Genomic DNA, 72,089 nt, shown 5'->3' with positions numbered 1-72,089 from the left:
GGTCTCCCACGTGGTTGCAAGGGCCAGTGCACATGTGGGATGCAGGCACTGCAGGCAGCAGCTTTACCCTCTATGCCATGGCGCCTGACCCTGAGTTAGCTTTAATCTAACCACATGCACTGAATGTTGATGGGAGTGGTAGTATAAAGGCAGTGTGGTGTGAGGCCTCAATTAGGGCTTAAATTAAGACTCAGCATTATGTGTTGCCTTGACATTCAAAACCAGGTGGGACTTGAATAGTTCAATAGCAAATTCCCTTCCTTAGTATGCTCTTTAAATTAGGTACCTTATTCAAACAACTCTTCCTATCAGGGGGCCAGCCACAGTTCTTGCTTATACTTGAGTAGTGGGTTTCAGTTCCTTAGCAGTCTATAAAATTATTCAAATGAACCAGTCATATACTCCTGTGAGAACCAGGGGCACCTCACCCTCTTGTGACTACCAGACATGCTTTGCACAGTTCCTTGTTCTTTACTCTGTTCTTAAGTGCAAACCATGGGTGGCCCTATATGGTGTGCAGTATTCTTTAGTATGTGCTATGAGTATATGTAACTAATAACCTATAGTTAAGTTTGTCCATCCAAACTTGGATGACATGTGTTTGGCCACCCCCATAACTATGGGATGTATAACCCTGTCACACTATTGAGGTGAATAGGAAGTAATTAAAACAGAGGAACTCCTATAAAAATTAGGATCACTTCCACACAGGGATGAATGAATGCTGAGTGGAATAATACAACACAGAAGTTAATTTTAGTTTAGATTCACAATTCAATTCCAAGTATTCTCTCTATCTGGACCTCATGGTAGAGAAGACAGAACAAAACTCATATCTTTTAGAGACTTTAGGTGTATTTGGGAGGAACATCACTACACTTTAGAACTCCTGACCTAATGTAGAATGTCAGGATTATAGAGTGAAGAGAACTAGGACTGATTATCCTAGCTAATGAAGCACTGCATGTTTTATCTTCTCTTTTCCTAGAAATTCACAATATTCATTGACATTCCAAACCTCTGATAGATGCTGATCTATTCAATATCTTATATCACGATTTTCCCAGGCACATCTGACACAGAGCACATTTTACATAGCATCTAATAATATTTGAATAAGCTATTTAATAGCATATATCACCTTTGGGTAATGACAGTAATGATTACAGAATGCTGTATTTTTTATAATTTGTTTAAGACACCATAAGTGCATAACAAATCTTAATACTTCTACTAATATAGTCATTAAAATGGAGATTATGTAATGTTTAAGCATTACTTAGGTGCTCTTATCTTTAAGGACAAAGATTAGAACAAAGATAAGACATATACCTCAAATTATATCAGTTATTTAAGTTGAATTTCAGTTATTTGATTCATTTCTCTAGATTAAATAATTTAAAGATGGTTTACTTCTTAATATTATTTGAGTTTGTGAATTCATTTCTTATAAGAAAAATTATCAAGTGGTTATCTCTTTTTAACCATAAAACCCTTGGACAGAAAAGAATAGCCTCAGATATGCTAACATGAAATATCAACATATTTTAGTAGAGTAATATTTCAAAAACACATAGTTTCTATTTTGAGTGAACTATGAAAAAACCTGACCTCTAAAAGTTGTCTTCTGTGGCCTTTACTTCATATTTTTCATATGAATGGATTTTTAAAAATAAAGATTTATTTATTTTATTTGAAAGTCAGGGTTCCAGAGAGGGAGAGGCAGAGGCAAAGAGAGATCTTCCATCTGCTGATTCACTCCCCAAATGACCACAATGGCCACGACTGGGCCAGGAGCCAGGAGCATCATTCAGGTCTCCCAACTGGGTGCAGGCGCCCAAGGACTTGGGCCATCCTCTGCTGCTTCCCTAGGTGCATTATTAGGGAGCTGGATTGGAAGTGGAGCACCTGGGACTTGAACTGGTGCCCACATGGGATGCTGGCACTGCAGGCGCAGTTTAACCCACAGCATTGGCCCCGTAGTATAATATTCTGACATAAAAAGAGAAATATATGGGGGCTTGGGGGCTATTTCAAATTATAAATTTAAGTATTTTAAATCACTAAAACCTGACAAGGCTTTATTAGGTCCAAAAATTTTAATTTCAAAATCTCTATTAATTAAATCAGTAATTAAATGTTTTTGTAAAACATCTTTGAAACCTTTCCAGATATATTATGATAATATAGGCATAAATAAGGTATAGTTACAAATAAAGTAGTATACATTTTTAAGTCAGAATTGCAGTGAGAGAGGGAGAGATAGAGAGAGATCTTCCATCTGCTGGGTCACTCTCCAAATGACCACAATAGCCACAACAGCCAGGGCTGGGCCAGGCTGAAATCAGGAGCCAGGAGCTTCATCCTGGTCTCCCATGTGAGTTTAACTTGGGCCATGTTTCGCTGCTTTCCCAGGCATATCAGCAGGAAGCTGGATGGGAAGTGGAGCAGCTGGGACACAAATTAGTGCCCACATGAGATGCCAGCACTGCAGGCAGCAGCGTAGCCCACTGTGTCACTATGTGGGGCCCCATGCAGTGTATGTATTTTAAAATACTTGTGCTCGTAGTTCTCTTCTGGTTGGCTATTTTTTGAATTTTTAGAAATGCTGTAAAAACCAAACCCTTTGACATATCAATAGATGGCCTATTCTGTATCCATTACTTTGTCTATTAGGAAAAGTGTGCATGTGTGTGTTTGTTTGTGTGTGTGTGAGAGAGAAAGAGAGAATATAATCCTTTTTCCTCTTGACAAGGAAGTGTGAGTGTTAAGTATTCTTAGAGATCACTGTCATTGTCCTTAGTACCCTGCACGGTTGTAAATATGTAATGGTTTGTGTGCTGTTTGTGGCTGTTTGTTTCTTCTTCCTGACTCATAAGCAATGTACCAGCAATAGTATTGGAGTACTTGCAAATACCTATATTTATCCATACACATGCAATCGCCATATACATACCTTATACATGCACATAACTTTTACATTCACACACATATATAATTTCTATTGCTGCTGCAAGTCATTACCACACATTTGCAAGCTTAGAAAAATGGCAATTTATCTTCTTAAAGATCTATAGTAGAATTCTCACTGGGCTAAAATCAAGATGTTAGCAAGGCCTTGTCCTTTATGGAGGCTCTTAGGGAGAATTTATTTCCTGTCTTTTCAACCTTGAACCACTCTCCTTCCCTGGCTCTGTCCCCTTCCTCAGCCTTCAATGCTGGCAGCAAAGTACCTTCAAATTTCTCTTTGACTCTGACAGTCTTACCTCTTGACATAGGACCTTTGTCATTACATTTGTCCTGATAATGTAATAATCCAGGATAACCTTCCTGTCTCATAGACCTCACCATAAGCACATGTGAAAGTCCATTTTGCCATACATGGTAATGTATTCACAGGAGATTAGAATGTGGACATCTTTGGGGGACTATTATTCACTGTCTCTATACACTTATTTATATATCAGAGAATATAATTCTCAGTGTTAAACTTTAGGATTAAAATAAACATGATTTTACTAATGTTTTGTAATTCAGTTTAATTGATTTTTGATTATTCATTTTATAAGGTCTCACAAACAATTCCAGTCAAGTCGGGGTTGTGTCTATTAAGTGTGAAGGCCCAGGGTATGAGTGTGAGAAGAGAATCCACAAAGGCCCAGCCTATCAGCACATACATCTTTGCTACTGAGATGTCCTTCCCACACAGCAGACTCATAGAATGGCAAACGCCCAAAACAGCACTCCTGCCTCAGAATCAACCCTTGGGACATTAGGATCTGACTAAAAGGTCCATGAGAGTCTCACAGGCATGGAAAGCCATGACACGGTGGCAAAAAACAATCTAAATGAAAGATCCTGGTGAACAAGACCCCAGCAGAAGGAACAGGCCATCAAGGAGAGAGGCGCCTTTCTCTGAAGCGAGGAAGGAACCTCCACTGTGATATGGCCTTGACTAAACAAGTTCAGAGTCGGTGAACTCAAGGGGCTTCCATAGCTTAGACAGCTCATAGCAAGAGTCTCGGGTAATTGCTGACGTCATAAATAAGAGTGCCAATCGTTAAATTAACAACGGGAGTCACTGCGTTCATGCTCCCCACGTAGGATCTCTGTCCTTAATGTGTTTTACTATGAAGCTTAAAAACAACACTACTAGTCGAACAATACCCTATACCTGGTTCGGTTGTGTGAGTGCAGCCTGTTGAAATCCTTGCTTAGTATATACTAAGTTGATCTTCAGTATATGAAGGTAATTGAAAGTGAAACGTGATGAACGGCGGGATGGGAGAGGGAGTGGGAGAGGGGAGGGCCATGGGAGGGAGGGAGGTTGGGGGGAGGAAGCCACAACAATACAAAAGTTGCATTTTATATTCTACTTAAAACTATTGGTTTAACTCTGTAATTAATACACAATTACTCTTAGGTGTTTAATTAATGCTATAACTAGTACTCAAATAGTATTTTACACTTTGTTTCTGTGTGGGAGCAAAATGTGGAAATCTTTACTTAATATATGCTAAATTGATCTTCTGTAAAAAAAAAAGTCCTTCAGTTCTATGAGACAGTAATATTACTTAGCAGCAAAAGGCTATTTAAATCCTATTTTACATGTATTTATTCATGTATCCATTAAATAAATATTTATTTAATATATATGGAATGCAAAATAAGGCACATCTCTTACTATAAGGAAACCACTATCCAATAAGATATACTTACAGATAACTGTAGTATATTCTAGAAAGTACCATGATGAAATGTACATGAAGTATTAGGTAAATGGTGAGGAGAAGGGTCTAATTCAGCTTGGGAGTGGTACAGTTTGATGAGCAAAGACTCCTAGAGTTGCTGGCAGTAGGGTTGAAACAAACAGCAAGAAAGGTAGCTAGGAGTATATGGGTACTTCTAGAGACAAACCTTAAAGTTCTTTAAGGACTAGAGATATATCTTCAGGTCAACTTAACAACAGGATTATTGAACTGTGGTGTCTTGTTAAAGAGAAGTAGAGTGACCTGCGAGGATGTTTAATACCTCGCCTTTCCCTTGTCAAGGGGATTAGGAAACGCTTCTCCAAGGGAGTTACAGGCATTAAACAAGTAATTACAAATGTGAGGAGTGCAATGGAGTGATGCTCTGTTAATGCAGGGAAAATAATCTAAGTTAGTCAAGAAGGTCAGGGACTGCCATCCTAAGAAATTGGTGTTGAAATTGAGATCTGAGCTGGACCCAGAAAAACAAATACCACAGGTTCTCTCTTATATATGGGAGCTAAAATTTAAAAAATAAGCAAAACAGAGAGAAGAGAGAAAGAAATGTTTGTGTGTAGCAGTATTGCTGCAAAACAGTTTTATAAAACTTTGTTTCATATCTTTGTCAAACTAATGGTTAAGAATGTAATATTACTATAGTTTTAATGATTTGTGATTACTTTAAAATCTACTGCATATGGCTGAAATAGTCATTTTTCCATTCAATTACTGTTATAGCCATTGTCTATATTCCCATTAAACCTAGGTCTTTTTGCTTTTTATTTGTTAACCTTTTTATTTGATTAAGTATTAAGCCTTTTTTTTTTTTTTTTTTTTGACAGGCAGAGTGGACAGTGAGAGAGAGAGACAGAGAGAAAGGTCTTCCTTTGCCGTTGGTTCACCCTCCAATGGCCGCCGCGGTCAGCGCGCTGCGGCCGGCGCACCGCGCTGATCCGATGGCAGGAGCCAGGAGCCAGGTGCTTTTCCTGATCTCCCATGGGGTGCAGGGCTCAAGCACCTGGGCCATCCTCCACTGCACTCCCTGGCTACAGCAGAGAGCTGGCCTGGAAGAGGGGCAACCGGGACAGAATCCGGCGCCCTGACCGGGACTAGAACCTGGTGTGCTGGCGCCGCTAGGCGGAGGATTAGCCTAGTGAGCCGCGGCGCCGGCGAGCCTTTTTACTGTAATGTAATTTTAAAACATTTTATCTCAAAGACTGAAAAAAAAAAAAGAAAAGAAGTAAGGAAAGAGAGTGAGAGGGATAGAGGAAGGGAATATCATTATGTTCTTAGAATTATATTTACAAATCACATTGAATCTGTTAAAAACCAATTAGAATTGAAATAAAAAATTAAAATACATAAGTCAATAAATAGTTAGCAGAACTGCAGTTAAAAACAAGTGCTTTCATGAGCAGCTTTTTGTAGTGCTATGTTCAGCACTTAAGTGGTGAAGGTACCACCAGGATTGAAAATTTATTTTATTTATTTATTTACTATTTATAACACAGAGAGAAGGGTGGGGAGAGAGAGAGAGAGAATCTTTCATCTGCTGATTCACTCACCAAGTGGCTACAACAGCCAGAGCTGGGGTGATCCACAGTCGGGAGCCAGGAGCTTCCTCCAGGTCTCCCACACAGGTGCAGGGGCTCAAGCACTTCTATTGCCATCCCAGGACATGGTATAGAGCTGGATCAGATGAGGAGCAACCAGGACAGGAGCCAGTGCCCACATGGGATGCCAGCACTTGCAAGCAGAGGCCCAGTCTACTAAGCCACAGCGCCAAGCCCTGACATTGTCAGATTTCTATCCTATTTGAAAGATGAAGTAGAGGCAGCAAAGATTCTAAATAGGAATAGAATTAGGGAGGCTGTAGAAGCAGTTCAAGTGAAAGATAATGGGCTGTGATCTGATATAATAGTAGGGAAAATAGAAAGGAAGAAACATGGGAGAAATAGTTGGAAGGCAAAATTAGAAGTGATGCTTCAATGAGGTAGAGAGAGAAAAAACAAAGTCAAATACAACTCCTCAGTTTCCAATAACAAGCACTGAAAGTGCTAAGTGTGAATCCGGGAACAGAGATTCAGGGAGCAGGCATAAGATGAACATTCCATAGTTGCTTACTGATGTTAACACACGATTACAATGTGAACTAGCTTGCCAATTTAAATTCAAACGTAATTCCCTTTTAATTTTTACCTGATTTTTTTTCCCACTTGATCAACCCAAGTTTTTATATTTATTTAAATCATTCATGATAATTGATTCACTGTCAGTTTTTTTTCTGGTGCTTTACGGTATTGGGAGGTTGCCAACAAGACCATTTCTTGAGGGAAAATTTGTTATTCATTTATGGATTTTTATAGTCAATACACTTTCTCCCTTGTGTAAATTGTTCACTTCTCTGAGCATTGGAAAAACAGCTACTAAATAGTTGTTTATTTTTGTGTGGATAGCTTCAGACAAACTATGTATTGATATTGATCAAATTACAATGAAAACTGAACAAGAACTCTTCCCACAGTGCCATTATTCTCAAATGGTCACCACCCAAGCAAAATTACATTCTGGGTAAAAAGGAAGAAACACATGAAACATACACCCCTGAGATCAACAACAAATAATTACAAAATAAATTCCAAGTCCCTGACTCAGTGCCATGAAATACAATTCATGCCCTTTGGGTTTCCAGCATCTTGCGGCTCCTTGCTGAATGCATTTTGTCTTGCATCTATGACACAGCAAACTTCAAAGTCACAATTTTTTACTTTGTATTTGAAAAGAGATGAGTTTAATTCCACAATAATGTAATAGATAGTATCAGTATTCACATGAAGAAAGTGTTGTAAACAGAAGGCTCACTAATGAAAAAGAAATAGAAATAGAAATAGAAATACCCGTCAGAGAGGTGGCTTATATTTTTTCCCACTACATTCCCTCCAAATATCATATTTTTAGCTCTATTCAGTCATGCTGTAATGTGTGCAAAACCTGACTCATGTTTCTGTCATATAGTTTGTTGACTTTGATTCCATTTATTGTTAATTTATACAATAGATTATTTAGAATTTTGAAAAGACTTGAGATTTAAAATTTATATAAATGGTTATATAAAATGGAGAAGTTAATTTGAAGAAAACATCCTTTACACTTTTTGTAAAATACAAAAACAAATCATTTTTCAATTTGTCAACTTTACAAGGCATGTTGCTGTGCTTGACCTACAATCCCTGCATTCTATTTATAGTAGCTTTTGCATTTGGTTAAACAAGAGCAGTAGAGCTCCCTTCAGCTTGGGAAAAGTTTGAATGACACTGACTTGCTAACTTTTACACAGGATTTAAAGTGATTTAAAAATCATTATGCTAAGCAGAGGCCATTTGCTCAAGTAACCTGCTTGGAACATTTTGCTTCCTAGCCAAGCTTTCAAAGACAATGAAGATATCTAACTCTTCTTGATCAAAGCAGATGTGAAAAAGTAAAGTCTGTCTTATTAACCAGTAATGATTATTTTTGTTACTTTTAATGAGAATCATAGATTTCTTTCAGATGTAAAAGCTTTCAGACCATTCTTTGCTAGAGTTTGTCATAAGTAAGAATAGAATCAAGTTTTCAGATTCAATAGCACACTTTCTATCTTACAGCTTTAAAATGTTAGGATATTTGCCATGGGCCAATCATTTCAGGAGAAAGTTTTCCCAGGAGAGTTTTAACACTTTCTTTTTAAATGTACTAGCCCATTTTAATGTTTAGGGTGAAAGTTGATTCAGATAGGCTCCTAAAATACAAAGTTAAGACTCTCCCACTCCTCATTAACAGGAGATCTATCAGCTTCCTACCCCAAGGTTTACTATGCCTGCAAGCAATCCTCCTTACTATTGTTTATGAAATTCAAAAGAAAAGAAAAGAACAGGGAAGAAAAGATATGAAAGGAGAGAACTGGAGAGCTCACTCTCAAAGCAGCTTCTCCTGTTACTGTTGCGAAGACCCACAGGAGCCTGCATAAATGAGGCTTCCACAGTGATGGAGATGAATGCCCTATCAGTCTGGTGGAATATCCTTCTACTGAAGTCTTAGTTGTGGGTATGCAGAGGGAAAGAAGAATATCTCTATGTTAATTTCAAGTATCATTGATCTGGGTCAAAAAGCCTGGGGTTTCCAACATTCACCTTTTATCACAAGCACAGTAACTGTGTAAAATCTACAGTATGTGACAGTATATAAAATCTACAGTATGTGTAAAATCTACAGTATGTGAGTTGGGGGTCAGAGTAGATGCACTGTAGACCCAGGATAATTGCCCCCTGGGAACCATCCTATGCAGGTACCTGTCTTGCCAACTCATTCGCTTCTCACAGAGATTTTATCTGTGAGTCTGTTACCCCTCATTTTCCTTCTTGCTCCTTTACTACTATATGTTGGGTCAGGCCTCCTCTGTCCATCCCAAGTTGCATGAATTGCTGGGAGTGCTGAGTTTTTGATTTCTGCCCCTCCAGAAGGATTTGGGGAATCATATTCAAACATGAATATCCCTTCCCCCAAAAGTTTCAAGCTTTAATTATTAATGAACTTTTGAAAAAACAAAGATCTCTTTTATCAGGTACAATCCTACCAAGTTGTAGGAATCCCTGCACCAGAATCTGTCCCTAATCTATCTTTCTCTTTTTTTTGCCTCTGTCTCCATATTTTTCTATCTCTATCTTTTTTCCTACCTCTCTTTATAATTTTGAAAATAACCTATTTTTCCTTGTTTAGCACTGGTTATTACAATTTACTAGCAATATTTGATCAATGAGTAAATACATTGGTTTTGAATTTACATGGTGACTGGAAAAGAAATACAGAAAAAAAAATGAAGGCATCATAGTGAAAACTACAGGACTTGATGAACAGTGGCTGAGCTGTTAAGGAAAGGCAGATGTTAAAGATGCTTCCACACAGGATGGCCCAAGTGCTTGGGCCCTGCACCTGCATGGGAGGCCAGGAGGAAGCACCCGGCTCCTGGCTTTGGATTGGCGCAGTGCACCAGCCATAGCGGCCATTTGGGGGGGTTGAACCAATGGAAAAGGAAGACCTTTCTCTCTCTCTCTCTCTCTCTCTCTCTCTCTCACTCACTGTATAACTCTGCCTGTCAAATAATAATAATAAAAAAAGATGCCTCCACACAGAATCAATGTTATGGGGGAAGTCAAAATACATGAGTGATTTCCGCAGGGAAAAGCCTAAATTTAGTTTTATATAAATTGAATTTGAGAGTGAATTTAGGTATCTAAGTAGGAATAGTCATTATAAGGACAGAATTTTCAGATCAAAAAACAGCTATAGCAAACTTTGATACTGTCATCTGGAAGTATCTATATCAATGTTCACATATGGTAGAATTAGCCCTAGACTCCTGGTTAAAAGTGAAAGAATTATGAGTAACTAGAGTTCTGTCCCCTACTAAATATATATGTATATTAAATAATATCAAGAAGTTTTAAAATATTTTGTGTGAGAAAGCATGACAAGTGTTTCCTAAGCCTTAGTCGTCTTCTGTGGGACCGTGGCTGAGAAGCTGACTGCAAACTTTGCTCCTGGCAAAGGAAATCCTGACATATGGATCAGGTCATAGGCATGCCATATCAAATGGGGAAATGCAAGCCTACTCTAAAGTACATTGGAAATGACAATTACCAGATAACTTTATTATCCTGTTTCAAGCCCCAACCCTGAAAAAGGGGAGGAAAAGAAAATGAAGTTGTTACCAACAAGAAACCTATTAGGCTATACATCATTCTCCCTTCTTTTTCAATGCCTTTCCTCTTTTTATTTTAAGATTCATCTCTACTCACATGTGTGTATTTTCATCGCCAATAAGGACAGGTAATTATAAAAAGGATAGGGGACAGATAAGAGAAGATAGGAAAAGAATTTTATTTGTGGACAAATTTGGTGGATTTTAAGAGCCAAACAGAATTTTAGAAGGTATATGCCTAAGGAATGTTCTCAACCCTCTATGAATACATTATAAAGAAAATGCCTTTTCCATTCATTTCTTCTTGAGAGTTTTATGACAAAACTTTATTATTGTTATTATTATTATTATTGTTAGTAGCCAGGGAGACTTTTAGGAAAAGCTTTTTGTACATGCATAGCATGGAACAAAACTGGGCACCCATAGGCCAGTAACACAGTCAATATAACATATTGTCTCCAATTTTCAGCTTGATATTCAAACTTCTTTTTCTCTTTTTTCCCAGTAATTATTGATGAGGGTGAAGTTATCTGTAGACTTTTTTTTTAAGCAAGAGAAGTTTACCTACTAACTGTCCTAGGATTTACTTTATTTATTTGAAAGAGTTAGAGAGAGAGGTAGAGAGAAAGAGAGGTCTTCCATCCACTGGTTCACTCCCCAGATGGCCGCAATAGCTGGAGCTATGCTAATCCGAAACCAGGAGCCAGGAACCAGGAGCTTCTTCCAGCTCTCCCACAAGGGTGCAGGGGCCCAAGGACTTGGACCATCTTCTACTGCTCTCCCAGACCACAGCAGAGTGCTGGATCAGAAGAGGAGCAGCCGGGACTAGAACCGGTGCCTATATGGGATGCTGACGCTTCAGGCCAGGGCTTTAATCCACTGCAACACAGCACTGGCCTCCATCTATAGACTTATTTTTTAACCACTAAAGCCAAAACCCAGAAACGATTGTATTCTGTAAGAGAACACATTCAAGTAATCCCTAAAATGTCACAAGTAAACCCTAAAATGTCCATATCTATTATTTGTAATTATGAAATTGAAATTTAGAATCATTTGTTGGTAACTTAGGGTGCCTTAGAATTTATCTATTCACAAACTTTCCATTTGTAGATAGCAACCAGAGGCTAAAAATTTTAAATGACTTTCTCACGGATATCCAGCTAATTAGCATTGACAGAGATTTTGCAGTACCAGGGGGTGGTGATCTTTAGAACTCATCAAATAAAAGCTGAAGAAAATGTATTATTGTCAATTTAGCACAGACTCCCAGTTCTTTATATGTCATATGTTTTATAAAAATGAGATGCAACAATAGTGAGTATCGTCTACTTCTATTGATGTCTAATTGTTTTCTGATTTAAAAATTACTTTCAGTTAGATCACCAAACTGAAGAGAACTTGCAATATTTTTTTGAGGTTCACGCAAGTTCATTATGTTGACCAGAAATCATGTGACTGTTATTTCAAACTTTGGCAGAAACTGCTAGAAAAAGTCCCTCAGTGGTCCCAAGTGACCCTTCTGCACTCCCTCTGTCAGAGCGTTGAGTAGTGGAATATCTGGGAATTAGCATTTGGCTTAGTATTCTTATGACTTCTCTGGGCTGGCCCCTACCACTAGGTACTCTGTATCTTAGAAGTCAGCTTTTAAAAGATTTTCTAGTTCAGTGGGTTAGGAATGTTCAGATGGCTTTTGGCTAAGTATTCATGTTAATCTTTTCCTTCCCTCACATTTTATGGACTGGAAAGCCCCTCTGATTTTTCGTTTTGTGAATTTGAAAAGAAAGTCAATTTTTTAGATTTAAAAAAGATGCTATTAAATATATTTATGTTGCATTTAGCAAATTTCCATTTCTCTGACTTATGGACACAATGTTGTAATTGTTGCACATTTTCAGAAGAGAGAACTCTTTGGGAACACAACTGAACCCTTCTCCAGTCATGGACGCTTGCTACTTTTTATTAGGAGTGGATAGAAAGCTGTAAAGTGCCAAATCAGCATTTCTTTCTAGAATAAACAGGGGCACATAAATCCAAGGCATATCATGTAGTCTAGTGGTCAGGTGTACTTTCTTGGAGTTTCATTAAGCCTAAGTTTAAATCACACTGCAGCCTCTTATTACCTGAGTAACCTTGTGGAAGCTATTTGACTATGAGAAGAGGTCAAGTAGGATATTTAACTCATCAGCTTGTTGAAAGATTAAATGTGACTGGCAAATAAGATTCAGTAAACATTAGCTATCTTCATTAATTATTTCATTTTTATATACACATGGATGGTTTCACATCTGCTATTTCAGTAAAATGGTCAACATATATTCTTCTATTGTGATCATTCTTAAAGTACTTTGGGCTGTCTACCTGCACATACAATTTACATTATTCGTTGCATTTACATTCATTCATTTTTCTGTTCTCTCTATGGTGCTTAATAAAACTGATTTTAATCAGTGTAAATTTTCTTCATAAAGATTGTCTAGAAATGCTAAATAAGTGAGGAGCACTCCTTTTAAAAACTAAAATAAACTTTTGATTTAATTTTAGATTTACAGAAAAGTTGCAAATTGTGTGGAGTTTTCATTATTCCTTACCCAGCTTCCCTTAATGGTAAAAACTTATGTAAAAAAGTGCAGTTGTAAAAAACCAAGACATTAATATTGTTGATGATTCATTTATTTGAAAGGCAGAACAGTACAGAAAGAATAGGAGAAAGAGAGAGAGAGAGAGAAAGAGAGAGAGAGAGAGAGAGAGAGAGAGAGAGATCTTTTATTTGCTAGTTCACTCCCCAAGTAGTCACAACATCCTTGTCTGGGACACACTGAAGTCAGGAGCCAGGAACCCCATCCAGGTATCCCACATGGGTGGCAGGTACCCAAGTACTTGGGTCTTTTTCTACTGCCCTCCCAGGTCCATTAGCAGGAGGCTGGATCAGAAGCAGAGTAGCTGGGACTCCAACCTGTACTCCTATTAGAAGTGACAATGTCACATGAACTTGGACTTAAAATGATAAAACTATAAATCTTAGTAGTATTTTATAAATATTTACTCTAATGTCCCTTTTTTAGTCCAAAATTTATTCTAGGATGACAATTGCATTCAGTTTTGATATCTCCTTACTGCCCTCCAATCTGTGACATGTTTTTCCTTGTATTACACAGCCACTTTTGATGACAACTAATTTGTCTTCGTGAAATGTCTCTCAAATTTGGTTTATCTGAGGTATTCTCCCAGCTAGATTTTTTTTATTTAAAGATTTTTATTTATTTATTTGAAAAGTAGAGTTACAGCAGTGAGAGGGAAAGACAGAGTGGTCTTCCACCCCCTTGGTTCACTCCCTAAATGGCCGCAATGGCCGGAGCTGCACCGATCCGAAGCCAGGAGCCAGGTGCTTCTTCCTGGTCTCCCACATGGGTGCAGGAGCCCAAGCACTTGGGGCGTCTTCTACTGCTTTCCCAGGCCACAGCTGAGAGCTAGACTGGAAGAGGAGCTGCCAGGACTAGAACCGGCACCCATATGGGATGCCAGCACTGCAGGTGGAGGATTAACCCAGTGTGCCATGGCACCAGCCCCATAGCTAGATTATTGTTATGTGTGAAAAGCAGTCAAAATATTCATGGAAAATGTGCAGAATGATGCATATATGTCAAACATTTTTGTATCAAAATAAGTGTAACTTTTAATTCCAATATCCACAAGGCTTTGAAGTACCCTTGTGTGGGTTTTTTTTTTTTTTTTTTTTTTTTCCAAAAACAACACAAAGTAACATTGGGTCTTTCTCATTGGGATAAAATACATTGCTATATTTTATTACTGGAAATATTAACAAGGGTCACAGGAATAAGAAGGTTAGTATCTGCTAGATTTCTCCACTATAAAGTTGCTATTTTCCATTCACAATTCATTAACAATTTGGGGAAGATTCTTTGTGATTCTAGTAATCACAGTGTTTCTTATTAAATTTTGCTGTGGACCTTGCCTCCAATAATTGTTAGTCATGTTTGCCTAAGGATGATTTTGTACTGCCCTTATTTCTCCTAAATTTATTAATTGATTATTTTCTATTAAGACAAGCTGTCTCAAAAAGACAGATATCATATGTCTGTTCTGAAATGTGTCAGTTAATATAGAATATCAAAAACTGTATAGAAATGAAATGGTCAATTTGGGATGTGATTGTCATTTTTAACCCTTTGGAACTGTGGTCTTCTGACTTTTTACTTGTTGAATATGATGATTAGTGGTGAATTAAGCTTGTGAATACAGAATGTATTAAAATTATGGCTTTGCAAAAATTGATGGAGAGAGGGGAGGGAAGCAGGGGGATTAGACAGGAGCAAGGGAGTGAGGGAAGTGTAATTGTCTTCTTGGAACTGTTCCTGTGGAAAACATAAAATCTGTTCTCTTTATATTACTAAAAATAAAAAAGGCAAAAAGAAAGGAAAAACCTCAGAAATCTCAGGGTAGGCATTTGGCTCAGCAGTCAATATGCGTACCTCGTTTTGGAGTGGTTGGTCTTGCTCCTGCAATAGCGGCTCTGGTAACTGGTCTCTTTATACTTTCCTGGAAGCCCTGGATTGAGTTTCTAGCTACCAGACACTCAGGAAGTGAACCAGCAGGTAGGAGTGCTCTCCCTATCTCTGTAAATTATGATCTCTATATCCGTCCTTCAAATAAAATAAATTACTAAAAATCTAAAAAACAGAGAACAACAAAAAAAGATATCTGAAAAAGATAGGATAATAAATACCCCAAATAATTTTATTTTCTATTAGTAATATGCAAATTTACTTTCACTAGCATAATTCATTTGTTAATATTTGTGGTGAAATGATATGATTGAGTATATTTTACTATTTTTAAATTCAAGTATACTTTTTAATTAAGTTTAATACTTAGTTTTGTTGTCGATCTTAGCTAACAAAATGTGTATGGGAAGGCAAAGTTTTAAATAAAATGATTTATGAAAAATATGCATGTTTTCAATCTTGATTGCGATTATGTTAAATAGTTTCAACAAAGTTAATTAATTTCTTTCATTGATACCATTACTTTTGAAAAGATGATAAATTGTTAAAAATTTTCTGTCTTTAGGCTTTGATTCAAAACCAATTTTTATTGGAAAATAATATTTAGTAAAAAAAATTTGGGTGCCAGAATTTGAGAAATCTTGATAACATTTTTAAAAGGGTAATGAATAGTGTTTCCAAGTCCCAAATTTCATAAAATGCTATTCTAAAAATAGTCAAATATATTTTTATTTATTGAAATATCTTTTTTTAAAAAAGTTGATTAAATGTGATTTTTTTTCCAAAAGGCTATGATTAGTGTTTTATCATTGATGGTTATTATTGCCAAAATTGTTACAGATTTGGAGCATTGTCTTTCTATAAAAGAAACTCATAACAGGGACAACATTGAGCTCCGCAGTTAAGTGGCCAGTTGGGACTCCAATAGCCTGTATCCCATATCAGAGTACCTGCCTGAATCCTGGCTCCTGTGATTTTGATCCAAGTCCCTGCTAATGCACTGCTGGAGAAGAACAATCACTCAAGTGTTTGGATCTCTGCCACTCAGGTGGCACAACTGAATAGACTTCTTGACTTCTGGCTTTGGCTCAACCCAGCCCTGGCTGTTGTGGACATTTGAGAATGAGCCAGTAGATGGAAAATCTCAATGTTCTGTCTGTCTCTGTCGCTCTGCTTTTCAAATAAAATTAAAATAAATATTTAAAGAAATAAACTTGAGGGGCCGGCACTGCGGCATAGCAGTTAAAACCACAGTCTGCAGTGCCAGCATCCCATATGGGTGCTGATTCATGTTCCAGCTGCTCTACTTCCTATCCAGCTCTCTACTATGGCCTGGGAAAGTGGTGGAAGATGGCCCAAGTCCTTGGGTCCCTTCAGCTGCGTGGGGGAACTGGAACAAGCTCCTGGCTTCTGATTTTTGATTGGTCCAGCTCCAGTCGTTATGGCCATTTGGGGAGTGAACCAGTGGATGGAAGACTCTCTGCCTCTGCCTATCTATAACTCTGCCTTTCAAATAAATGAATGAACCTTTTTTTTTTTTTAAAAAAAAAGAAATTAACTGAAAATTTATCTTAAGCTCTTAAATGTTATGAACATAAAAATACATGCTAAAAATGAATGATTCAATGAAAAAAAATGGAAATAGCTTATGAGGCTTTCTGTGATGTAAAATAGTTTCATGGTTCCTTTCTATTTTATAATTTTGTGATTTATCTATAAATTAGTTGTCCTTAAAAATCTTTTATTCATATGGATGGTATCCTGAAAATTCCCAGTTTAAAGTGGTTGGTTGTACTTGCCTTTTTTTTTTTTTAAGGTTTATTTGATTTATTTGAAAAGCAGAGACACATGTGCGTGCACGCGCGCACACACACACACACACACACACACACAAGAAAAAGATCCCCCAATCACTGTTACACTCTCCAAATTGCCAGAATCACTGAGCTGAGCAAGGTAGAAGTCAGGAGCCAGGAACGCCATCCAGGTCTCCCACATGGGTAGCAGGGGCCCAAATACTTGGGCCATCTTCTGCTACTTTCCCAGACTCATAAACAGGGAGCTGGATTATATGTGGATGAGCCAGGATTTCAGTCTGTGCTCTGATATGGTATACTTGGGTCACAAGTGGCTGGTTAACCCACTGCACCACAATGTAGGACCCTAATTGCTTTCTTTTGTATTAGACAATGATTGAATTTTACATGTAGCACTTTTTCTGAACACTTAATTGGAATCCTACATAAAGAAGTCAACTCATTACTGATTATACTTTACATACCATTCCTCTTATTTTATGGAAGAATTCATTACCATTGAGATATCTCTTAAGGTTTTCTTTATTATTCACCATAAAATATTTCATAGTGTATTACAAAATTAGTATGAGCTATAATTAGCTAAGATATGTTATAAAGTTTAATATTTGGCTTCAATATCCTCACTGTAAGAAAATGTTTTGAGATTTGTTTCTGTTAAATTCCTGACAGACTTTAATTCTTCCAAAAGTATTTGTAATTTATTTTACTTTAATTCTATATCATATTTGTGAATCATTTCAGTACTTTCTCTGTAATGGGAAGAACATATCCCCTGAAATCTGAAATAATATAAGAAGATGGAGAATAACCAGTAAGGAAAATAGGTCTCATTGCCAGTGCTGAATCGGGTCAGATGGTGGCAATCAGAGTTATTTTGGCTAAAGACAATTTGAAGCCATATTCAGGATTAGTGGATTGGTGATCTACATGCATAGTATAAAGCCACAGTATATAACTGAAAATGGTTATTAGTATTTTGATAAGGAACAGTAGCTAAATTCATTAATTTTGGGAGGTGGGAGTTTGAAAGATAGTGAAATCAGCCTAATGTCTCAATGGCTCAGTGTATCATTTTTTTTTAATTTTAATCCACTCTATAACCATAGTTTTACTTCACCACTAACCATCGTATTCAACAAAAGTAGGAAAACCACAGTTTCACAAGGTTATAAACAAGGGTTAAAAAATAACAATCCTATCACAAGATGTCTGTTTCATTCGTGTATGTTTTCTGATATTTTATATTAACTGACACATATCAGAAAAAACATAGGATATTTGTCTTTTTGAGATCGACTTATTTCATCAAGCACAATGGTTTCCAGTTATATCCATTTTGTGAATACTATTTCTTTTTTTAATGTCTTGGTGTATCTTGAAACACATCATTAGACCCGTTCTGGTTGTTATCTAGTCCCTATTTCTCATTTGATTATCTGTGTAAACAACAGGATGACTTTTGTGGCATCTACATCTCCACTTATTTTGGAGGTGCAAATGACAATGGTGAATACAGTAGCCAATTGCCAGAAGAAATTTGAGGGCAGTCGAGTTAGATTACTATATAATTGTGGAGCATAACAAAGTATTAAGCCTCAAATCCTTGTTTTCTCATTCTTTTTCTTTTCTGGTGACCCCCAGAGGTCCTGAAGTTTAAATAGGCTGACTTCAGAACAGATCCACACATGTCCCCTTTCACTAATTCACTCAATAGATATCAATGAGAACCCTGTTTATGTGAGCTGCTTAAGGGTATTATGAGTCAGGAAGGTGAGCAAAATCAACAGTGTCTCATGAAACTTGGAGTCAAATGAAAGGAAAGACAAACAGCCACTCTAAAAAGAAAAGAAAACATAAAGAAAGGTATCGTAAGTAATAACATTTTAATACTTTTGCTTGCACTTTGTATTTCATGAGTGTATTTTATATGTTTCATCATGTAAGTGACAAACTTCTCTAAAAGTAAAGTCTTTAATTATATTCAAGTTATAAACGGTGAGAAAGAAACTCTTGATAGTGTTCTCATGAATCTCTATACAAATATAGTTTGAATAAAGTCCTATTTATGACTGTATTGCAAGATATGTGCTATCACTGTGACTGGATGGGTAATTCTAACAAAATATTATCTGTTGTCCAATTTTGTTGATTCTAAGTGATGCAACAGAATGTGTATATGATTTTAAATACATATATAATACAAATAAAGTAATTAAAACACCAAGAATTAAGACCATAGAGATAGAATTCACTGACAATAAGCTGCACATATTGAGTGAAATGCCTTGGACTGAAGCGCTTCAGATTTCAGATTTTTTGGATTTTGGAATATTTGCATAATGAGATACCTTGGGGATAGTATCCAAGCTGAAACACAAAATTCATTTATATTTCATGTATTCCTTATGCACATAGCCTGAAGGTAATTTTATGCAATCTTTTAGTACACCTGCATTTTGACCATAATCTGTCCGTCATCTGAGATCAAGAATTATGAATTTTTCACTTGTGTCATCATATTAGCTCAACAAGATTTGGATTTTGGAACATTTTGGATTTTGGTTTCTGTCCCTCCCCTCAGGTGTGTGTTTGTTTACTTTTCAGCTCCTTTTTTTTTTTTTTTTGACAGGCAGAGTGGACAGTGAGAGAGACAGAGAGAAACGTCTTGCTTGGCCGTTGGTTCACCCTCCAATGGCCGCTGCGGCCGGCGCACCGCGCTGATCCGAAGGCAGGAGCCGGGTGCTTCTCCTGGTTTCCCATGGGGTGCAGGGCCCAAGCACCTGGGCCATCCTCCACTGCACTCCTGGGCCATAGCAGAGATCAGCTACTTTTTTTTAAAGGTTTATTTTATTTATTTGAAAGAGCTACAGAGAGAGGTAGAGACAGAGAGAGAGGTCTTCCATCCACTGGCTCACTCCCCAATTGGCCACAATGGCAGGAGCTGCGCTGATCCAAAGCCAGAAGCCAGGAGCCAGGAGCGTCTTCTGGGTCTCCCATATGGATGCAGGGGTCCAAGCGCTTTGGCTATCTTCTACTGCTTTCCCGTGCCATATAAGAGAGTTGGATTGGAAGAGGAGCTAGACTAGAACTGGCGCCCATATGGGATGCCCATGCTTCAGGCCAGGGCTTTAGCCCGCTGCGCCATAGCGCCAGCCCCCCACTTTTCAGCTACTTTGAAAGGCAGAGATACAAAGAGAGTGGTGGGGGGCAGGGAAGAGAGAGAATCATTTATCCACTTGTGGTAATGCTTGCAACTACTGGCTTACCACATTGTGCCATAAAACCCTCCTCCCCTGGATTTTGGATTTTTCTATTAGAGATGTTCAACCTGTGCGGTGAGAGTTTGACTTCCTACGAATGATGAAGTGCAATTAGTTTTCACTTGATGTTTTTTAATAATAAAATAACCTACTTAATCTCTCTTTGGTCCTTATCTGAAGTTAACTTAGTATCAGTTGGCTATGGAGGTCTTAGGAAAATTTGATTAATTGTAATCAGTGAAGTTTTTATTAATACCATTTTTTTACTATAAATTTGCATCATCTACAATTAGCTAAAATAAGGAACAGAAAGAATCATTCTGGCCGGCGCCGCGGCTCACTTGGCTAATCCTCCGCCTGCAGCGCTGGCACCCGGTTGGGGCGCTGGATTCTGTTCCAGTTGCTCCTCTTCCAGTGCAGCTTCCTGCTGTGGCCCGGGGAAGGCAGTGGAGGATGGCCCAAGTGCTTGGGACCTGCACCTGCATGGGAGACCAGGAGGAAGCACCTGGCTCCTGGCTTTGGATCGGCGCAGCACGCTGGCGTAGTGGCCATTTGGGGGGTGAACCAATGGAAAAGGAAGACCTTTCTCTCCGTCTCTCTCTCTCTCACTGTCTAACTCTGCCGCAAAAAAAAAAAAAAAAAAAAAAAAAAAAAAAAAAAAGAATCATTCTTTTTTTATACAAGGTGCATCTCTTCCTTTTATTTTTATTTATTTATTTTTAAATTTTTTAAGATATGATTGAATATATCTGAAATGATAGAATAGGTGAAGACACTAAGTATCACTAAGTATGATGGCAAATACAGTTACCAAACTTCAAAAGAATATAGATTACTACAGGAAGAATATGGATTACTATAGACAATGCGATTGTAACTGGGAAACATAAATTAGACCTTCTCAACAGGAGTTTTAGATCAATAAACCATTTTAAGAGCTTTCAAAGCTTTAACTTTTGGAAGCTTTTAAGGTGCTGTGAATCTGAAAATGTATGCTTTACAATGACCAAAAGCATTGGGGAAGATTTAGGAGAATGATTCTTAAAGATGGATGATGTCTTAAAATTGTGTGACAATATTATATGAGCACATCCTCACACATTTTTAAAATCACTGATATAAAAAAACTAGACTGTCTTTGTGGGCTGTTTTAAAGAACAAAATAAGACAGAGAAGTAAGCTTCATCTTGAACTCAAGAGTTTGTCCAGTTTTGACGTGGGTAAAAATAATTTCTCACCATAAATTCAGTCAGAAAAGGAAGGTTTTGGCATCTTTTAACATGGGCAAAAAAGAAGTTATAAAATGATTTTAAATGTATACTTATATTTGCTTGAGAGCTTGAGAATTTACACTACAGTGTGATTGTTTACATTTGGAGATTAAACTAAGAGAACTGAATTTTCCATAGATTTCAAGACTACTTCACAGAAATAGTAAAAATATCATGCATTTTCAGTAAATTTGGACACAATATTTTGGGGGAATTTCAGAACATGTTTCCAAGAATAATTTAAGGCACTGTGAGCTGACAGGTATGAGACAAAAATTTTACCCATTGATTGAGATAGATGGAAGCTACACATTCACCTTCTTTCCCTTTTGCTGAAAATTTTATTGCCAAATATTCTTATGCAAAATCTCCAAGTCTGGTGCTCTCAGTGCCTGTGTTTCTTAATGCACAGTTCCCGTCTCAGCGGTTCATTGACTTTAAGGTTCAGTAATTAATTTTGAGCACTTACCTAGCATGTTTGCAAAAAGCAAGAAAAGCACAACTGTGTGAATTTTCCCTGGATTACTTCTCTTATTTACCTATATGAGATGGAGTTCCTTTTTCTTGTCATTTACAGATTATTGAAGACTTTAGGCCGAACTCAGCATCTCCTGATTATCCTAGCTGTTTGATCCTTTTGGAGAGTTCTCCTTTGTTCTAATTATGGATACTCTCCCACATAGGATTTCATATTTTTCCCTTTAATTCCCTATACCTTCAGAGATTACTTTACCATTTTATTTGCCCTTTTTGCCCTTTTATTTTTCTTTATATTTATTTAGAAGGCAGAGAGAAATAGACAGAAAAAGATTTCTTATCCACTAGTTCACTTCCCAAATACCTGCAATAATCATGTCTAGGCCAGGCCAAAGTGAGGAGCCAGGAACTCAACCCCAGGCCTCCCAAGTTGGGGGGCAGGAGTCCAAGTACTTGAGTCATTGCCTGCTACTTTCCAGAGTGAGCATTAGCAAGAAAATGGAATTGGAAGTGGATCCTGGACTCAACCCCAGGTACTCACATATGGGTTCTAATCATCACAAGCAGTGACTTAATCAATGTGCCCAATTCCTGTACACTTATTATTATTATTTTTAAGATTTATTTATTTATTTATTTGCAAGGAAGAATTACAGAGAAGCAGAGGCAGAGAGGGAGACAGCGAGGTTTTCCATCTGCTGGTTCATTCCCCAAATGGCCGCAACGATTTGAAGCTGATTTTAAGCCAGGAGCCAGGAGTTTCTTCCAGGTCTCTCATGTGGGTACTGGGGCCCAAGCACTTGGGCCAACTTCTACTGCTTTACCAGGCTATTTGCAGGGAGCCAGATTGGAAGTGGAGCAGCTGGGACTTGAACCAATGCCCATATGGGAGGCCAGTACTGCAGGCGGCAGTTTTACCAGCTACACCAGAATGCTGGCCCTACCTATTACGTTTTAAATTATGTTTTTACCTTGAAATATTCTTTTTTGTATTTTTTAATATTTAACAATTTTTAACATTTTGCCATATTCACTTTATATATGACTATTATACACATGCATATATATACTATTCTGATAAACCTGATAAATATTTACAATTGAGTCATTTGCAAATTATGCATTTGAAACTTTCATTGATATTATTTGACAGTCGTATTACCAGATTGTTTCACACTTTCACCTATGTGATCAAAAAGTTTAAAAAAAGGAATAGTTAAGCTAATAGCTGTTGGAAAATAAGTAGTTTTCCCCCAAATAAGCTATGAATATTCTTCAAAAAGTTTATGGAAAGAAAGAAATTAAAATTTGGTGCAAAAAGTTTTGAAATCCATGCATAGGAGGAGTCTTCAGAAAGAGCACAGGAAATGCATATTACCAAAAAATTATGCATGAAGTTAAAGGTTTTTCCACTAAAATAAATTTGTGTCTTAATTTCACTTTCTGACAAACTTGTTTAAGTAGCCTTGTATTGTTGTTGGTATTATTTTTTGTGAATTTTTCGAAACCCTTTTTTTCTGACTCTTGCTTGAGGGAGTTGTTAGTAGGTTAGAAAGCAAATCTAGTTTCAAAAGGAGATTCACATTAAACAAACTCCTGACACTGATATTGAAAAGCTGGAAGGCAAATATATTAGCTTGAGACACAGAGTCATTTGAATGAATGGGAATTCTCATGTCAGCATGACTCACTCATTCTTTTTCAATTGACTGAAACCAAATCATGACATAAAGTTTGCTTAGTGGGAAGAAGAAAACAGGAGATTAATTATGTGACAAAGTTTTTAATAGATGAGACTAAGACAGCTCCATTCAACTCTCATAGCGATTCCTTGAGGTATGCCGACTGTAGTGTTTACATCAGTTGGTGTTCTGATGAAGCAGGAAAGTAATTTGTTGAAAGACTTTTGATTCACTCATAAAGCCATGGGAAGCTTAGGAGTTAGGATCAGAAATTCAACAGGAATAAAGTGAGGCTATGCCAAAGCGTCATGTTAGGGAACTTGGTGAGCAGAATTCTGCTGCCTGTAGTTGGCATAGGTCACTGGAGCCAACAATGCACCTTTCTTACTCAATGTGCTAGAGCAGTTTATGATTTCTGCTTCCCAGCATCCTTAGCTCTGGAGCCCTGGCTCCTGTGTGCGTCAGACTGGCTGGGCCTCCTAACTGAGAAGGATGGAAACATGGATATTCCAATCACAGAAACAGACGTTGGATACTGGGCAGCCAGAAAAAAAGAAGGGCAAATGTTCATTTGAATTCTCTCCCCCCCTCTCTCTGTATCTGTTAAAATTTTTTTACAGTTATTTAAAAAGTACAGTATATATTGTTTTGGGGGTTACAAATAAATTTTTGCAAGTATGGAATTTACAAATAGTGAACTTTGTTGTATAACCAAGCTCTTTTCACAAAAGTAGTGCAAATTTATGCTGCTAGCAGCAACTGTTTGAGGATACCATTCTAGCAACAATGAGCACTGTCACTTTGAAAAATTGCTGAACTCTTTAGAAAAAGTATTTCATTGTTTGTATTTCATTTCCTACTACTCTAGTCAAATTTTCATTTTTCTTTTATTTTCATCTCTTATTTATGAGAACATATTTTTAATTTAGACTATAGTCAAAGGCTTAATGCTCCATTAAATAAAGAGCTCAACAAGTAAAAAATAAAAGTTCGACAGATACATAGGCAAGGGCTATAAATAATAATCAAATAAGAAAAGTCTGTTTCACTCATATACAGTAAATTTTAGAACTCTTGAATTGCCATGGCAGGAATCTTCTTCCCCAGATAGTGGTAGAAGAGGAACTGCTGACATTTGGTTCCATGATTCCATTAATGCAGACACCAGTGTTACACAGGCCTAGTATCAAGTCTAACTCTGTACTGTCTCAGTATCAGAAAAATGATGAGAAATGCTTAGTATACTGTCATAGTGAAAGTACTTAATAAATGGAAGTTATTATTAAAGTTTCCATGTTTGTCCAACTCTCATTCTAGTATGCACATCCTGCATTAGTTTTGTCCTAGAAGTTGGGTGGATGATTGTAATTAATTCTCCCTATGCAGATTTTATGGGATATTTTCAAGCCTTACCTGTCAAGGTCCATGTGATTTTCCTCAAATCCAAGTCCAAAGTTTGACTAGTGCCCACTGAGTATATTTACTCAGTATACTCAATATAAACAAGTGTTTACTATAAGAATACATGAGACTACCTAAGAGAAAGTATCTGATGTGTAATGTAGAAAATATTAGTAATTAAGTAGGTATACATATAGCTCTATTTTTTCTTAGAATTTTCTTTTCAATTTTTAGATCCAACTATTTAGAAATATTGATTTGTAATTGCATTCAGGGTCACAAATGCTCACTTAACTCTCTTATACTCAATAATATTCAATGATCCAGGCATTGTCTTGCAGCTATAGACAGAGCAGTTATAAGTGATATGGTTTATTAAACAAGTGCAGGACAAGTTTTAGCTTTAGTGATATTTAGACATATATTTCTGTGTTTGAAGGCAGAATGATGTGGGGAGCAACTCGGACTAGACTAAGTTACTGGAATTAAGACTTATTCTATGCATCTGCTCTCCCACAATATGGCGCTGGGAGAGGAGCAAACAGCTTCTACCCAGCTGCCTCTCGCCAACTTGACAAGCTGCAGGAGCTGCTCCTGATTGGAGGAGAGCAGTGTACTCGGCGTGTGGGTAGCAGAGTTGGGATTGGTGGAAGAGGACTATAAAGGAGGAGAGAGACAACATGTACCAGGAACATCTAAGGGGAACATCTACCTGAAGGAACACCTGTGCAGCCCCCGAGAGAGCCATCTGGCGGTGTGCCGCTCCCCTGCGGAAGTGGGGAAAGTGGCCAGGGGGAACCGCCCTTCCACGGAGGTGGAAGGGACAGTAGCCAACCCGGGAAGAACCAGCAGCAAACCCGGGGAGGGCCGAGCAGACAAAAGAACAGCGCAGGGTCCTGTGTCGTTCCTCCACGAAGAGGGGGAGCGACAGAATGAAAAAGTAAGGGTTAGCGGAGAAATCAATCTTCCATCCTCTGGTTTATTCCCCAAACAGCTGCAAGAGCCAGGGCTTGGCCACACCAAAGCCAGGGGTCAGGAACTCCATCTGTGTCTCCCACCTGGGTAACAGGGTCCCAAGCACTTGGACTATCTTCTGTTGCCTTCTCAGACACATTACCAGGAAGCTGGAACAGAAGGGGAGAAGGCTGGGATTTGACCCAGCACTCCAAAATGGGAAGCCAGCATCTCAAGCAGTGGCTTAACTCTTTGTGCCACAATGTTGGATGCAATTTTAAATGTGGCCCATGGAACCCATTTTCTCCAATATTTTTGAATAAACTCTTTCCTAGATGGAATGAAAAAAAACCAAAATTACTTTATAATTGTGGGGAGCAACTCAGACTAGACTGTTACTCGAATTAAGACATTCTATGCATCTGCTCTCCCACAATATGGTGCTGGGAGAGGAGTAAACAGCTTCTACACAGCTGCCTCCAGTTCAACCAATAAACTGTAGGACCTGCTCCTGATTGGAGGAGAGCAGCATACTCTGTGTGTGGGTAGCAGAGTTGGGATTGGTGGAAGAGGACTATAAAGGAGGAGAGAGACAACATGTACCAGGAACATCTAAGGGGAACATCTATCTGAAGGAACACCTGAGCAGCCCCCGAGAGAGCCGGCCGGCGGTGTGCCGCTCCCCTGCGGAAGTGGGGAAAGTGGCAGGGGGAACCGCCCTTCCACGGAGGTGGAAGGGACGGTAGCCAACCCAGGAAGAACCAGCAGCAAACCCGGGGAGGGCCGAGCAGACGAAAGAACAGCGCAGGGTCCTGTGTCCTTCCTCCACGAAGAGAGGGAGTGACAATAATTTTTTATAAAGCACATAAAATTATGAAGTATCTATTCTGTGATAAATCTAGGAGCTTCTGTACAGATGATCTCATTTGATTCTCAAAATAGTTATGTGAGATCATAGTTATTATTACACCTGCAGATTAAAAGAGGGTTATGAATTTCATCTTAAATTTGCTTAAAAGACTGTTTCCTAGTTGCTTGTGTTTTGTTGCACTAACAGATAACATGCTTAACATATAATCCTTATTTATCTAAGTGTGACCCAAAAAACTTTAGATTCGCTTCTAGAAGAAGAAAGCTTGGACCCATTTGTTAAAATTGAAAGATGTGTTAAGTCACCTTGCAATGTGACATCTATTGATCCTCATGTAGGCATCATGACATAGTGGTTGAGAACACACATACGAAGCCAGACTGCTGGTGTTCAAATCACACTTACATAACTTGTTTATTGTATGGCTTTGGTAAAACCATTTAATCCTTCTGTTTCTTATTTCCTCATCAATAAAATAGGGGCCAATGACAATAGGTTGATCTGTGGATTGGATGTTTCTAATTAGTTAATTAAAAATGCAAATTAAATACACAGAAACCAAAAAGGAGCCATAACATAGGTCAGATATGATACTTGGAAATGAAAAGTGTGTTTAAGAAATAGACTTAGGCTCAATGAGAACTCCCTTGGCAGTTCCTTAGCTTTCTTTTGATTGTTCAACTCATTAGGCTGTTGAGGTTCTGAAGTTTCTTTCTACTGAAATAGTATCCCTGCCCATCTGAAAGTGGCCAATGAAATACCTAGAATAAGAAGAGCACCTCTGCTCCTCCCGAGAGAACATTCTAGTTTTCTTGCTTTCCTTGTCTCTTCTTTTTCCTGATGTTTCAGCAGTAAGACCCAGAGCAGCAGTTTAAGGATGGGTGTCTGGGAAATGGGACATAGACTGTTTCTTGAATTCCATTCAGGCTAGGCCTGCACATAAAATGGGGAGAGGAATTTTTGAGCACTTCTGTGGCCCGGTTAACTGATAAAAATGGGAGAAAATTTATAAATTAGGAGACATACATTTTTCAGTAAAAATATATTTTTGTCTAATAAGTCCTTTGCACTATGTATTTTTTTTAAACTAGTAAGGGTATGCTATTTCTGATTTTCACTCTTTGTGTCATTAAGAATTATTTAAGCCTATATCTTATTTTCTTAATATTACATTTGAATTTTATGACATTTGCTGTTTTTTTTCTTAACTATTTATTTATTCCTACTGTACCCATATTCTCTCCTTTATTTTATATTTTCTCAAGTCTCACTTGAGTTCTTTTTATGGGACAACTCTTGCGTTTTCACACACTCAAAATTATTTTCAAAATTAATTAAATCAATTTCTTTACTATATTTAGAACATTTTATTTCCATTTTTAGCCTATTTTGTTTTCCTTTGTTACTTTAAGGTTTTACATTTTGTAGTAAGGGGATCTTTTAAGAATTTAAAATATAGCATCATGACAACATATTGAGAACATAGCTTGTGATTTAAAAAAATTGATATACACTGACTAGGAAGGGATAACTGTAACAGGTTTGAAAGGCCAGAGTTCTTCTGTTGAGCCGTGGATGGCTGGGGAGCATTTTTTAAGACTGCATTAGATCCCTGAGGATGTGAATAATCCTAACAGTGAGGGAAGAGCACCTCACAAAACTAACAATGACTTTCTGGCCAGATGATATGTGTAAGCCTGGAGCTCTTTCTGATTACATTTAAGAAAATGGAAATACTTAGGGCATGTATGGTGGAGCAATCTACAGTAGTCCATATTCATTTCCTTGGTTCTAATACTTTACTTCCTTTGTTAAAATCTTATGTATTTTTATACCAATGAGACAATGAAATTTTATCTTTAATTTTTTAAATAATTATTTATATTTTTTCCCTAAATCATAGTGGATTACCTAGGAGGAAGAACCAGATCTAAGTTAAGGTACTTTTATTCTTGTCTAATAATTTTTAAGTAAGGGAGAGTGATAATTTCTAGATTGATGAATGAATATCTAACATATAACTTGAGAGTTATCAACAAGCATTTGTTTCTATCATGTTGGTTAGGGAAGTGTAAAGAAACTGGTCAGTGCTGATAGATGAAATTAAGCGTGCACAAGAGACTTGTCAAGATTAAAGTCCTGAAGCCTGCTTTTGATTGCTGAGGCTATTTCTATTCTTGAGTTCACCAAGGAACATGAGTCTCCCTTTTATAAAATTTATTTTCCATCAGAAGCTCACATAAATAATATTTGTCATTTAACCCAAAGAATTAAAAGTGGTGCTTTTTATTTCATTTGTGTGTGAAACTTGTAATCATAAAGATTACGAAATCAGAGCACCCAATAGACTCTGCAGGATGAAGCAAAGGACTCCATCAGTTAAATTCAGATACACTTTAACTAGATTAATGTTATGGGCTGAATGTTTTTGTTGCCCCCAATCCATATATTGAAGCCCTAATACTCAATGTGATATCATTTGGAAGTGGGCCTTTTGTGGCTCATTAGGTCATGGAGAAGGAGGCCTCATGAATATGATTATTGTCCTTATGAGAAAAGACGTGAGAAAGATGACATTTCTAGACAATGTGAAGATGCAGCAGCAGATACATCTATCTGCAAACAAGGAAGAGGCCCTCTTCAAGGGCTGGATTAGTCAGCACCTTGATCATAGACTTTCCAGGCATCAGAATAGTGAGAGTTAAATGTTTATTGTTTATGCCACCACCCGTGCTACAGTGCTTTGTTTTAGCAGCCTGAACTGATTAAGACCATTGGATATATGTTAAGAGGAGTAAATATGAGATGGAATGCTTATGATTAGAAAATCACTTACATAAGTGCATGATAATAAGGTGAGGCATTGCAATACCTATGGAAACTAATCCAGTGCTTTTGTCCATAGTAAATTCAAGTGGGTGTCAGGGTCCTCTGGCTTTCAAAATACCTAATATGCTATAAGGATGACTTTAATGAAGGTAAACCACCTAAGTAAGGGAAGTGAAAATTTTACGGAGCATTTTTCAAAGTGTAATTTTCAGGCCTTCATAAAAATATAGATTAGTGGACTCCACATCTCATACCTGCTGCTTTCAGCGTATCTGGACACGTTCTGTAATTATTTGCATTCTTAATAAGCTCCAGAATATTTTTTATTCACTTTTTAAATTGAATTTGAGAACAACTGCTTCGCATCTACTAGAATAACCAAATATATAGTATTGTGATCATTCTGATTGGTTCAATTTAACAGAAACATAGACAATTAGAAAGTAAATTTTTGCACCTCAACAGCAAGAGATTTGAAATTGTCATATGATGACTTTTTTAGGAATTATACTTGCTTAGTTTTTATGATAAACTAGTATTGTTTGCCTGTTTATTATTTAGCAGGCATATTGCTAATCTCTTTAAATGGTCATGGTCATTTCCTTTTTTTCTTTTTTTTTTGACAGGCAGAGTTAGACAGTAAGAGAGACAGAGAGAAATGTCTTCCTTCCATTGGTTAACCCCCCAAATGGCTGCTACGGCCAGCGCACTGTGCCAATCCAAAGCCAAGAGCCAGGTGCTTCCTCCTGGTCTCCCATGAGGATGCAGGTCCCAAGCACTTGGGCCATCTTCCACTGCCTTCCCCGGGCCACAGCAGAGAGCTGGACTGGAAGAGGAGCAACCAGGACTAGAACCCAGGTGCCTGCGCCTCAGGCAGAGGGTTAGCCAAGTGAGCTGCGGCGCCGGCCTGGTCATTTCCTTTAATACTCCGAAAACCCAACCCATTGTATAGATGAAGAAACAAATTCGCATTGAGAATATGCTCTACTCTGAACATGATTTGGCTCCTGAACACACATAGGACTTTATAAAGTCCAAAGTCATAAATACATGGTTCTAATAGGGTAGAAGCATACTTCAGTTATGGAGTGTGGGAGGAGAGGTCTCTTGGGAAATCTTTAGAAGGCAGTTCTCTTGAAAGCATTAGTTTAAAAAGTTTGATTTCAAGCCAGTCATTCTCCCTGCTCTCTGGATCTCCTTGGGATCCTTTCTCCACACAGGCCCTTTGCTTCACCATTCCTGCACTCATCAGAGGCCAAACCAATACTGAAATAAACCTCTTTCCTTTGTATGTAGCCTTTCCCATGTATTTCATTTTTTTTTTTTTTTTTTTGACAGGCAGAGTGGACAGTGAGAGAGAGAGACAGAGAGAAAGGTCTTCCTTTGTCGTTGGTTCACCCTCCAGTGGCCACCCCGGCTGGCGCGCTGCGGCTGGTGCACCGCGCTGATCCGATGGCAGGAGCCAGGTGCTTCTCCTGGTCTCCCATGGGGTGCAGGGCCCAAGTATTTCATTAGAGTAACCAGAAAACTGACTAATGCAAATGAAGCATAGTTTTCAAGTCAGAGCTTGTATCTCAACTTTGCATTTCCTCAGCATCTTACATAGCATTTTTAGTTGATAGATTTCCAAAGATACTTTTTTAGATTAACAAATAAATATACCTCAAATCTATGAATTTATCTGTGTTGCATTTTAGTGGTGGAAAGTAAAATGGCAAAATGGAAAAGACAATCAAACTAACAATATTCATCTTGAAGTCCTCAAACTTTAGTATTTGGACCTTTCTCCTGAATGATTATAACAGGGTCGAGGCAGCATACTTTGACTTGTAAGAGACAAAGACATACTATATTAGAAACAGTGTAGAACAAGTATACTAAGGGTGGCCTTATAAGGACTTATATCACAGATCCACTACTTTCTGATCTTTTGACTAGAAAAATTATTTAACCACATGCCTTCAGCAATGTTATCTGAAAATACGGAAATAAGTTGATGGTGTGTTCAAATTGCCTATACATGGATATGCATACAAGTGTACATTTTTTCTTGTTTTTTTGTGGAAAAACTATTCTATCATAAACAAAAAATCCCCTCAAAACAAATAAATAAAAATCAAGTTGAAGTGGGATGAAATCCATGGCATGTCTTACTGCATGACTTTTTTTGCTAGTAGAGTGCTAAAGATTGTGGATTTTGGTTAACAATGTGATAAATTATTAGTTTTGGTATTAAAGTAACACTCAAATATGTGAAAATGTCACTGATTGCTCTCTGGAATGTAGATATAAACAGTTTGAGATACAGATGAATGTTAAGTAATTGTGTTTGAAACAGTGCAATTGAATACTTAAAAATCAACAATAAGTTCTTTTTAGTAGAATATATAGAAAATGCAAATCACAGAAACCTAGTAATGTGCTTTCACAGATTGGAGAAATACAAAATGTTGACTTAGCTAAACCCAAAAGACAGAAAGAAATATTAGGGTAATTTACAAAAGAGATAAAGCAAACAGAAAAGTCAAAAGACTACAGCCCAATAAATTTCCCTAGTAGCTATATTAGTTCTTGTGTACTTATTTCTAATCAATATTGCAGAAAGCAACAGAGCACAAAATGTAACAAGAAAGATATAAAGAAAATTAGAAACTTGAAATAAAAAGAGAGATGATTTATTTTAAAATTTGTCACAATTTTAAGTTTAAATTCTCACTGAGAAAAAGAAAAAAATTGGTGGAAAATTATTAATAGTTATGTGAGATCTGTAAAAAAATGATATTCAAAGTGTAAAACTTCTATGAGCAGAAAGAATTTTTCTCGTCTAACATACCTTGCATAAGACATTATTTAAACAGTGACCACCAAAAAGCCATATGCAAGAAAAGGAAGATTTAAGCTTTTTTTGACAGTAACTAGACCTGGGTTTCAATTGATATTCAAAATCTGCATTTGAAGATAATTGTAAAGTAAAAATAATTGATATTGTGAAGCCCCTATATAAAAAGGACATTAATTCTTTTTTTTTTTTTAACGATTCATTTATTTATTTGAGAGAGTTACAAACAGAGAGAAGGCGAGGCAAAGAGAGAGAGGTCCTCCATCCTTTGGTTCACTCTCCAATTGGCCACAACCCCTGGGGTTGCACCGATCTGAAGCCAGGAGACAGGACTCGAACTGGCACCCATATGGGATGCGGCTTTACTGGCTATATCACAGTGCCAGCCCCTGGACATTAACTCTTAAATTCCAAGAAATAGATGTTGGACTTCTCTTGTAATACAGTATAGTATCACATCTGTGAAATCATGTAAAATCCAAAATAATTTAACTCACTTTGACATTAATCTTTACTCTCCAAAGAATGCAATAATCTTTAAGGACAGAATTAGGGCAGGCGCCGCGGCTCAATATGCTAATCCTCTGCCTGCGGCGCTGGCACATCGGGTTCTAGTCCCGGTTGGGGCACCGGTTCTGTCCCGGTTGCTCTTCTTCCAGTCCAGCTCTCTGCTGTGGCCCGGGAGTGCAGTGGAGGATGGCCCAAGTTGCTTGGGCCCTGCACCCGCATTGGAGACCGGAGACCAGGATAAGCACCTGGCTCCTGGCTTTGGATCAGCGGGTGTGCCGGCCACAACGTGCCAGCTGCGGTGGCCATTGGAGGGTGAACCAACGGCAAAAGGAAGACCTTTCTCTCTGTCTCTTTCTCTCACTGTCCACACTGCCTGTCAAAAAAAAAAAAAAAGAAAGAAAAAAAAAGAAAAAAAAGACAGAATTAGGAAAAACTAAACTTGTATTCATGCTTAAGAGATTTGTGGATGGATAAACAACCTTATTGAAAATAAGGCACAAAGACAAGATATATAACTTCTTATATCATGCTAGTAACTTCAATGCAGGCACAATGACATTTGACAAGATTTTGGGTACCATTTCGATAATATTTTCCCAATTTTACCTATGGAAAATATTTCAAAGATGTTTACTTTGAATTGAAGAATGTTGTCTTCCTTAAGCTAGTGAAAATCCTCTTACTGTTTTTTTTAAGATTTATTTAATTATTTGAAAGGCAAAGTTACAGAGAGAGTGAGAGAGAGAGAGAGAAAGAAAGAAAGAGAATCTTCCATTTGCTGGTTCACTCCACAAATGGTGGCAGTGAGATTTCTTCTATAGCTTAGACCTTTAAAAGTGGTAAGAGGGTTGGGCCAGCATTGTGGTGTAATGGGTACAGTATCCCATTTGGGTACCAGTTCATGTCCCACCTGCTCCACTTCTGAGCCAACTCCCTGCTAATGGCCTGGGAAAAGCAGTGGAAGATGTCTAAGTGTTTGGGCCCCTGTCACCCACTTGAGAGACCTGGATGAAGCTCCTAATTTTGGCTTTGGCCTGGCCCAGCCCTGGCTGTTGTGGCCATCTGGAGAGTGAACCAGTGGATGGAAGATCTCTCTTGGAGAGGGAGAGGGAGAGGGAGAGGGAGAGGGAGAGGGAGAGGGAGAGGGAGAGGGAGAGGGAGAGGGAGAGGGAGAGGATCTTCCAGATGCTGGCTCATTCCCCAAATGGCTGTAATGGCCAGGGCTTGAACAGATCAAAGCCAGGAGTACAGAGCTTCTTCTGGGTCTCCTGTGAGGGTGCAGTGCTCTAAGCACTTGGGCAATCTTATGTTTCTTTCCCAGTGCATTAGTAGGAAGCTGGATCAGAAGTTGAGCAGCCAGGACTTGAACTGGCTCCCATAGGAATGCCAGCATCACAGGTGGTGGCTTAACCCTTGACGCCAGAACACTGACCCCTGACTCAGAAAATTTAAGAATAATTTATCTGGATATTTCTTATTCTTTTAAGATAAATATTATGAGACCAAGGAGTTTGAATGACTCCCCCACCCAAAGTTTTATAACTAGAAGTAAAAGCTAGAACTTCTTACTTCTAGATGAGAGTTTTTATTCCTGCTGCTTGCCAGTTTTCCAAAGCAAAATTGTGAAATGAGAATCAGAAAAATTAAATATACGTGGAATTGAATATGCCTGGATGTGGTGGAATGAGAAGGCCATGCCAAGATGGCTGCTGTCAACAGGCTGTGATTGGATGGCTTCAGAAACGACATGGCAAAGGAGCCTGTCTGGCAACAGGCTGTGATTGGTTAGGGCATAAACTGCCCCTTGACTGGATTGGCTGCCTCGGCTATATAAGCTGCTGTACCAACTGAAATTAATGAGTCTGCGGGCTGCTCGCCTTTGGTCTGCTTTCACCCGACTCTTGGGGTCTGTGTGGTGACTCTGTGCCTCTTGCCCCCACCACGCTCCTCCTCTCAGGACGAATCCACAGCAACACCTGGAAGCTATACTTTATATCATGTTTTATATGTGGGTTACCTTTCATTGCTTTAAGATAAAGGAGAGGTGAGATTGGAGTATTGGAACTGGCTTCTCTTCAGGTTCTTAGTAATTTGTCTTGCATTGACTGAGAATGGCACACACAGTTTGAAGTAAAGGAAGCTGAGTTTGTTGGCCTAAATCTAACACCAAATACAAAATCAAAGGGATAGCCAGCTGACCCCAACATCTTAAAACTAGAGATAGTATAGTCTGAATTTTGCTCCCTTTTTCCCATTCTACTGTGTGGTATCTCCTCTTGTGTGTTTTTCTGTGAGGGAGAAAACAGAATAAAAAAAAATGCCTCTAACTTAACTAGCTAACATTTTAATTTTCCTACTGCTTGGTGATCATTATCTTGTACTCCTTGATATGGACATCATACTGAACACATGCTAATGAAAGATTACTTTTTTGTCACTCCCCAAGAGATTGGTATTTCCACGTGAGATCTGTTCATCACTTCCACCAGAAGATTGCATTGATAAACACTCTTCTTCTGAGATAGGTTTATTTCCTCCTATGATGATTCTTTTTTTTAAAAAGCTTTATCTTATGATTTTATTTATAGGAATCTTATCAATGAAGAACTTTGTATCCAACAATAAGAAGCAGGCACATTGCAAGTGACATTCTGTAGAAGCCAAAAAAGGACAGCTACAAGAGAGTTAACCAAACACCTGCATTACAGATTCTTTGTACAGTCCCTTGGGAACAGTAAAATTAAATACGGACCAAATATTTTTAAAAGTTTGTGTGGCCCTCAGAATCAGCCCTTAAGGCATGCGGATCTGGCTGAAAAGCCCATGAGAGTATTACAGGCATGGAAAGCCAAAACACTCTGGCAAAAAAACAAACAAACAAACAAACAAACAAAAAACACAACCAACCCACCCTACATGGAAGATCTCCGTGAGTGAGATCCCAGTGAAAAGAACAGGTCATCAAAGAAGGAGGTACCTTTCTCTGAAGGGAGGAGAGAACTTCCACTTTGACCATGGCCTTGTCTAAATATGATCAGAGTCAGTGAACTCAGGGGGTTTCCATAGCCTTGGCAGCTCATGACAAGAGCCTAGGGTGATTACTGATGCCATAAACAAGAGTGTCAATTTGTTAAGTCAACAACAGGAGTCACTGTGCACTTACTCCTCATGTAGGATCTCTGTCCTTAGTGTGCTGTACATTGTGATTTAATGCTATAACTAGTGCTCAAACAGTATTGTTCACTTTGTGTTTCTCTGTGGGAGCAAACTGTTGAAATCTTTACTTAATGTATGCTAAACTGATCTTCTGTAAATAAAGAGAATTGAAAATGAATCTTGATGTGAATGGAAGGGGGGAGGGAGAGGGAAAGGGGAGGGTTGTGGGTGGGAGGGAATTTCGGGGAGGGGGAGCCATTGTAATCCATAAGCTGTACTTTGTAAGTTTATATTCATTAAATAAAAGTTAAAAAAAAAAGTTTGTGTGGCTAGATGTTAATTACAATCTCTACACATTAAAAAAAGCAAAAGAACACAGAACACAGTATTCTTAACAATTCTAACACATTTACGACCTTCAGCCATACATTAGGTTCCCAGATCAAACTGGCAATTGAAATTTCACATCCACTTGGCCTTGCTTGGCTAAAATCACTACTTCAGACAGCTTTACAATGATCCTAGCAGCTTAATCCAAGTCATCAAAGCAAGAATTTTAAGTCCACTGCCTGCTATCATTCCCTTAGCATCATTAAACCATATGGTTTGTACCATGCCACAACAGGTATTTTAATTTCCAAATCTTTTATTGCCATGACTATATATCATGCAATAACATCACATCACATGATTCCTTCATTATGTTAACCAAAATAGATAGTATCTTTTATCTGAAGTGATAAGATTAAATGCTTCTGTTATTTGATGGACTGTGGCACCACCATCACCATCAATACAGTTGGCTGGCGTCCCTCCATGAAGTTTTATTATATCCTTTGTGGCCTTAACCAAACCAGCATCATTTACTAGGAATCCTATATTTCTATTGATGCCAGTGTCATTGAGATCTGCCATACCTGCATCTCATCTTCTTGGGTCCAGTCCTGCAGATCAAAGTTTTTCTTTCGATGATAGGCAGAATTAGAATCAAAATTAATCATTGTATCCATACACAGCACAGCTCCATCTGAACCTTCCACCATTGGATTTATTTCTACCATGGTTGCATATTTCAGAGAAAGGTTATAAAACTTGACCATGTTTTCTGTTGCAGAATCCACAATGTTAGGTGGAAATCCCATTTTCTGTGCAAGCCAGACAGCTTTTTTTTTTTGATTCCTTCTATAATATCAATAAATTCTTTATTCTGTCAGGAGTCTCTCAGCAGCAACATCTTCATATTGACACCACCTTGTGAACGTCCAGTTGATACAGGATCTTGAAATGACCTTTCCATTGTTATTTCAAAGTAGTATTCTCCCTTGGGATATTTTCTGCTCACAGATCAAAACTTAATCCATAGTCTGCCCTTGGTAAGCAGCTTTTCCCCAATTATTTGTGAGGAAACAGCTTGTGCTTCTTCTGAAAACTATTTTTACTCCTCCTTTGAGGCCACTTTCAAATAATCCGTTTCCTCTACACATCTTTTCAACCTAATTTTTTGGCAATTGCTTAAGGTTCATATGGTGGCTTTGCCACAGATCCTTTGGGAATAGAGACATCAGCTTGCAACAGTTCCATACTCATGCATTTGTGTAGTGAAAGATTCCTTTGCTGCTGCTACCACACCTGGAGTCCATGGTTATTAAACAATCCAGAACTTCCATATTTAACTCATTAATTGAGCTGGGATTTATTTGTGTTTATTTACTTGAAAGTCAGAGTCACACAGAGAGAGGAGAGGCAGAGAGAGAGAGAGAGAAAGAGAGAGAGAGAGAGAGAGGTCTTCCATCTGCTGGTTCACTCCCCAGTTGGCTGCAATGGCCAGTGCTGTGCTGATCGGAAACCAGGATCCAGAAACTTCCTCCAGGTCTCCCATGCACTTAGGTGCAGGGAAGCAAGGACTTGGGCCATCTTGTACTGCTTTCCCAGGCTATAGCAGAGAGATGGATGGGAAGTGGAGCAGCCGGGACTCGAACCGGTGTCCATATGGGATACTGGCACTGTAGGCAGCGGCTTTACCCGCTACTACACAGCGCTGACCCCGTGTTTTATTTTTTAATTCTATCTGGGACACTGTGTGTCAACATCTAAAAACAATCTTTCTTCTCAAATAGGTAACTAACTCATTTTATCACAATGTGTTGATTAGTCCTATTTCCTCCCAAAAGTCGTTTGTTAAGTACTCGTTAATCAGTTTTTAACACTGCGATGTTTCTTTGTACATGATTTGTCCTTGCACTGGAACCTCACTTTTTTGAGCTATAGTGAGAATGAGTTCACTGTAGCGAAGAAGATGGTCATTCAAGGAAACAAGGAAAAAGAATGAGCAGGAATTCAGAGGTTTTAAGAGCACAAGCCTTATAAACGCGTGGTTCGGAAGAATCTCAAAGTGGATGATGTTCAAAGTGCAACAGTAAGTGGCCCGCCCTGGTTAAAACGAAACTCTTGGCACGCTATCTTTGGAAGAAACACAAGGTTTCAAAACCTTTCAGGTACCGACACCACACAAAGCAGAGTGAGCGGATCAGCTTGCCTTAGGGCACCGTGCCAGCTCACGCACAGCTCTGTGGGCGCGCGGCCCACGTCACTTCCTGCCGCAGCCACGTCACTTCCTGCGCGCGCTGTGAAAGCCCTGGTGCAGTTGCGAGGGCAGTGGCCGGCGTGAAGGTAGGAGTAGTGATGACTTGCCACAGGCAGCGTCTTTGCGTCCTACTGGGCAGTCAGAAAGAGTCCTTTGGAGCCAGTAGTTTCCAACTTCTTAGGAGTCATCTGGAGTTCCGGTGAGCAGTCACCTGGTCAACCCCTGGGTAAATGGAACCCGCGCGGAAAGGCAAGTTCGCACCAATTGTGCGTCCGCACTTTGTGTACTGATGATTAATTTTGTGTGTTGACTTGACCGAGCCAGTATGTGGGTGCTTAGTTACTTGGTCAAACATTATTCGGAGGATTACCATCAGGATTACCATTTGGGTGAAATTAATATTTAAATTGGTAAACTAAATAAAGCACACTGCTCTGCTTTGTGGAGTAGGCTGCTTCCAGTCAGTTGAAGGCCTGACTAGAACAAAATGGTGACTCTTATCTGAGGAAGAGAATAAGTCCTGCCTGACTGCCTGTGAACTGGGACATTAATGTTTTCTTGCTTTCAGAATCAGACTGTAACTTTGGCTCTCTCTGGTTCTCGAGCTTACCGGTTTTACAAATGGAGCTCACTATCAGCTCTCTTGAGATGACAGATCTTGTCAGTCTCCACAATCATGTGATTCATTTCCTTTTAACAAACACTTATATAATCTCTAACACACACTCTCTCTCTCTTTCTCTCGAGATTTATTTATTTACTTGAAAGGCAGAGCTACAGAGAGTCAAGGAGAGAGAGAGAGGTCTTCCATCTGCTTGTTCTGTCCCAAGATGGCCAAAACGGCCAGAGCTTTGCCAATCCAAAGCCAGGAGCCAGGAGCTTCCTCAGGGTTTCTCATGCGGGTGCAGGGACCCAAGGACTTGGGCCATCTTCCACTGCTTTACCAGGCCATAGCGGAGAGCTGGATTGGAAGTGGAGCAGCAAGGACTCGAACTGGTGCTCATAGGGATGCTGGCCCTGCAGGTGGCGCCTTTACCCGCTATGCCACAGCACAAGCCCCTGCTATAATCTCATCTCTCTCTGTCTCTTTCTCCCTCTCTATCTCCACCTTTCATCTAATCATTTACATATCTATGTATACAATTCATTTTATTTCTCTGGAGGATCCTGAGGGACATACCTTCCCTGTGTACTAGTCCTTTCAGAACTGTAATTCCCAATCTCATCCACCATCCACAGTCAGATCCAGCTATCTCTGTATGTCCATTCATTTTATACTCTGATGAACTGGGTTAAATTGCCACCTTTACTCTGGTATCTTCATTCATATACTGAAGATATCACTAGAATAAAATGAATTGTGAAGGTAGCCATAGTAGAAGTGGTGTAAGGACAGTTTCTGACCCTTCTCCAGAAGCCTTGATGAGAGATGGTTGAATTCACAGTTTTAGAGCATTGCTTATAAACGGGAGCTCAAGAAAGCCATCCTACACTACCACAAATTATACAGTTGAGTTTCCCATATCTGAGTCCAGTGGATAAGTCTTTCATTGGAAAAACCACCTTTGTCAGATGTGACACAGACACCAGCGGGGAGAGGAGGGACGCCCAGGGCTCTGAGTCCACACATCGGCGCTGGAAGGGGAGACTAAAAGCTGTTGAACTCCAAGTGGTCATCAGACAAGGCTTCCAGCCCATTCCATTGGACGACCTGAGCAGCCCTCTGGACCGAGCAGCACAGTCTTTCCAAGGCCACTGTCGCACACCATAAGACAGATAGCAAGAGGAAATACCCAAATCCCCCTCAATGCCCATATGCCAGCTTTGAAAAAGTTACAGAAAACGGAACTCCATCCATAATCCCAAAGAAGAATTTTGGGTATTACCTCTTGAGGGGGGAATGTTAGGTAGGAAGTCAGTTATGAGCTTATGTGTGTGTGACAGGAAGGCCTAGAGAGAAGACATCTATGTCCAGCATATGCTGCATCTCAAGGTCATCCTGATGGTGTTTTCAGGGGCAGCCTGGTATTCACATCCTGCCCTGCCCTGCCCTGCCCCCTTCCACCTGATAACCTGCCAGGTGAGGGGGTCCCCACCACTTCTGCCTGACAAAACTTCCACAGTCTCTCAGGTGAAGCCCAGTATCTGCATCTCAAACACCCTGCTCCCTTCCTCCAGTCTGATAATATTTGCATCCATAAAGTCCTTTGTTTCAGACCTTCAAGAGAGAAGTTTTTCTATTTACATCCAAAAAACCCTTTGTTCCAAGAGGAGCAGAGGTGGGGAAGCAAGACCCATCTCCTTAAAACCCCCGGCCTCAACTGGACTGGGCGGTCAGCCCTCTGCCTCTCTGCTGAGCCGCCCACCTGGTCTGGCCAGGTGTAATCTCTCCACTCAACCATGTAACTTCCACCCCCCACCCCCCCCCACTCTCTCAGGTCCTGTCTGGAGAGGTGCACATCCGTCCTTACGTCCTTACAGATGTCCCTTCCCTAATAAACCTTGCTATTTTACCTCCCACTAAAAAAAGAAAAAAAAAAGATAAAAAAAAAAGAAAAAGAAAAACCACCTTTGTGATCATGGTAGCTTTCCTGCCAAGTAAATGTCTTTAGCTGTTTTAAAAGGTTGAACATTTTTTATTAGTTTTGGGCATTTAATACAATTATGAAACATGCTGGTGCAAGTGAATTCACAATAGGAGTGTTACTACTTTGTCAAGTCATTTCTAATGGTCAGTAATGTTGATTACAATTTTTTTCCTAGTTGCAAATTATACTGCAATGAGAATACTTACTGGTTTATTCTATGTATATATGAATGATTATTTTTTTCTTTAGGGTAAATAATGAGAGAATTCCTGAGGTCATAGGATATAAATACTTGAAAATTTAAAATATATTGATAAATTATCCTCAAAAGTGACTTACAGTTTAATTTCCAGATCATGAAATCACAGAAAAATATGCTCAAACACACATACATGTAGGAATAGGCAATGAAAGATACAATGAGACTCGTTTTAATATCCATTGTATTGACAAATGAGAACTTCCATGCACTACTAATGGAAGGGAAAGGAAACAGAATTTAGGCAGTGTTCACAATTTCCATTTTGTTTCAGAATGTTATAAAAATATCAAAATATAGTGCTTGCTTCGGCAGCACATATACTAAAAATATCCAAATATAGAAAAATTGAAAAATTATATGCACATATACTCAAACTATTTGCAGATATGATTCTTTATGCATGTATTACTAGACAGCATAAATTACTAAATAGTGCATATATACTGACTAAGGACACCTCTGTAAATAAGTATAGTATCATTGTATCCAATAAAATAGACTATACTTTTCTAATATTACCTGTTTTTCAGTTCATTTTCATATTCTTCCTATTGTCCCTAAAGTGCCTTTATGTAGTTATTTGGTTTTAAAATAAAGATCTAATCAAGGCTGACATTTTGAGCTTGGTTGTTATAGTTCCTTAGATTCATTCAAATCTTGCTTTATAATATTGTCATACAGAACTTTATTTCTCAAAAAATATGAAGCTATGAAGCTGGTATTGTGGTGCAGCAGGTTAAGCCATGGCCTGCAATGCCAGCTTCCCAGATGAGTGCTAGCTTGAATACCAGCTGCTCCACTTACAGTTAAACTTTGATAACACTAGGGAAAGCAGCTGAAGATGACCAAGTTCTTGGGTCCCTGCATCTATGTGGGAGAACCAGATGGAGTTTTTGGCTGCTGGCTTCTGCCTGGCCCAGACCTAGCCATTGTGGCTATTTGGGGAGTGGGCTAGTGTATGAAAGATCTATGTCTCTTTGTAATTCTTTCAAATTAATAAAAAAATCTTTAAAAATATATATGAAGCTAAGAAGGCAAAATATTTAGTGAATGACTTTTAGACTAGAGGAAAGACGATCACAGTGGATTCAATCCTAAATCAACAATGGTTTAACTGAAGAAAAGCATTAAATAAAATCATTACTCTCTCTGGAAATATCCTGAGGGCATTCAGCAAGTGGAGAAACATTAATTCATGAAATTCTATAAAATCTCAGTAAGAACTGTGACAATCTGAAGTTATGAGGGGGAAAAAGCCATTGTAATCTATAAACTGTACTTTGGAAAATTATATTTACTAAATAAAAGTTTAAAAAAAAAAGAATTGTGACAATCTATAGCACTTAAGTCAGGTGCTGCTCTCTTCTCTCCTCAAGATCTATCTTAAGGACACCACTCTAAGACATCTAATACAAGTTGGTGCAAAAGAACAAAGGCTCCATTGACCCTAGCGCCTTGTCTAGGGCTGTAGATTCACCAGGGGCATCTGTTGTTTCTCATGTCCTTTTCCATTCCCTTCAGACTCTAGTGTTTGCAGCAGCTCTATTATAGGTAGATGAAGCTCTATTATGGGTAGATGTAGAGAGGACATGATTGGTCTCTCAGGCCACACTGCAGTGTGGACATTCTACTCAGGCAGAGAACACCAGTCTCTAATCATTCCCATCCCCTACCTTACTTATAAAATGGAGCATTCACACTGGGAGGGCCAAGCCAAGAAGACAAAAGGTCACCACCCCATCAGTGGTTGCAGGTAACAGGGATGTGTCATTTCGGGAGATGTAGACTGCTGTTGATCTCCTGGGACATGTGCAGTAGCAATTTTCTGCCCAGGAGAGAGAAAGGCAAGATGGACTGGCCACAGGACAAAGTTGGCCATGATTATTTGAGGGGACTGAAACTATTTAGAACAGTGGAGAATCCAATGCCATAGGTTGTTGCCAAAAGCAATGGCAGTTTTGGAGGAGAGCAATTAAGAGCTCATTCATCGCTCTATCATACAAGGAGAACAATATGAAACAGCAGGAAAATCAGCAGTTTAACAGAGAGAAACACAGGTAAAGATTGAAGACGGTCAATACTGGGATCATAGTCGACTCTAGGCCTAACAAAGATTGTGCACAAGAGTTAGGCTGCACCCATGTGGAACAATTAGAACAGGACATGGGATAGATTTTGAAACATGCCCAAATCACATACAGATCAGTGTAAGAGAACTGCTGCTGTACAGATAATAGAGATGCCTGGCTATGTATACAGGGACCAGTGGACCCCTCCCCACTCTCTGGAGATGAATCTCAGAGGACCTGAGGAAAGTCGGGCATCCGACTTGTGTGAAGAATGTTGATGTCATGTGCTAGATCTTGTAACTAAGGTTTTCTGTGCTGTTGTAACTGATGTAGGTAATGAGAATTATGCATCTTGTGGGGGAAGTTTCATGTGTTTTTTTTTTTGTCTTAATAAAGACAAAAATAAAGTCTTGATTGAAACGTTCACCCAATTAACTGATCAAAACCATCCTTTTTCCCAAACCAATCATGAGATCTTTCCATCTTATAGCATCCCATAAAAACCCCTAGACAATCAGCCCTCAATAGCTCACTTCTTCAGGGACTTCTCTTGACACTGGCTCCTTCTTCAGGAACATGAGACACGGACTGAGCAGAGAAAAATACTTAGTAACCACAGATTCATTTCTTAGGGTCCCAGCTGGGATCCTTGGAAGGCTGAGTAAAGACAGACTGCCTCTGTTTGTTATTTCAGAGATCCTTGTTCTGCTCCATTGTCCACTATCAACTAAGAATACTGGGACTCTATCAGTAGTTAAAGGTAATTAGCACAGATGCTGGCTTTAAAGACTCAGAGAGAAGGCTTGCTGGTGAAGACTTGACTCATCTCTCCACCTTTTGGCACCGGTAATTTTTTTTAAGAAAAAGTTAATAGAAGATTTATTCAGGGCAGGGTATGAGTGATCTAAGCCCAGTGACTTTCTTTTTTTAAAAATATTTATCCATTTACTTGAGAGGCAGAGTTACAGAGAAAGAGAGGTGGAGACACAGAGAGGTATTATTCCATCCACTAGTTCACTCCCCAGATGGCTGCAGTGGCCAGAGTTGAGCCACTCTGAAGCCAGGAGCCAGGAGCTTCTTCCATGTATCCCATATGGGTACAGGAGCCTAAGCACTTGGGCCCTCCTCCACAGCTTTCCCAGGCCATTAGCAGAGAGCTGGATTGGAAGAGGAGCAGCTGGGACACAAACTCTGGTGCCTATGTGGGATGCCAGCACTTTAAGCAAAGGCTTAACTCACTGTGCCACAGCACTGTACTCATGGCAGTGGTGTTGTGGCCTTGATCTGCCTCAGTTTCCTTTTGTGAAAATTCACCCAATACATGAAAGTAAGATCTCAGACTAATTCAAGGTTTCTGTTTTGGGCAGCTCCCCAGTGTTGCTTGAAGACTCTGATCAGATCCAGACTTCAGTTGCCTGTTAGGATGTTGGACAGAATCTGTATTCCTCACTTTCTCTTTCCTACCCCCCTCACTTAGTCTCAAATGGCAGGAAGTGAGAAGGGCAGACAGGTTCCCCATCTAAGAGAGAGACCTTAACCCATTAACTCTTTTTTTTTTTTTTTTTTTTTTTTTTTTTTTTTTTACAGGCAGAGTGGACGGTGAGAGAGAGAGAGAGAGAGAGAGAGAGAGAGAGAGAAAGGTCTTCCTTTGCTGTTGGTTCACCCTCCAATGGCCGCCGCGGCCGGCGCGCTGCAGCCGGTGCACCGCGCTGATCCGATGGCAGGAGCCAGGTGCTTCTCCTGGTCTCCTATGGGGTGCAGGGCCCAAGCACTTGGGCCATCCTCCACTTCACTCCTGGGCCACAGCAGAGAGCTGGCCTGGAAGAGGGGCAACCGGGACAGAATCTGGCACCCCGACCGGGACTAGAACCCCGTGTGCCGGCACCGCTAGGTGAGGATTATTGAGCCACGGCGCTGGCCCCCATTAACTCTTTTTAACCTGGTAGATTTTTTTCTTCCTTTTCTGCAGTTTAGACTTTGATGACTTTTTTTTCTTCAGCTCCTGACAAGATGATCTGATTCTCTATTGTTTGAAAGAAATGAATCTTTAAGGAGTTAATATTGTCTGCATATTTTTAAATGTTTCAGTGATAACCATAACTCTGATTAGATCTGGCCAACAACTTTGGTTAAAATCTCAAGTTAAATGGATTATGGATTATTACTTCTTTTACATTGACCAAATGTTTTAAACCTCTGACAGTTCTGTAGATTTACAGCTCTAAACTCAATCTTTTGAGATTGAACCTTCTAGTTGGATCCCTGGGACTCTCAAAAGATAATGCTCTCAAGCAGGATAGAGAATAACTGTTTGAGTTAATTTAAAATGATGTCATACACGTTCTTGTATAAAAGTCTCATGCTTTATACTCCACAGTCAAAGAGACATGGTTCTAGAGAAGACCCATTCCCTGTGGCTTTATATCAGATACCTTGTTCTGCATGTTATCTTGGTTGTATGATGATGGTTTTGTCATGCCAAATAAGAAGAAAGGAAACAAAGTATCCCTAAGTTTCTGCCTTTAACCACTTGAAGCATCACTCAAATTCCTGGGCTATTGGGAGCATAGCATCGTGGAGCTGCCTATGGCTAATGGGAACTTATTCTCTCTCCCCTGCCTTCAGCATCTGACTAGAGCACTGAGACAGGGAGTTGGCTGCCTTTCCCCCTGAATTCCCATCCTTGCTCACAACCCTCCCCTACCTCATGCATTCTGGCACTAAGAGTTAAAACTCCTGGAAGGGGGATGTTGTGGTCCATATAGTTGTGGGGGTGATGCACTCATGGAGAGTCTCTACCCCCTGGGTGGGACACACACATCCAGGACAGGGAGCTGGCTGATATACATGAGACAGGTGTGCATGCATGTCATTCTGGGTGTGTGGCTGTAGCTAGCTGAAGAGAAAGGAAAAAGAAAGGCAAATGGTGTTATTATCCTGCCTAAGCAGTCAGGTTCAGTGAATAGGCCAGATGTTTTAAAAGGGGGACTGACAAAAGCACAGGAAAGCTAAACATTAAATAACTGGGCATTACCAAATTACACAAAGTTCAAAAAGGGAAGTCTAAACTGTCAGGAGGATGAAACATTTGGGCCCAGGGGTCTCATAGAGCAGTTAGGCCAAGGTATATAGTGTAAGAGATTCAAGCCTACAGAATATAATCCTGAGGAGAATCATGTATTTGGTCCTCCAGAGAGCCAGGTTTCAGATATATGGATGTGGGCGGGATGTCTTCAGAAGTTGGTTACATCAGGTCTGAAGGAAAGGGAGGCAGGAGGGAGGGTCAAAGTTAGGCACAGGTAAAGGCAACTTCTCCTGTTGGCTTAACCCTCCTCAACTGTGAGTGTTGGATCACACATGCATCCATGATCTACAGGATCAAGAATCTCAGGTAATCAAGGGCAGAGTTGAAGTATAGGCAAGGACACTACTGTTCTGTGACCTCTCCCTGCAGTGTGCTGCAGGATACTATGCTCCCACAGCCCAGGAACTTGAGTGATGCTGCAAGTGGTTAGAGGTGAACCTTGGAGAAGACTTTGTTTCTTTTCCTCTTATTTGAGATGGGAAACCATCTTCAGCAGGCGTCTCTTTATAATGCATTTTTGGGCACTGAGATTGTTTTGACCCTCAGACCTTAAAGAAAAAAAAAACAGGTTTACTTGCTTGCAAATGCCAATTTAGACAACAGCTAGCTCAAAGAACAGCCTACTTGAATGCATGAGATAAAGACCACACCCTTAAATTACTCCATCTGTGAAAGACCAAGACCCTGGGAATCACTCAGCCTTTCTAGGAAGTCTGAGAGGGCCGGCTCTGTGGCATGGTGGGTAAAGCTGCTGCCTGCTGTGCCTGCATCCCATATGGGTGCTTATTTGAGTCCTGGCTGCTCCACTTCCAATCCAGCTTTATGCTGTGGCTTGGGAAAGCAGCAGCAGATGACCCAAGTCCTTGGGCCCCTGCACCTGTGTGGAAGACCCAGAGGAAGCTCCTGGCTCCTGGCTTCAGATCAGCCCAGCTCTGGCCATTGTGGCCATTTGGGGGGTGAATCGGGATGGAATACCTCTCTCTCTCTCTCTCTCTCTCTCTCTGCCTCTGCCTCTCTGTAACTCTGCCTTTCAAATAAATAAATAAATCTTAAGGGAAAAAAAAAGAAGCTTTGGTTGAACATATGTTCCTATATCCCAAGGGCCAGACAGTTTTCATTATTTGATCAGCTTCAGATATAGGAGAAAGCTTTAGAACCTAGCTATTGAACCCAAGAGTACCTTAGAAAATTTTCCTGAAGTTTGCCATTTTGGTGTTTTACAGTTGGGACCATGAGGAGACTCAGTGAGATAGAGGGATAAAGGAAAAGGTTGCAGCTCTGGTAGTAGCCTCAGTGCTATGGCTGTCATCAGGTGGGATACTTCAAGAAGTGTCCAATTCCTGTAGCTGTAGAAAACTCCAGTGGCCCTGGGGATTGGCTGCTTTGGAAATCAAGGCCACTGGGGTCAGGCCTCCTTCTTGGATGACTCAATTGGACTGAATGGGCCCAGGGTTGCTGCTGCTACTGCTTTTTTGGGAAATATTTATTTATTTATTTGAGAGTTAAAAAGGGAAAGGAGAGGGGGAGGGAGAAGGAGAGGTTCTACTGGTTCGCTCCCCAGATAGCCCCAACGGCCAAAGCTGACCTGGTCTGAAGCCAGGAGCAAGGAGATTCACCTGAGTCCCCCACATGGGTGCAGGGACCCAAGGACTTGAGCCATCTTCTGCTACTTTCTCAGGCATATTAGCAGAGAGCTGGATTGGAAGTGGAGCAGCTGGGACTTGAACCGGTGTCCATATGGGATGCCAGCATCACAAGTGGAGGCTTAACCTGCTGTGCCACAATGCTAGCTGCCTGGGACTTCTTCTACAAGCCGCTATCACCCAAACAATTGGCACTCAGGAGCTCCAGGTGGTCCTGTTAAATGGAAAGAAGTTGACTTCATAGATGCTCGAGCCACATTTCTGTCCTCTCAAATCTAGATCTCCCTTCTTCCTTTATGTGACCATGAGACAGATCTAAGGAAAAATTTTAGTTAGATACTTCACCCAGCCTCTAAACTCTAACTGGGATAGCTTGATTTTTACACATGCCTTCCTGATCCTATCAAGGAAAAATCTCTTAGCCTGGATGGAAACTACCATCTTCATGTCTCTGGTACATTAATCCAGAGGTTTGGGCAACTAAAGGAGACTGGCTGAGAAATAACTGTCTAACCAGTGCAGATTCATCTTAAGGATTCCTCCTGTTTCCCCTATCAAAAACAATATACCTTAAAAGCAAAGACCTGGCATGAGTTAAAAGCCATAATAGAGAAGTTAAAGTAACAGGAACTTCTTCTTCTTTTTTCTTTTTGACAGGCAGAGTGGACAGTGAGAGAGAGAGAAAGGCTTTCCTTTTACCATTGGTTCACCCCCCAATGGCCACTGTGGCCAGCGCACCCTGGGCCACAGCAGAGAGCTGGACTGGAAGAGGGGAAACCAGCACAGAATCCGGCTCACCGACCTGGACTGGAACCCGGTGTGCCGGCCCCACAGGTGGAGGATTAGCCTAGTGAGCCGCGGCACCGGCCAGTAACAGGAACTTGTAAAACCATGCAGTAGTTTCTGTAACACTACAATCATGGGAGTTCAAAAACCAAATGGTGAATGTACAAGATTTCTGTCTCATTAATGAGGCTGTGATCCCCATTCACCCATTGGTCCCTAACCCTTACATTTTACCATCCCAAATTCCAGGAGGGACAAAATGGTTTGCAGTCGTGGATTAAAGGATACCTCTTTTTGTATACTTTTACAACACAACTCTCAATATTTGTTTGCTTTTGAGGACTCCTAAACTCAATCCACTCAATTAACTTGGATTGTATTGTTGCAAGCTTTCAGAGACTGTTTGTTTGGACAAGGCACTTGTCCAAAATTCCAACACTTGTTGGAATTTTTTCATTCATAGGTCACTGTTCTACAGTATGTGCTTAATGTTTTCCTCCGCAATTGGGCTATAAGGCCCTTCTTAACTTTCTGGCGAAAAGAGGCTATAAAGTCTCAAAATTTAAAGACCAACTCTTCCAGCCTTCTGTAAAGTATCTAAGCTTAACCTTATCTGAAGGAACTCAGGCACTGGGAGAAGGTAGAATGAAGCCCATAGCTACCTTTCCATTTCATAAAATCCTTAAATAGCATAGAGGCTTCCTGGGAATCACAGGATGCTGTCCACTCTGGATTTCTGTACATGGGGAATAGCCCATTCCTTTGTATTGACTGATAAAAGATACCCAGATGGCAGGGACCCATATTTTGACAAGAGGCCCAGAGGTACCACAGGCCTTCATTCATCTTAAACAGGCCTCATGCAAGGCCCCAGCTTTAAGCCTCCCAGTGAGCAAAGTCTTCAATCTACATGTTACATCTTTTAGATGGCTTTAGGGTTGTTGAATCAGTGTAAGGAACCAGCTCACTAACCTGTTGGGGATCTTAGTGAAGAACTTGATCTAGTAACCAAGAGGTAGTCATCCTGCCTCTGAGTCCTTTGCCTCTTAATCACTGAAACCACTAAACAGACCTTAGGATGAAAATCTAATAGTGTGTACCGCTCATAATCTGATAAAACTGCTATCCTTAAAAGGAAGCCTCTGGTTAACAATCACCTTTTAAAACACCAAGCATTATTCCTGGAGGGCCATGCAATCCACTCAAAACTTATTCTCTCTTAATCTTATTACTGTTTTTTCAGACAAGACTGAAAGCCCAGACCATGACTATGAATAGGAAGTTCTACAGACCTATGCAGCCAGAAAAAACCTCAAGTAGACAAAACCCAGGTGATTGGGACAACCTAAGTATACCCCAGGAGACTACATGTTAATCAAGGCCCTTCCAACTCAATCTTCCTCTACAGAAGAAGATTGGGAGGGTTCCTATACTGTGATTCTTCTTTCAATTTACACTACGGTAAAAATGTCTAGATTAGATTCCTAGATCCACAATTCCTGAGTGAAGGCCTGGGTTTCCAAATAAATTTCAGATTGAATCCTGGAGGATGACTTTAACACCTCTAAGGAAGATAGTGTTGCTAAACCACTTAAATTCTGAAATTTCTTTTTAATAAAGATAAGTAAATCTGTTATGCACATTCCTCCCCAGCCTTCATGTCTTGATTCCATCATCCCTCAATCCCATCATCCATCAGTCCCTGCAGATACTTTTGGAATCAGCTTGTTGCTCTGAGTGCTAATTCTCTTTGTCTTGTTCACCTGCTTACCTCTACTAAGAGTGTAATACCATGGCTAGACTTTAGTTGGCTTTAACCCTGTTTACTATAGGCAAAACAGTGAAGGTTTATAAACATCTCCTTTATTTATTTTTATTTATTCACCCTCAATGACTCCTTTCTTCAGGGATCCTTACTGGTATTGCCAGAGCTTTTTCTTTCTCTTTTGCGTTTTTGCTTTCGTTCAATAAACTACTTCTGCTTTACATACTCATCCTTCTGCATGCTCATCATTCTTCATGGGTGTGAGATACAGCCTTGGTGAAGAAAAGAATTGTGATGACCTCAGACTCTGCAACACTGGCACCAAGGATTTGAAAATAACCTCTGAAAAACCACAGAGTGAACAATAAATTACCTTGATAAAGGAGCAACTCTTAGAAACCAGCAATGGTAAGAAAATCACATGCAGTCTTGGCAATCTGGGAGACTGTGCTCATGAGTATGTCCAAGGCTGTGTCTTCTCAAGAGTGACAGGAACAGGACAATTCAAGTTACGGTCCATGGCTGGACATAAGGCAAAAATATGAGCTTAAGGAACCAAGATTACAATTTATTTTTTTTTTTTAGTATTTTATTTATTTATTTGAGAGCTGGATCACAGACAGTAAGAGGGAGAGACAGAGAGAAAGGTCTTCTACCCGCTGGTTCACTCCCCAGGTGGCCACAATGACTGGAGCTGCGCCAATCTGAAGCCAGGAGCCAGGTGCTTCTTCCAGGTCTCCCACATGGGTGCAGGGGCCCAAGCACTTGGGCCATTTTCTACTGCTATCCCAGGACATAACAGAGAGCTGGATTGGAAGAGGAGCAGCCGGGACTATAACTGGCGCCCATATGGGATGCCGGTGCTGCAGGCAGAGGATTAACCTACTGCGCCATGGTGCCGGGCCCCCAAGACTACAATTTCTAAGCTATACACATCTCCAGTAGTAAAGGGTAATACTCTCATATTCTAGGAGAATAAAGGGCAATATTTGATAAATATTAGCTTATATGACCTAAGGTTAATCCATAAAGAGCCAGGCTAAGAGGTTAAAAATAAGAAAAAAACACCTGAGCAGGAATATCAGAAGCTGACTATTATTGGAAAAATAGAAATAGCCACTGTTAAGTAAATTCTCAAACAATAGCATCTCACGATGGCAGGATCAATATGTATGTAAGAGGTCCCGCTTTCAAAAAAAAAAGTAATCAGGTAAACAAGGAAATAGAAAGTGTCCCTAAAAGTTGCACTTTGTAAATTCACATTTATTAAATAAAAAAAGCTATATAACAAACAAACAAAAAAATAACAATACTTTACCCTTTTAGTATTTTTTATGTTCTACTTAAAACTATTGGTTGAACTCTGTAATTAATACACAATTACTCTTAGGTGTTTAATTAATGCTATAACTAGTACTCAAATAGTATTTTACACTTTGTGTTTCTGTGTGGGTGCAAACTGTTGAAATCTTTACTTAATATATGCTAAATTGATCTTCTGTATATAAAGATAATTGAAAATTAATCTTGATGTGAATGGAAGGGGAGAGGGAGTGGGAGAAGGGAGTGTTGTGGGTGGGAGGGAAATTATGGGGGGGGGGAAGCTAATGTAATCCATAAGCTGTACTTTGGAAATTTATGTTCATTAAATAAAATTAAATAAAAAAAGAAAGTGTCCCTTGTGAAAAGTCATTGGAAATAGAAGGGGCACACCACCAAATGAAACTTTTGAGGTTCCAAGATGTTGGACTTGGCAAGAAACATTTCAAAGCAGTCAATATACATATACTTGAAAAAGGAAAGGAAATGAGGTTTAAAGAACTAAAGGAAGGTATGCTGACAATGTCTCCTCAAAGATAGAATATCAATAATGATTAAGACGTAGAGAAGAGCTAAAATTCTGAAATTTAAAAGTATTATAACCATGTTAAGTTGGCAAGAGAAAAGTAAATCAAAAAAATGATCAACAGTGATTCTTCAGTCTGAACAGAGGGGAAAATAATGAAGGACAATGAACTGAGCCTCATTCAAATGTGGGACACCATTAAGTCTATCAACATATGTCTACAAAGAATACCAGAAGAAAGGCATGACATACACACAAAAAAATGTAAAAATCATCATGGCCATATACTTCCTAAATTTGATGAAAAATATTAACCTATATATCCATGAATTCCATTGAGCTCCAAATATCATAAAAACAAAAAAGAATAACATCAGACACATAATTAACATGTTGATGTCAAGACAAAGAGACATCTTGGAAGCAGGAAAAACAAAGATGACATTTTCAAAAGAATTCCACTAACAGCTAACTCTTTATTAGAAATAATGGAAATCAACAGGCAATTAGATGTCATAGTGAAAGGGTTGACTGTAAATACTATCAATGAAGAGTATCTATATCCAGGACATTAGCTTTCAAAAATGAGGGAAAATTATTAATGAACAATCCAGTCACTTCATTACTAGCTGCCCTACTGTATGAATACAGTTATTCTCTTGTTTGATTTTGCAGGAAAAAAAATAAGAGCCATGTTTGTTTTCCTTGGATCCTGGACACTATCATAGCTTCGAGTTCAGATGGAGATTTTGATTCATTGACCAAATGTGGGGAGCAACTCAGACTAGACTAAGTTACTGGAATTAAGACTTATTCTATGCATCTGCTCTCCCACAATATGGCACTGGGAGAGGAGAAAACAGCTTCTATGCAGCTGCCTCTTGCCAACTTGAGTGATGACCTCCAGGAGCTGATCCTGCTCCTGATTGGAGGAGAGCAGCGTACTCGGCGTGTGGGCAGCCGAGTTGGGATTGGCGGAAGAGGACTATACAGGAGGAGAGAGACAACATGCACCAGGAACATCTAAGGGGAACATCTGAGGGAACACCTGTGCAGCCCCCGAGAGAGCCGGCCGGCGGTGTGCCGCTCCCCTGCGGAAGTGGGGAAAGTGGCCAGGGGGAACCGCCCTTCCACGGAGGTGGAAGGGACGGTAGCCAACCCGGGAAGAACCAGCAGCAAACCCGGGGAGGGCCTAGCAGACAAAAGAACAGCGCAGGGTCCTGTGTTGTTCCTCCACGAAGACGGGGAGCGACATAATGGTGCCGTGACTCAGATATGAAGCCTAGGCAGGGCTTAGTGTCGTTCCTCCATGAAGACGGGGAGCGACATAATGGTGCCGTGACTCGGATATGAAGCCTAGGCAGGGTTTAGTGTCGTTCCTCCACGAAGAGGGGGAGCGACATAATGGTGCCGTGACTCGGATACGGACTGTGGGAAAGAAGTTAGGATTTAAAGTGAAAGCAAGAAGAAACTTAGACTCAGATACGGACTGCAGGTTGAAAGTGAAAGTGAAACCTAGAAGAAACTTAGACTTGGATATGGACTGTGGGGAGAGGCCAGGAGAAATGAGGGAGGAATATTGTTGGAAGAAAACTTAGGGAAACATACCGGGTAGAGAAAAATGTTAGGGAGGATGAAGCCGCGAGTGCAGGCCGAGGCGGAGACGTAAGCCAGCTTGGAATTCTTCAAGTCAGCCCGGGAAGCAAAAGGCGAAAATCTGGAACCAGAGGCAGAGACGTGGGCCGCCAGGTTGGAATTCGCCAGGTTAGTCCGGGGAACTTGGACTGAATACCGGTGGTGGCAGAAAGGTAAGCTACACTGTGTGACTCGCGGAAGCCGCCGCGTGCAGAGAGAGCACGGGGCGTGAATAGATAGGGAACGCGGGGCTGGCGCGAGGCCATGGTGCGGACGCGAAGGGCGTGGAGACCGCGGAGTGTGCGTGCGAAGCCGAGGCGCGCAGAGCCGGGAGCCCGCCGCAGGGCGGGCGCCGGGAAGCCGCGCAGATGAGAGAAGCGCGGGCTGAAGCGGCGCAAAGCCGGGAAGCCGCTGCAGGGCGGCGAGGCGCCGAGAAGCAGCCGCGGGGCACTGGGAGAGGAGCAAACAGCTTCTACCCAGCTGCCTCCAGTTCAACCAATAAGCTGCAGGAGCTGCTCCTGATTGGAGGAGAGCAGCGTACTCGGCGTGTGGGTAGCAGAGTTGGGATTGGTGGAAGAGGACTATAAAGGAAGAGAGAGACAACATGCACCAGGAACATCTATCTGAAGGAACACCTGTGCAGCCCCTGAGAGAGCCGGCCGGCGGTGTGCCGCTCCCCCGCGGAAGTGGGAAAGGTGGCAGGGGGAACTGCCCTTCCACGGAGGTGGAAGGGACGGTAGCCAACCCGGGAAGAACCAGCAGCAAACCCGGGAAGGGCCGAGCAGACGAAAGAACAACGCAGGGTCCTGTGTTACTCCTCCGCAAAGAGGGGGAGTGACAACCAAATAAATGAGACAGCATGAGAGAGGAGTACAGTGTGAATACCTTGCATTGTGAAACTAAAAATGAAAGTGGGCCTGTTTTATTTTATGTTTGTTTAGTGATATATAAACTTTGGGCATACCCAAAGTTCGGCATCAGTGAGTGAATTTATACTGTTGGGTTCTGAGCACAAGAACAAAGCCAATGTTATTTATGCACCCACTCATTTCTTGGTTCTGCATCCATCTCCACAAACATCTTTGTTATAATAACAATATTATTTTAGTTTTTTTGATAACTACTAAATATCTTTCAGTATAATACTTTCATGTAAATCTTCTTAGTAGCAGTTTAAGACATGTTATTAAGCAAACTTTATAGATAAAAGAAACTGAATTCACATAGATTTAAAGCAAATCAGTAGTGAGTGATGGTGGAAGAAAACTCAAGTGTGGTTCTTTCTACTCAGAGATTTGTAAACTTCTAGTCATTTAAGGTAAACTAGAGAGGGTTTTTTTTTTTTTTAAGAAAAGATTCACTTATTTATTTGAATGGCAGAATTACTCAGAGAGAGGTACAGATGGAGAACTTTTCTATCTACTGGTTCACTCCACGAATGGCTACAATGTCGGGCTGCATCATGCTGAACCCAGGAGCCTGGAACTCCATTTATGTCTCTCATGAGGTTTGCAGAGGCCCAAGCTCTTGGACCATTATCTACTGCTTTCCCAGGTGCATGTTCAGGGAGCTGAATCAGAAGTGGAATAGCTGGGCCTTGAATCAGTTCTCAAATGTGTTGTTGGCATCGTAGGTGGTAGCCTAACCTACTGTGTTATAACACTGGTCCCAAGGAGCTTGTTAAGTGTAGATTTCTTAATCTGTTTCCAAGTTTACAAAGTTGTAATCTTTTTAGGCAACCAGTAGTACTCTTTATGTTTAACAAGAATCTAAGGTGAGAATAATTTAGATATCTAAAATATTGTATTTTGAAAAAAGACATTAACCATGGGAGTGAGGTTTGAACTTCTAACACAAATAATCAAGCTTTGTATGTGTATGTTTGTGTGTGTATTTAAGCATAATATTTTTGGAGAAGTATTACTTAAATCCCCACAATTCAATTTTTCTCTTTTCTTCCTGATGTTTGGTATCTATTGATACCAGTAGTTAAATACTCTGTATATTTTTTCTTACCTTAATTTTCTAAGTGAAGTGTGCATAAAAATCAAAAGTGGAAATTTGAAAAATACAGTAGTTCAAGGCCCATAGTCTACACAGAAACCAATTCAATTGAATTAGGCATGAGAAATTTTTATTTTAATAGGTAGCCCCTAACAACTATGAAGCAAAAGAACTTAGAAAATATGATCTTCCATGTTATGGCAGAGAGAAAGAGCAAAGGGGGAGAGACCATGTGGACAGAGGCTGTTAGAATTTCTGTGGAGTCGGTCATCAGCAGTACCAGAAGATGTTAAGAGGTTGGGGAAGCACCACAGTGTGGCACTTTCCATTGTTAACACTCGAAGGAAGCTTGTTGGCACAGCTAGTTCCATAATCCTTCGGTTTAGATGAATGCTGTTTTGTATCCAGCAAGACTTTACTCAGTAGTCTTTTTCACATGTTCCACCAGAAAACTCCTTCTGGAGACTCAGGACACTTGCTAACTTTTCCTGTTTCAATTCTTACTCTTTCAAGTGTGAACCTCGTCCCACTGGCCATGACTGCCTCTCTGTGCAGGATGATCTTTCGTCACTCTCCTTCACTGACAAGGCACTGAAGAGTTTGTGAGTCTTATGGATTCACTTCTAAAAAATCCAGATAATATACATACATTTCCACCAGTCAGTGCAAATCTGTTCTTCCTTCTTTCCACACAAAGTCAATAGATGCTTCCTACTAGGAATCCAAGGTTACTCAAATAACAGAATTAGCTTAATATTAGAGAAATGAATTGTTAAATTTGGCATCTCCACTTTTGTGGCTCAAAAATTAAAAATGCAAAGTTAAAAATAAGATTATATAAAAAGAATAACATTTCTACTTTACTGATAGCCCAATTTTGAAATATATTTTATTCAATATAAACATGTATAGCAAAGTTATATAACTTGGCTAAAATTTAACTTAGTCAATAAAAAATGTAATGGCTTAGTGATTCAAATATACTAAGTAGTAGTTTTAAATTCTTATCTTCATAGAAATAATGTCAATTCTTAAATATAATTTCATTCTTTATGAGGAAAAATGGCAAAACTTTCTATTGTAATGTTAAACTACATTTCTACAGAAACTTACATATCACCATTAATAACATCTATTAACTTTATTTCAGGCTGTGTATTCTGAAAACAAACCAAAAATACCTCTTATATACAGCATGTACTCAGTAAATATTAATGTCAGTTGAATGCAAGTGTGAATTTTAAAAATGAATTGGTAATATCTTTTGTCAGAAAGATAAAATGTGCAGCTAATTTACAAAAGAACCATCCCTGTTTGACCATCATTGTAATTAATTAATTTATATTTTCAGGGAAATGTTTATTCTAAAGTTCTGTTTTAATTACAAAAAGAAATCCTTATTTTTGGTTAGGTAGTGTATTTCTCATGCACATTTACATCCAAGTTGACCAAGGTAACTTCTTAGAAATCATTTATAGGAACCATCTTTTCATATACGTGTTGCTGTTAGAAATGGCAATATGCACAGTCTAGTTACAATAAAGTCTGATTAATTAACTTTTATTTTCAAATGACTCATATGTCGTAGAGTGCAAGTCAATCAGAAAATTACTTTTAGTAAAATTTTGCTACTGGATAATAAAATGAAGTCATTAGGAATCTACAAGACAGATATCAAATAACAATTAAGAACCCAATTTTCCTTGCTGAGTTGGACTTAAATACAATCTTCACTTAATCTCTGGAAGAATAACTCTTTGCTATTAATTAAATCTTGGATTTTTGCTGTTGAAATAACGACACTAGTTTAGGTTTTATTTTTGCAAGCCTATGAGAAATGTTATTGCTGCTTCAACACATATACTACATAGCACATAAAAATGTATCTCATGCTTTGTGAACAGAAACAAAAATTCTCAAGCATTAACAATTATATTGGTAGGAGTTTTCACATTAAATTAAGCTTGGGGGAAGGAAGAAATGTGGAGTGTAAACAAGAAAAATATTTCTCTTAAGACAGTTAAATGTTAACGAGGTGCATTAATCAAACTGTGATGTAATGCCCTGCAAAGTCAGCTATAAAAAGTGTTTTCCATTACTTTTCTACTTTCACATTAAGTTTTTTTTTTGCAGTAAAAACTAACTGCCATATATAGCGAAAGGAAAGCACCTAACTTGATGTGTAATTTCCTTTTGAACCAAAGAACCTGTAAAATTTGTGTGGGAGAGAAAATTAATTGCTCTTTACCTTTTATGGTAGAAAATGTTAGTACTTTGGATATCTGCCTGCTCTTTTTGATGGAAAAGTGCTTATTTTCATTTTTTTCCTTCTGGTTAACTTCTAGTGACAAATGCAGTGCCTGGAACATTTTCACATTTCATTGTTTGTGGAAGAAAGTAAGGAAAGAAAGAGGGAAGGGAGGGAGGAAGGATTAATTAACTTTTAATGAGGTAGGGAGGGAGGAATTTGTGTGAGACAATCTAAGTGAATTAGTAACCTCTAGGAAAGATTATGTGTATATTTTGGAAACCATTAAGGAAATAGTCTTTAACTTTCACAATATTTAAATATTAAGAAAACAAACAGTCTGGTGAATATGTATCACCTTGCCCTTTTTACTAATTCAACAGATGCATTTTAATCCATAGAAGTTATTTCTAGTTTTAATCCTGGGGCATTTAAAATCTTTACAAGCTTAAATTTCCTTCTTTGAAAAGTGATGGAATAAATTTTAATCTCTCTCAAATTTTTAATACACTATACAAAGGAGGAGCAGATTTAGGAGTGCAGTACAGATGGCTTTCTTCATGGTTTTATTGTTCATGTTTTCATGTTTTGTTGAAGTATGAATATAAATAAGCTTCTGGGAATTTTTAGCAACAAATAATACAGCACTCTTTTCCTCTGGATTCTTCCTTAGCCAGTGATGATAGTAGTGACAGCAGGAATGAAGGCAGTTAGGCTATAAGCAGATCAGCTCTCCACATCTGGAGAGGGCTTTGTAGCGAGGCTTCTACCTATAACATCAAAAAGGTTCCATCGTTCTTTTTAAGAAGTACAGTGTGAACAATAATTAGTTCAGTTTCTTTTCATTTAATGCAAGAACATGAGTACATTGGGGAAAACATTTCATTCCTTGGTTCAACGAAATAAAAAAAAAACTGTATTTAGTGTACCTAGCAGTTGAGGAAATTCTGTTAGGCGGGGGGTCAGGGAATTTTCAGGTAGGAGAAAGGAAAGTTCAATTTTATAGCAGTTCACCTTGAGTTTGGGATATATAAGGACTTTTTTTTTTAAACTTTTATTTAATGAATATAAATTTCCAAAGTACGACTTATGGATTACAATGGCTTCCCCCCATACCGTCCCTCCCACCCACAACCCTCCCCTTTCCCACTCCCTCTCCCCTTCCATTCACATCAAGATTCATTTTCGATTATCTTAATATACAGAAGATCAGCTTAGTATACATCAAGTATGGATTTCAACAGTTTGCTCCCACACAGAAACATAAAGTGAAAAATAATAGATGATTTTTTTTAAACGATGATGAAATCAGAGCAGACCTATTGTCATGTTTAATCCCAGTGAGAGTCAAGTTGGGAATTGATAATTTATTTCTTTTTTTTTTTTTTACAGAGGATCAGTTTAGTATGCATTAAGTAAGGATTTCAACAGTTTGCACCCCCATAGAAACACAAAGTGAAATATATTGTTTGAGTACTCGTTATAGCATTAAATTTCAATGTACAGCACATTAAGGATAGAGATCCTACATGAGGAGTAAGTGCACAGTGACTCCTGTTGTTGACTTTACCAATTGACACTCCTGTCTATGGCATCAGTAATCTCCCTATGCTCCAGTCATGAGTTTCCAGGGCTATGGAAGCCCTCTGAGTTCTCCGACTCTTATCTATATAAGGACTTTAATAGTGAAAATAAAGTCAGTATTTCTGTATTGGAAAATTAAGATTATCCTGCATAAATGATAATAAAATTACCATAATTTCAGAAATGTGATGAAGAAACAGTTTGGCTTTGCAACTTAATTAGATAGGATTCAATTAAAGTACCTAAATAATTTTAAGAAAGAATTTATTTGGTTATGTTGAAGTACCTGTGTTGGTTTGCTGACTGGGTTTACCCTCTACTTAGAATATACTCTATACTCAGTGTAAACCATCTTTTTTTGTTTTGTTCAGGAATTTAGACATATGAGTATATTCTATAATAATTCCTGTTAACAGAAAATGTCCTAAAAGTTTTCAATCCAAAGGTAATTTTTCCTTATATGAATCAGAATTCCAAGGTCTTAGCTGGTATTTATTGGTATTTGAATATCTTAAAAGGATACTTTTTGCAAAATTACTTTAAATTGTTTTCAGGCAGCCTGTGGCCAGCCTTATATGCAGGTGAGACAGCTCTCAGGACAAATAATTTGTCAAGTGCACAAGCCTGTACAATAAATATAATTCTATTCCTGACAGCCTGATGTTTAAAGTGTATATGTCTCATGTCAGAATAGTCAAAATGAAGTTTAATATGAACCGGACTTCCTGAAATTCTATTTGTGACATGATAAAAATCAGAAGAAAATAATCTAGCATTTGCCAATGCTCTGTTTTCTTAGGTTTTTCTAATCTTTATCAACAGAAAGCAATGTACCTGGAACATTTTCATAATCTCACTGATGAGCATAAACTATCTTAATTCAGCCATGTTGCAAAAATTAGCTAAGGATATTATAAAAATGTTATCTCAGGGAAAGTATTTCCCAGTCAGCTATTTTACTTTTAACAGATCTAAGTGAAGATGTTAAATGGAGCTGCCTTTTAAAATTGTTCATAATATAATTAGTAAAGCCTAAAAAGAGAGGTTTGGGGAAGAAGTAGTGAACAATCAATGATGGCCCTTGCTATGTCCTCTGTTGATTAATTAAATAAATTATGTTCCTGTACTTACTTGTGTCAGACCAGTGCTAGGCCCTGGCAACACACTCTAGATGCATAGGAAAGAAGTTATTGCTAAAAATGTATAACTTGGAAGTATTAAAACAAGAACTAAAACAGAAACATCACCCTATATGTCAGGCACTGTTCTAAATCTATTATGTGTTTATTAGCTCACTTAATCTTATGATGTTTGTTATTCCAATTGTTGGCAGAGAAAGCGAAGCAAAAGTGGTTAAATATCTTTCTTAAAGTGGTAAACCTGAGATTCATACTGAGGCAGTGTCAATTCAGAGCTTGAGATAGGAACTTGAAGAATAGCTGAGCTATATTAGGCACAGAACTGGGACTTCATTACATTGTTGGGAGAGGCAATCTTCCATTGCCCCTGGGTATCCTGAATGTGCTAGTGAGTATACAAGGAATGCAAAGTTCTCTGATGACTCTTCTCCTAGGTGATCTTGCAGAATTGTATTTGTAGCAAGCAGCTGTCAGGAGTGAGGGATAACTGTGCAGACCTAGAGCAGACTTGTCTCCTTTTACTGTCATAGCAGTGAGTCCTTCATACTCCGTGTTTCTCTTTGTAAATGAAGCTCACTAAGTGTGTAGGTGTCCAGGATGTGCTGCTATATGTGCTGCTTGACCGTGAGGCCCGCACAACTGGGATGGTGGAGCGATGGCTTTTTCCGCAAGAAGCACCAGAGACAAGTTTCGGTGAACATGTCCACTTTACTAATGATTAGGCACACTTTTTAAAGGGCAAGCAGAAGGGACGTAAGTAATTCAGGGCAACACTGATTCTATAGGATAGAACCGATATTGGCGCCACTATGCTTCTCCAATCAGCTTGAAGGTCACGTGGCTAGGGTAGCTTTCCAGGTGCTCCTAATGGGCCTGGGCCACACCCGGGAGCCTGTTTAACTGATTGGCAATTACTGGGCCCTTTAACAGGGAGCAGGATGGGGAAAAGTGCCTGGGGCTCCTGCTGCCTGCCAGCAGTCAGGTTGTGGGGTGGTTCCATGCCTGGGCAAGGCAGGCAGACTCCCCACCATGTACAGTATAACCCACAGCTATGCATTGTCATTGTGGAACTAGAGGGTTAGGGTGAGGGAACCAATACAAACCAACATGAAACTCTGAGTAGTGCTTTCTCTTTAAAAATCTTTTGGCATTGACGCTTGAGTCTCATTCTGTTAGCATCTATAGATAATAACAGGCTGGTTAATGAACTTTCTTTTATTTTTTAATTTATTTGACAGGTAGAGTTATAGACAGTGAGATAGAGAGACAGAGAGAAAGCTCTTCCTTCCATTGGTTCACCCGCCCCCTCCCCCCCAAATGGCCACAATGGCCGGTCCTGTGCCGGTCCAAAGCCAGGAGCCAGGTGCTTCTTCCTGGTCTCCCATGCGGGTGCAGGGGCCCAAGCACTTGGGCCATCCTCCACTGCCTTCCCAGGCCACAGCAGAGAGCTGGACTGGAAGAGGAGCCACCAGGACTAGAACCCAGCGCCCATATGGGATGCCGGCACCGCAGATGGAGGATTAACTAAGTGAGCTACGGTGCCGGCCCCCAAGTTTATGAACTTTCAAATATGGAAAAATCCCAGGCCATGTGCAGTTTTTAACATACAGACTGCAGGGTTTCAGAATGAAAAAACTAGAGGTGTCCTCGAGCTCTCCTTTCCTGCAATTATTCATTATTTCAAGCATGCATGATCACAGATTTCAAGAATATTGGCAGAAACAGATACAAAGAGTACAGAGTGTAAACAGGAAGACAACACATACAAGAAAGCATTTCTGAAGTAGCTTTAGTGTCTGTACACCAAGGACAAAAAGAGCACGGATGTATCTGTGTGCATTTTTAGTTCTTGGTAAAAGTTGGATTCATGTTGATAATTTTCCTCTTGCCTCCTATATTATTTTTATTTATATCCGCACTTCACTTTTCATCAGAAGGTTTATGGTAATGCATTTTTCGTTTTTTTGACAAGATTATATAAAAGCTTGATAATCAAACACGCAGAACACCAACCATTCAACTAATATCTGAATTCTTTCATTTAATCCCTACTGTGTACAATGCATGAGGTACTTTTCCCACTTCTTCCTCTTCCTTCTTTTGCTTTTTTGAGCCTTCCTTTGGCTTTATAAGTTAACTGAAAATTTTCTGATGCTCTTGGACTTTTCCCAAACCAACAAGACTGTCAAATACTACAAATGTCAACATTTTTTTCTTATAACAATAATAATTCATAAACACTTAAGAAAAGTTGACCAGCTTTCCAGGAAAGGGTACTTTGAGGTTGAACACAAACATGGGACTATAATTTTGGTTGATAACTTTTCATTAGTGAAAAAGTATTCAAGTTAATTTTGCCCTGGGGTCACTGTAATACATTTATCTGTTAACACAAATTGAGATTATTTAGGGGATAAAACCTTAAGGGAATTGCACCAATGTAGCTGGAGGTAGACTTCTGCCATTTGTGTAATCTCTACTTGTATGTGTCCTTAACACATTCTCCTCATAAATAATTTTAGGAATATAATCTCATAGGCTCCTTTTCAGGCAAGATTTATCTCATCCTACCCACTTCATCTCCAAATTACAGATGGGACATTTAAATCAAAGTGGCTTTATTTAGAAATGTTTCTCAATGAGTCAGTCTAGAGTCATGAGTATTACTGAGGTTGAATGATTATCAGAATCTAATTCTGTAATTAATGTATAGATACATATTTAAATTCTCAATCGCTTAATAATTATTAAAATTCTGATTCATATCAAAAGAGTTTCAGAGAATTTCCTGAGAGAGATGGTTTTGATCCTCTCCTATCAGTATGCAGCTTCTGTTATGAAACCATAGAATGATGTATGTGACATACCAAAAATGCACTTGGATTTGATGCTATTTAGTTTTGAAGGATTAAAAAAAAACTAACTTTCACCTGTTAATCCATCCATCATCCATCTGTTGATTCATTGAAATTTATAGTAAGCCAGAAATATGCTTGTCAATGGCAGAAATAACTGAACAGAATAGATAAGGAACCTAGTCTCTTAGAGCTTCCAGTGCAGATAGATATAACCTGAGTAGTTAACACCAGTGAATGTGGAATTATGAATTAAAATATCTGTTCTGGGGCAAAGGTATCAGGTTTTCTGAGGATCCATAAAAAATAAACATGCCAAAATTAGTTATTAGACTTGTGATCTCTGTGAGGATTTGTAAAGAAAAATAGTTTATTACATTTTGTAGTACTCTGTCTATGAGGACTTAAGGGAAATTGTCTCTTCTGACTCAGAGCTAGGAATAGTTGTCCTGAGTGACTTTTTATTTTATAAATGATAGAAATAATTTAACTGAATATCCTTTCATATTTTTGGTTTCCAGAAGCCAAGTGTGTGGCCCTCTCATAGCCATTAAGGGTAGTGGGCTCTAAGATACAGCATTTTGGGTATTCCTCTTTCCTAGTTTTATCTTATTTTTCTGCCTTATTTTCATTTATTTAGTTATTTTCCTTTTTTGCATTTTATTTTTAAAGGAATTTATTTATACATTTGATTTTGAGGGTCACAGCAAATGCATGATAATTGCCACAACAGAATTCTGATGTTAATTAGTTCTTTTTTTAATCTTGTTATTGTACCCTTGGAACAAAATGTCTATAAGTGAACTGGAGTAAAATTATGAAACTTTGATGTTAAAATATGTGTGTTGCTACCATAGGAGAAATATCTAAAAGAGAGGATTGTGTTGACAATATACTCTTAGAGGGACCACGTATTGAGAACTGAATGGGAGGATGTGTGACAAAAATATTCCTTTCTATACTGAATTGCCACTTGAAGATTGAGACAGCTAATCTCTATGTTGCTGTGAACCATATTGTTTCAAGATGTGTAAAACTGGCAGAAGCCTAAATTCCAGACTTCATTCCCACTTGGCTTTGGAGCATGCTGGGGGTATCTGGTATTGTGCAACATTCTTTGGAATTTATGGAAGAATTTGAGTACTTCTAATTTAAGATATGAAAAAAGATCTTATCTTTTTTAGCACAGTGATAATGCAGTGTTTTAAATATATCCCAGCTTATGTGAGACACAATACTTTTTTCAATGGTTCTGTTAGGCCTTAGACGTTGTAATTTGATATCATGTAAAGTCAATAAGAAGTAGATATTTAGGATCTTACATGGAAATTATAATCTTGCTATTCCCTCTTATTGGAAAGATATTTTACATTTACTTATTACCAGTTAGTTCTTAACAACTCTTTACAGACCTAAAATTCAATAATTATTGCTTTAGATAACTTTTATGATTACATGTAAGAAAATAATAAGTAAAATATTAAATATTCAAGTAGTAGAGTTTTAGAACTCTAAATGACTCATAAAACTACTTAACTAATCCCTGCAGTGGGCTCTCAAGCTAATAATGGAGCACACGCAACAAAATGTCATTCAACTGAGGAGGAGGAGATCTAAGTGAATGCTCGCTAAAGGAACCATTCTCTGCTATAATCAATCTCTGTATTTAATGCTTCTGGTCTTTTTTTTTTAAGATTTTTATTTATTTATTTGAAAGAGTTACAGAGAGGCAGAGAAAGAGATGTCTTCCATCTGTTGGTCACTCCCCAGATGGCTACAATGGCTGGAGCTGTACTGATCCAGAGGCAGGAGCCAGGAGCTCCCTTCAGGACTCCCACGTAGGCTCAAGGGCCCAAGGAGTTGGGCCATCTTCTACTGCTTTCCTAGGCCGTAGCAGAAAGCTGGATTGGAAATGGAGCAGCCAGGACTCCAACTGATGCCCATGTGGGATGCCGGCACTGCAGGTGGCGGCTTCACCTGCTACGCCACAGCTCCGGCTGCAATCCTTCTGGTCTTAATTAGCTTCATTTGACCCACATTTGTCATTCCTTAACCAGTAATCCAGGAAGGGTACTGGAAACTACTACAGGTAGATTTGCTCTGCAATGATATTTTGTTTCATGGAACAGACCTCTTTGCAAGACTAGTTTTCCCACATTATATACCCTTCTCAACCCCTTGTTCTAAAACTAGCTCAAAATGTAAGGTGAAAACCTTGGGACTATTATATTATCTGAACTCATGAATATTACTTCTCTCTGTGGCTTTTCAGTGGTATGTAAATCTTTCATAGTTGTTTTGCTGCACTGTGTTTCTGATTATGTCCATTGCCAGGTTTGAACATCTGGAATACTCTTGCCAAATACTCAGGCTTGGCATCCAGATTATTAGTTTTTCTCATTTTTGCTCTCTCAGGGGTCAGGATATCTGCATTTGTTCCCAGGCTTTGCTTACCTGGTGCCTCACTTTGTTGTACCTGGTCTACCCAAGTTCAAGAAAAATCACTGCTCACTGCTGAAAAAAACACTAGAGAAGCAGGTTGATATTTTTCTGAAATGAGACCTTGAATATGAGAATGTAGGAAGACCTACTATATCTTTACTGCCCTAATAATCAAAGAATATAATATTCAGAATTACTTATACTATATATATCTGATAGATTTGCTACATACGAAATACTCAGCCTATTGTTCATTGTGCTGCAAAATTGTGGGACTCATTCTTACAGAATCTTGTGGGCCAATTTATGGGACAAAATATACAAAGTATAGCATGATCACAAAAGTGAACCTAAATAAATTTAAACAGCAGATCTAAATTTTTCCCCATTACATGCTTTCTAATGTCACTCTCTCCATTAAGGAACTTATTCAGTATATTAATATCCATTTGTTATCATAACATTTTCAGCTACCTGTGTCATCCACAGGTAGAAGCCTTCTATCCATAGATAGAAGTTGGAAAGCCATATCTGTTCCTAGACCTAATATATCTATAGCCTAATGATCATAATTTCAAAATATAGTTAATATTCATCTCATGATTTCAATCTCAGCAGTTACTACCCAGATCATACATGCACGTCACATTGTCATTCATCACTGGAACTAATGCCATTGCATTCTGATTGTCTTTTCTGCTTTTACTTTGTTCCTTTCTTGTCATTTCCCATACAATAGGCAGAATGACAGTACAAATCACAAATTCCTATCACATTCTTATCTCCTTAATTCTGTTCAAAGTCTTCCCTGCACCTAGTATAAATTCAAAACTCTCTCACAGCCAATAAAGTCTGACACAAGGTAGTCCATGCTGCCTTCTTAGCCATATTTAGTAGTGTTCTCCAATCCATTAATTATGCTCCAATAACTGACCAGTTTTGAATCTGTCTTACTTCAGGAGCTTCTCCTAAATGTATATTATATTCTTTAATATCTCAATTGCTATTTAGTCTTCAATTTTCATCTGATATATTACTTTTTTTTGAAGATTTTATTTATATATTTGAGAGGTAGAGTTACAGACAGACAGAGGGAGAGACAGAACGGAGAAAGGTCTTCCATCTACCAGTTCACTCCTCAATGGCTGCAACAGCTGGAGCTGGGCCAGTCCAAAGCCAGGAGCTTAGAGCTTCTTTCAAGTCACCCAGTCGGGTGCAGGGGCCCAAACACTTGGGCCGTCTTCCTCTGCTTTCCCAGGCCATAAGCAGAGAGCTGGATTGGAAGAGAAATAGCCAGTACAGGAACTGGCACCTATATGGGATGCTGGCCCTGCAGGCCAAGGCTTAGCCTATTATACCACAGCACTGGCCCCAATATGTTACTTCTTTAATGTTTAAATAATTTCTGAACTTCCAGTTTAAATTATTCTCCATTTTACAATTTTATGGAAGGTTATAATTTTCTCTCATGGCACTTTCTCCATTTTCATTTATGCATTTGTTTTTGTATTTTGTTTTTCTTTTAGTGACTATAATCTCAGTAGGTGTGAGCTCTATGAAAGCAGGGACTAAATATGTTTTACTTTCAACTCTATCCTAAAGGCTAGTACAGGGACTTGCACATTGTGAGCCTCCAGTATATTTGTTGAATGAATGTGTGGAAATTCCATATTTCATAATTTCAATGTTCTGTTTTTTAGTAAGATACATATGTTGCATAAATCACTCTCTTAGATAATAAAATTCACTAGGGAACAAAATACGTAAAATTTTCTGCTGTTGTGGAGTGTACCTTTTTGTGTAGGGGGTCAACATTACACATTAAATATGATAAACTAGCAAATTGTATAGTGTTTTAGAAGGAGACATATATGGTAAAGAAAAAAATGGATCTGGATAATGGGAATGGTATGTGCCCAGGAAATGTGATTTGCAATTTCAATAATTGATTATCTAACGTTTCATTGAATAATATTGGGAGGAACTTGAAGTAAATGATGATATTAGCTATTTGCATGTCTAGAAAAAGGATTCGCCAGGTCGAAGATACATCTAGCACCAAAGTATGAGGTGGGAATTTTTCAGGGGTGTCGGAGTAACAGCAAAGGTGAAGCAATTCAGCCAGGTTTTGAGGGCAGGTAGAAGCAGAAAATATGGTTAAAGTGACAAAGTAAATGAGCACATAATGTAGGCCTTGTAGTTAACTTCCTTATTTTGGCTTTGACAGTGACTGTCCTGAATGAGCAATTGAATGCTTACAATAGAAGAGTTGAAAAGTAAGATAATCTTACTTTTGATTTAGGTTGCTTGGGATAGACTAGATTGTTGTAGTATGGTGTGAGTAGAAGGGAGACAGATAGAAAGCCACAGAAGTTTTCAAACAATAGAAGATGGTAGGTTTAGTCTGAATATAGCATTGCGGATGTTGACAAACAGCTGGATTTAGAACCAAAAAGTTTTATTGTTGCATTGGATGGGGGTTTGGGAGAAAGTAAGGAATGAAAGATTATTCCATGGATTTTGGCCTGATTAACTAGAAGAATAGAGTCAGATGGGGAAAAGTACAAATGAATATGGGTGGAGTTGGTGAGATCATATTTTGCTGAAGATCCTTATGGGCATGTTAAGTGAGTGATTGCATTTGTACTCAGGACAACATGACGAGAATGGCAGTGGGAGTTATTGATCTATGGTACTTAAATGCATGAGATAGATAAGATAGCACATGCAGAGAAAAGAACTATAGTCTGAGCCACTGAGCACTTCAATATCTAAAAGTTTGAAAGAAGGATTTTTCTTCAGAGAATGCTAGATCCAAATATAGTGACTCTGCTTGAAAACTGACAGTTTTTCACTTGAATTGTAGCCAGAAGTTTTCTGAAGGGAGCCTGATTTTCCTTAATAGAAATAAAAAAGTGTAAAACTTTCACATTTTACTGTGTTATTAAAGGAGTATCTGTCCAGTAACAGAGGCCTGATAATTTTAGCTAAAAAAATTTATGGACTAGGATTTATTCTTAAATAAATGTTAATGTTATTTCCTCAGTGAGATGATTGCACTTAGAATTATGGTGTTCCTGTGTGCAGAAGATGGCAATCGAAATCAGAGAACAGAAATTGTAGTTGTTAGATTTCTGAATGAGTAACAAATGATTTTACAGACATATTTAGGAAAAAAAGAAAGTTGTGCTTAATTTTATATTCAGGTTTGTTTCAAATCACTTTGAAGTTAAAATTTGTTCTAGATAATTGACTGATCTGAAGGAATTTCAGGAAGTTGGGTGGTTTCAGGATTAACAAAGGAATTCATGTTGAGCTCAGTTCATGACCCCATAGAGCCGCTCCTGAATAATTTTGAATCAGTTGGTGAGCACTGAAGCTGTCCAGCTTTAACTTCAGATTTACTATAGTGCAGAGTGGCACTGAAACCATTCAGCTCCATGCATTCTGCTCTACTGTGGGCAACATTACTGGCTATTTGGTAAATCACTTTCCTGTGGAACTCTGAGGTCTGGAGTTTGTGGTATGGTGTGTTGTGCAGTTCTCATCTGTTAGTGTCAGCTGAGACATAGAACAAATGTTTAGCAACAGATTCCAAACTCTTAGCAATACTTAAGCAATACTAAAAGTATGTGGGATGTAGTCTTAGTTTCTCAATTGCACACTGCTATTTATAAATATAAAATCTTTCTAAGATTTTTTTTCTGGATGGTTCTATTCTTATTCCTCAGGAAACATAATGAAGATTGTAGTAAAATATAGCAGAGTAGTTTAGAGTCATAGCTTTGACACTTAGTTGAATGTGATAACATGCATGTATTCTAAGAATGTAAACTCTCTAGGTTTTAGTTTCATCACCTGTAAAGTGGGATTAATAGTAATACATTCTAGATTAATTTAAAAACATAAAATGATGTGTTCAAATGTTTAACAGAAAACCCTATATCTGGTAAGTATTCAATAAATTATAGTCATTTTTATTTTAATATTTTATGTATTCATTTGAAAGGCAATGCATGGGCCGGCGCCGCGGCTCACTAGGCTAATCCTCCTCCTAGCGGCGCCGGCACACCGGGTTCTAGTCCCGGTCGGGGCGCTGGATTCTGTCCCGGTTGCCCCTCTTCCAGGCCAGCCCTCTGCTGTGGCCCGGGAGTGTAGTGGAGGATGGCCCAGGTGCTTGGGCCCTGCACCCCATGGGAGACCAGGAGAAGTACCTGGCTCCTGGCTCCTGCCATCGGATCAGCGCGGTGCGCCGGCCGCAGCGCGCCGGCCGCGGCGGCCATTGGAGGGTGAACCAACGGCAAAAGGAAGACCTTTCTCTCTGTCTCTCTCTCTCACTGTCCATTCTGCCTGTCAAAAAAAAAAAAAAAAAAAAAAAAAAAAAAGAAAGGCAATGCATGAAGAAGGGAGAGGAAGAGGGGAGAGGGAGAAAGGTCTTCATCTGCTGGTTAGTTTCCTAAATGCCTGCAATTGCTGAGGCTGGGCCAGGCCAAACCTAGGAGCTAAGAATTCAATCCAGATCTCCTGTATACATGGCAGGAACCCAGCCACTCAAACCATCCCTCAGTGCCTCCCAGCATGCACATCAGCAAGAAGCTAGATAGGAAGCAGAGTGAGGACAAGAATCCAGGCACTCGGATATGGGATGTGGGTATCCCAAGTAGCACCCCAACCACTGTGACAGATTCCTGCTCTGCTACTATTTGTTGCTTCAGATTTTGTTTTCATTTAAAATAACTTAATATTTTATCAGCATCAAGTTATAAAATTATTATGCATTATATTTTTATTCATTAGGTTTTTCCTAAAGGAACTTTATTAAGAAATAATTTATATATTAAAATATACATATTTTATGTGTAAATTTTAATGACTGTCTTAGTGTAGGTTGATAAAACATTAGAGACAGAGGGATTTATAAACATAGAAGTTAATTTTTCACAGTTTTAGATGCTGGAAATCTGAGATCAGGGTGCAAGCATTGTTAGGTAAGGGTTGAAGTGGACAAATCTTTAATGTTTCCAAGTTGTAGAAATAATAGTGGTTTGTACTTGGGCCAGAACTTAATCTCTTTGCTGTGAAAATGCACTAATATGAATCAACAAGCTACCTTAGATAGTCACTGAGATTGGCTCTGAATCTAACACACTAATTTGGAAGGATTCACTGAAAGAAAGCTTCTAAATCATTCTTTTTATTACTGCCTGAATATAGGGAATGCTTCGTTTCCTCCATAATTTGCTTGACTGGTCAAATTACAAATTAATTGAAGACAGATGAGTATTTTCAACTTGGCCACCATCAAATATATTGACTTTCCTTTGGTTGGGCAAGTTTTACTTAGTACTTTCCAAGTCACAATTATTAAACCATCACTTAAACATTCTCAGATATATTAATCACATGATAGATGTTTGCTGCTTATATGGTCACCTACTTATAAAAGATAGCTGTAAGTAGAGAGGAAAAGTAA

The 72,089-nt window shown here is 39.0% G+C and overlaps 1 pseudogene; it reads right to left on the bottom strand.

Annotated features, from left to right (window-relative positions):
- Window positions 1–36,523: 36,523 nt before the first annotated feature.
- LOC100352231 (succinate--CoA ligase [ADP-forming] subunit beta, mitochondrial pseudogene) lies at window positions 36,524–47,092 on the bottom strand (annotated as a pseudogene).
- Between the last annotated feature and the right edge of the window lie 24,997 nt (window positions 47,093–72,089).

The sequence above is a fragment of the Oryctolagus cuniculus genome, chromosome 2, assembly GCF_051225735.1.
Source record: "Oryctolagus cuniculus isolate XC-2025 breed Fujian yellow rabbit chromosome 2, ASM5122573v1, whole genome shotgun sequence".
Taxonomy (NCBI): Eukaryota; Metazoa; Chordata; class Mammalia; order Lagomorpha; family Leporidae; genus Oryctolagus; species Oryctolagus cuniculus.
This window is presented reverse-complemented; position numbering and strand designations above follow the sequence as displayed.